Source organism: Gastrolobium bilobum, unplaced genomic scaffold, assembly GCF_033153095.1.
Source record: "Gastrolobium bilobum isolate Gb01-03AN ecotype WA unplaced genomic scaffold, APGP_CSIRO_Gbil_v1 utg24801, whole genome shotgun sequence".
Classification (NCBI taxonomy): Eukaryota; Viridiplantae; Streptophyta; class Magnoliopsida; order Fabales; family Fabaceae; genus Gastrolobium; species Gastrolobium bilobum.
Window position 1 is genome coordinate 35,956 of NW_026895115.1, and position 72,089 is coordinate 108,044.

At 36.0% G+C, this 72,089-nt stretch overlaps 3 protein-coding genes across 3 annotated transcripts; 2 read left to right on the forward strand and 1 right to left on the reverse strand.

The window, feature by feature from the left end:
• Window positions 1–2,320: 2,320 nt before the first annotated feature.
• LOC133313296 (uncharacterized) lies at window positions 2,321–5,401 on the forward strand. The gene has a single exon (XM_061514685.1). It carries the CDS (start codon window positions 2,321–2,323, stop codon window positions 5,399–5,401), a length of 3,081 nt encoding a protein of 1,026 aa, XP_061370669.1.
• A 22,954-nt stretch (window positions 5,402–28,355) lies between these two features.
• On the forward strand, window positions 28,356–34,031 carry LOC133313383 (dynamin-related protein 5A). Its single transcript, XM_061514776.1, has 8 exons — window positions 28,356–28,715; window positions 30,016–30,207; window positions 30,301–30,507; window positions 30,827–31,255; window positions 31,617–31,844; window positions 31,927–32,122; window positions 32,631–33,309; window positions 33,845–34,031. Exons 1-8 carry the CDS (start codon window positions 28,356–28,358, stop codon window positions 34,029–34,031), a joined length of 2,478 nt encoding a protein of 825 aa, XP_061370760.1.
• Window positions 34,032–41,171: 7,140 nt separating this feature from the next.
• Window positions 41,172–42,620, reverse strand: LOC133313464 (uncharacterized). Its single transcript, XM_061514877.1, has 3 exons — window positions 42,332–42,620; window positions 42,126–42,241; window positions 41,172–41,300 (listed from the first exon to the last, which is right to left on the reverse strand). The coding sequence occupies exons 1-3, from the start codon at window positions 42,618–42,620 to the stop codon at window positions 41,172–41,174; spliced, it is 534 nt and encodes a 177-aa protein (XP_061370861.1).
• Between the last annotated feature and the right edge of the window lie 29,469 nt (window positions 42,621–72,089).

Here is a 72,089-nt window from a genome sequence, read left to right on the forward strand (position 1 = left end):
GGGAATAGTGATTTCCCAAAAAAAAAAAAAAAATCTCCCAAATGCCGTAAGGGTTATGGATTCTATATTCTCCAACATGACTGTTTCACCTGCAACTTTTCACACAGGCATAGGCTGCTAGCCTTCTACTATTGCCTAGTCAATGCTACAATCTAATTATTTATTTCTATTTAATTTATATCAATTTCATTATTTATCTGGGTAGGTCACGTATAATTATCATATTAAGCTCTTAGCGAGACTTATAATTTAGTTTAAATTGTGGCAACTTCTCATTCCTTTTAGAAAAGAAAAATGCTTAGCCGTTTCTCTCGCATCACAAAACATTAAAAGTTCATATGTTTACAAATTCATATCCACATATCATGAAGTTCTTTTTCAATGATTAGTAATTTTTTAATTAACATAAGGATGAAATTAGTGAACTAATTTTGTGTTTTTTTTTTTTTTTTTTTTTTTTTGGGATAGATAGGAAAGATGATCTAATTTTGTGTTAGTTTAGGGCCATGGGATCCGTGATGTTGTAATTAACTTGTTTTATTCTGAACCATGCGTCACGGATGCATTATACAAACAAGAAAAGACTCATTAATTTTGCACAAAATGGGTTATTAATACTTCAAACTCAAATTACTAAAATTACTTGTCGTCATAAATATATGATAGCGACAGAAAATTACAAAATATTTTTTTTTAAAGGATCGCTATTAAGGTCGATTTAAATTAGAAAAAACATTTAAGAAACTTTTTTGTAATTAATTCATCCTTTTTTTTTTGTAATTTTCTATTTTTTATATTTAATCTCCTGTAATTTTTATCTCTTCTTTTTAATTAATTTATTTAAATGTTAGTTTTTGTCCTTAACAAAATTTGGTGTACATACTGTTTTATCGTTTTAGTTCAAATCTGATTAGTGTTTGACACGGAAGGAGTGGGAACCATACGCATAACGATGCCTATTGACCTTGGAGTCGCATGATTCATCCATCAACCACAAAGATAGCACCTGGCCCAATACCACGAGATTTCTTATTCACTAACCTCATCTCTGCATTGAATAATTTGAATTGGTCAATGAATCTTTCTTCGAATAATTAACTAATATTATCTGTTATTATTTTCATATGCTTTTAATTGGACATACTGTACAGGTGTTCCGTTACTCCAAAAAAAAAAAGTATACCCTTTTTTTTAAATTATTGATTCTCATGGTATGATACTCTAAAAAAAAGTATACACTTATTTTCATGCCTAGTTTTTTTTTTTTTTTGGTAGAAACACGCTTACTATTATAACTAAAGTTTATTAACCTTACCTACCAAAAAAAAAAAAAGTTTATTAACCTTAAATATTTGGTTTGGCCATACCAATTAACAAATCTATGATCTCTCCTCAAATCCATTTCGTACATGTGTTTTCGTGATGAAAGATCAATTACCTATGTCTCATAGTTAGGAAACTTAGAACTAGAAATTACAACGTTGTTTTGTGATCAAAGCAAACAAGGAGATTGACCATTTCAACGGTCAACTATCCACCCGATAAAATTGAACACAAGCGTAACCAATTAAGCTTCTCTTCTTTTCATTTAACTCTAAATAGTAAATATAAAAGCAGATATGAAGTCTAATTTAAGCTACATGATGAATCAAATAATCTTATATAGGATATCTTGTGATGTGTTGACATCAAATACCAGATGTAACACCAGTTCAGGTTAGGGTGCACTCTGGGGTTTTTTGCTTCTTGAGTTAAACCTTGTTTTCCGAACCACATTTTCGTACATTTATTCTTGATGCGGACCTCAACCATGCAGTAACAGAGATGGAGTAGGAGACACATGGGGAAGGAGACAAGGAGACACGAAGGGGAGAGAGGAGGCGTGACCGACCAAGGTGGATGAAGGACTATGTCTAGAAAGAGTAACGTGGCAATCAGATGTTCTATGGTCTGATTGGGTTAGTGGGGTCTATAGACTGAATTGGGTTAGTAGGAGTCTTGGGCCACCTGTCTGGCGAGCCCAGTTAACAAGTGAGAGTCTTAGTAAGGTTTCTGGGCCTATAATAGGAAGTAGCCCATTTGCATTGTAATTGTGTCTTTTAATAATCAGAGAAAGGGAACCGTGGGAGGCATGTATGTTGATAGGCATAACTGCTTTCATCTCTTCTTCACCTCAATTTCTGGAGTTGCCGGCACCTCGAATTGCCGTAGAACTTGTAACTGTCTCGTTTCTTTTCAATTGACAGTAATAAAATACAGATTTGGATAGTGTCTATCATTTTGGTGCTTTCATTGAGAGGCAACTTTCGCTCTAACAACCATGGCGGAGGGAACTCGTAACATGACAAAATTGGATGAATGCATGACTCGATTATCACGACATGAAGAGCAGTTTAATTCACTGGGGGACCTGCTTAAGGAAATGAATCTGAAATTAACCGTGATGGAGGGAAAGCTTGACGCAAAACAGAAGGGGAAAGGAGAAGGATCTGCACATCAGGGAACTGAGAATTTTTTGGGAATCAACCCATTTAAATCAGTAAAACTAACTGTACCTCGATTTGCAGGAGGGAACCCTGAACCTTGGATTCACAAGGTGCAGCAATTCTATGGGTTTCACCAGCTCAGCGACCCAGACAAATTCACGTTGACCTCATTCCACATGGACAATGCTGCAGAAGAGTGGTATCACTGGATGGACAGAAATGGGAGGCTACGGACATGGGAAGGGTTTCTGGTTGCTCTTCGCGCTAGATTCAGACCTTCAAAGTATCGAGATCTGAGGGGAGAGTTGTCTCGATTGACCCAAACGTCCACGGTGGATGAATACCAGACTCAATTTGAGCACCTAGCCAATCAGGTTATTGGCATTGAAGATGTTACATTACAGAGCAATTTTGAGTCCGGGTTGAAACCTGAGATCCGGAAGGAAGTGAGGATGCACCTCCCTGAAACATTGGAACAAGCAATAGACCTGGCCAAATTGGTAGAAGGCAAGGTGAGTGATAAATCGTTTACAAAAAATTATTATACAAAATCCAACACAGTTACTAGCAATACCAATTCTACTGGATTGCTGCCCACACCTGCGAAGGTATTTGGGGTTAATTCTGGGGCGGCCAAGACAACTTCATCAGTTCAAAAAATTACACCTGCTGAAATGCTGGCAAGAAGGGAGAAGGGTCTATGTTATTATTGTGATGAAAAGTTTCATAGAAATCATGTTTGTAAGGGAAAAATGTTCCTTATGATGGTGCAAGAGGAAAATGATGATGAAATGGCCGAAGATATACCCCAATTGGAACCAGAAAACAGCAGTCAGAAATTAGAGGACGAGGGGACCTCGGTTCCAGGCATCAGCTACCATGCTCTTGCGGGGCAGCCTTCCAATAACACCCTTCGATTGAAAGGGAAGATAAACCATACTGCAGTCCAAATATTAGTAGACGGTGGTTCTACACATAACTTCATACAGGATCGGCTTGTGAAGTTCTTGGGATTGGCCATCCAACCTGCACCCAAATTTCAGGTGTTGGTAGGGAATGGGGCTACCCTAGATTGCATGGGAGTGTGTCAGAAGGTCACCATCGAAGTGCAAGGATATCCGTTCTGCCCTAACCTGTATGTTTTGCCAATCCAAGGTGCGGAGGTGGTACTCGATGTGCAGTGGTTGTCGGAATGGGGTGATGTCACCATTAGTTATAAGGAGTTGATTATGAAGTTCAAAATGGGGGAACAGTCAGTGGTGCTACAAGGGGAACCCAACATCACAGTCGAAGCCATACAGCTGAATCAACTGAGGAGACTCACTACCTTTGATTCCATTGCTTATTGCTACCAAATGCATGCGGTAGAACAGGAAATTATAGCTTCTTCAGTCTGGGGTGATGATCTGGACCCTCGAGTCCAAGATCTTTTACATGAGTTCCAAACAGTGTTTTCCATTCCCCAGGGGTTACCCCCACCCCGGAAAGAGGACCACCAAATACACCTGGACTCAGGAAGTAAAGCAGTGAGTGTTAGACCTTATAGGTATCCTCATTTTCAAAAAAATGAAATTGAGAAGATGGTTAAGGAGATGCTAACCAGTGGCTACATTCGTCTCAGTCTGAGTCCTTTTTCTTCACCAACTTTACTAGTTAAAAAAAAAGATGGCACGTGGCGGTTCTGCGTTGACTATCGAGCCTTGAACCAGGTTACTATTCCCAATAGGTTTCCCATTCCTACGGTGGATGAAATGTTGGACGAATTATCAGGGGCTGCTGTATACTCGAAGATGGATTTGAGATCTGGGTATCATCAAATTCGTATGGCTGCTCAGGACGTCTATAAGACTGATTTTCGCACCCACGAGGGTCACTATGAATTCGTGGTTATGCCCTTTGGCCTCACAAACGCCCCTGCCACTTTCCAAGGGATAATGAATTCGGTGCTCAAAGAATTCCTTAGACGATTTGTGATAGTGTTTTTTGACGATATATTGGTTTATAGTCGAACCATGGAGGAGCATTTGGGACATTTGAGGTTGGTTTTGGTGTGTTTAAGGGAAAATCAGTTGTATGCTAAGATGACCAAATGTGCCTTTGCTCAAGGGGAGGTAGAATATTTGAGTCATGTGGTGAGTGCAAGTGGGGTACGTCCTGATGGGGGAAAAATTCAGGCAATTCTCGAGTGGAAGACACCTAAAACTATCAAACAGCTAAGAGGATTTTTGGGGTTGGCGGGCTACTACCGCAAGTTTGTTAAGGGTTTTTCTCAGATTGCTTCACCTCTCACCAGTCTACTACAAAAGGATGCCTTTATTTGGACTGAAGGGGCTACTCGAGCTATGGTTCAACTACAGGAAGCCTTGTCACATGCTCCTGTTTTGGCTCTCCCAAACTTTGCAGAACCCTTTGTTCTGACCACGGACGCTTCAGGTACTGGAGTTGGTGCAGTCCTCAGCCAAAGAGATCAGCCAATTGCATTTTTCAGTCGGAAAATGTCCCCCAAGATACAACAGTCCTCCACATATGTCCGAGAGCTGTTCGCCATCACTGAGAGTGTAGCCAAGTTCCGGCAGTATCTTCTGGGAAACCGCTTCACCATCAGGACTGATCAGCGAAGCATCCGGGAATTGATGGCACAAGTAATTCAGACACCAGAACAGCAGCGCTTCTTGGTAAAACTATTGGGGTTTGACTACACTATAGAATATTACCCAGGAGCTGTTAACAAAGTGGCTGATGCTCTTTCCCGCGTTCATGAAGGTGACAAGGAAGGTCCTCAGGAGGCAGCTACGGTTATGACCTTGACGAGCCTTGTAAATCCCTTGCTTGACCGAATCAGAGAGGAGGTAAAAAGTAAATCAGAATTAGTGAAATTGGCAACACAAATTCAGGAAAAAAAAAGAAGGAACTGAATATTACTTGATACGTGAGGGGTTAATATACTTCAAGGGACGGCTGGTATTGCCCTGTGATTCTGACATATGAACCACTGTCCTCCATGATTTTCATTCTACGGTCATCGGTGGTCATGGAGGGGTACGAAAAACTTTGCACAGAGTTTCCACTCACTTCCATTGGACAAACATGAAGTTGGACGTTCAAGAATTTGTCCGCACTTGCCCGGTGTGCCAAGTGACCAAATACCAACCGTTGTCTCCGGCGGGGTTGTTACAGCCTTTGCCCACCCCACGAGCAATCTGGGAGGAGCTCTCCATGGACTTTATCGTTGGTCTTCCTCACTCCGACGGCAAGACAGCCATCATGGTAGTCGTTGACCGCCTCTCCAAGTATGCCCATTTTTCAGCTCTGGCTGGAGGTTTCACTGCTGCTAAGGTTGCGTCTGTTTTTATTTCTGATATCTGCAGGCTCCATGGCCTTCCCAAGGCTATAGTCTCTGATCGTGATCGTATTTTCCTTAGCAAGTTCTGGATAGAGCTTTCACGGCTCAGTGGTACACGTCTCCACTTTAGTACAGCACACCATCCCGAGAGCGACAGGCAAACAGAGGTTACTAACAGGGGCTTGGAGCAATATCTTCGCTGCTACACCATGGAAAACCCCAAAATTTGGGGCCAATTTCTACCCTGGGCTGAGTTTTCTTATAACTCATCCTTCCATTCTTCTATCGGATCCACACCGTTCCAAATTGTGTACGGGCGTATTCCCCCAACAATTCCTCCGTATGAACACGCCACTTCACCCATCGAGGCTGTCGATGCCTTGCTATCACAGCGGAACTCTGTAGTTCGCCAGCTGCGGGAACAACTCCATCGGGTGAAACAGAGGATGAAGAAACAGGCGGATAAAAAACGTCGTGATGTGCAATATCAGGTGGGCGATCGTGTGCTGGTCAAACTTCAGCCGTACCGCCAACTGTCTGTTCGTAACCATAGTTACTCCAAGCTCCGTCGTCGTTATTATGGACCTTTTCTGGTGGTTGCCCGCATCGGACCAGTGGCTTACTGCTTGGAACTGCCCTCTCACTCGCGGATCCATTCGGTTTTTCACGTCTCTCTGCTGAAGCCTTTCCATCAGAGTTCTTTCTTTCACCCTCAACCGTTGCCGTCGGAGGAGCTCGACAACCACCCCGTGGTTTAAACCGTCGCGATAGTTCGCACCAGATCCATTTCCAAAGGGAAAGCTTCGGACTTGCAAGTTCTCGTTCAATGGTCCGACACACCTGTGGAGGATGCTTCATGGATCTCTGTTTCAGACTTTGCTCAAGCCTTTCCCCACTTCGATCTTGAGGGCAAGATCGATTTTTTAAGGAGGGAGGAATCTGATGCGGACCTCAACCATGCAGTAACAGAGATGGAGCAGGAGACACATGGGGAAGGAGACAAGGAGACACGAAGGGGAGAGAGGAGGCGTGACCGACCAAGGTGGATGAAGGACTATGTCTAGAAAGAGTAACGTGGCAATCAGATGTTCTATGGTCTGATTGGGTTAGTGGGGTCTATAGACTGAATTGGGTTAGTAGGAGTCTTGGGCCACCTGTCTGGCGAGCCCAGTTAACAAGTGAGAGTCTTAGTAAGGTTTCTGGGCCTATAATAGGAAGTAGCCCATTTGCATTGTAATTGTGTCTTTTAATAGTCAGAGAGAGGGAACCGTGGGAGGCATGTATGTTGATAGGCATAACTGCTTTCATCTCTTCTTCACTTCAATTTCTGGAGTTGCCGGCACCTCGAATTGCCGTAGAACTTGTAACTGTCTCGTTTCTTTTCAATTGACAGTAATAAAATACAGATTTGGATAGTGTCTATCAGTGTCAAAAACAACTTTGTCCTATACAACATGATAAACTTGTATTACAATTTATAAGACTTCAAGCACGGAAAAAAGAGTTGAGTGCAAGCCACAAAATGGAGGGTAAAGAAATTTTGGTATGTTTGATTGTGTTCTGGTTTTTTTTTTCTTAAAACTGTTTTGTAAAATAGTTATGGAAATAGTTGTTTTCTATATTTTTTAATTTTCAAAAGTTAAAAACCAAAACAGAAAACAAAAATAACTCAGACGTGTTTTTTAAATTTGATTCTAAAAACAAAAAAACAGTTATAGTTTTCAAAACATTTTTTACAAAACAGACCTTACCAAACGAGTTTTTTAGTTTTTTAGTTTCGAAAACTAAAAAACTGTTTTTAAAAACTACAATCAGAGCCAAATAACAAAATCCACAGTACATGAAAAAATTCTACAACACTACGGTCCTATGTACATCCCACCAATGAAAGCAGTACAAAATCAGCTCACATGTTTCTTGAAGGGAAAAAAAACTTTAATATTATAATTATGTATTCTCCAAATACATAATTTGTAATTTTATTTTGAACTAGTGTTGTACCGAGTGCTCAATAAAACACTACTACCGAAGATGTTCTCCATTACATTTTACAAGGAACATCATTGTAACTGCTATTACTGTAAGGAGCAGGATTCATTGCAAAGAAAGGGAAACATGTTATAAGGAACGCCTTCTTTTTGTATTAGGAACTCCACTTAAATACCATCGTAATAGACATTGAAAATTAAAAGCAGAAAACCTCTTCAGCAGGGCTCAGATGTAGAACACAATCACTTTAAAAGTGCCATATGATGTGATCTAACGGTAGCAAAAACGTCTTCCCATTTATCTTTTTCCCTTATGCCTTTCAACTTCAATTTTAAGAGTATCACAATTCGGTTCGATTCGGTTTTCTTTATTGAATTAATTGGTTTATTTTTTTTCAAATCAATTAAAACTAGTTCATAATCAGTTCAAAATAGGTTTTGAAACCAAATAAAAAGTACAAAAAGACTAATGAGAAGAAGGATAATTTTTTTTTTTGAAAAAACAAAAAAAAATTAATGATACTAGAACTTAAAAAAATTAAAAATAAAAATAAAATAAAATAAACATAAATCATAAGACAAAATAGACAAGAAAAAGAAAGTAAAAAATGAAAATTAAATATATTAAAAAATAAAAAATAAAGAATAAATAAATAAAAAATAAAAGAAGGAAAATAAAGAGAAAAGAAAAGAAAAGAAAAGAAAAGATGAAAAGAAATTTTTATTTTTTTTTCAGTTCATCAACTAGTTTTTAATTTTTTTAAAAAATCAGTTCTTTTAAATTCAATGCAATTCAACTCATATTACGGTTCAATTCTTTTTTCCACATCCTATTCAATTTATCTTAATGAGCATGACGTCCCAAATTCAAAGTTTTCAGCGTTTATTCCAGTTATACAGTCAACATGTATAAGCAATGAATTTAAACCTGTGGATAAAGCAAAGGAAGACCATTCTCGTCATCCTGATTTTGTGCTTGTAAACAATATATCTACATTATGAGTGTATGGCACTCTTGCACTTTTTCCTCCAACATCTCATTCAACTGAAATTCATGCATCAGTCAATTGATGATGGCATTCACAAAATTTCATGTATATTGGTTTACTTTTTCTACGATCAATGCAAATAATTTATCTATAGTGAGTTTAAAACGATGTCGTTTTGAGGCGAAAATTAAGATATTTTTGTAATTATAATTTATTTCAGGGTTATAATAGTATTTTTTCATTTTGATTTTTTAATTTTTAACCCAAAACGGCATTATTTTAAGAGTTAATTTAGATAACTTATCTATATTAACTTTAAAAAGTTAAAGTCTTATAAATAATATTAATTTGGATGGGAAGCAGATTCAGTACAAATAACTCTTTAAATTATAGGCAAATAATGGTGGGCCTCACTTTAATAAGTTGCAATTGTTCTGGGTACTTTCGAGGTTCCGAGACCCAGGAGACCGGCAACTTGACAACAATAGATGATCAATGATTAACAAACAGTCAAGAGATTAGTCTATAATATATAACTTTAAGTATTATTTTTCAGTCTTAAAATTTATCTTTAATTTTTAAAAAAATTATAAATTTTAAAAAGGATAGAATATTCTACCTACCATTTTTTCATGTCTACCTTACTTATCTCCAATACCATTAGATTAGAATCTCAACTAACTCTCACTCTTTCTCTGTCCTCTTGAGATTTTAATCCAATAGTGTCACAGATGAGTAGGTAGGGTAGACATAAAAAAAGGGTAGGAATAATATTGCGAAAACGACTAATATACCGATTGTACAAGTAATAAAGAGAAGAGTAGGATATCGTTCCCACAAGGATTGACCTAGGCAAAATGACTGTACTAAGAAGAATTGATAGCATATTTTCCTAGTAGAAGCTGGGTTGAGAAGATTTGCTGGACTAAGGCAGTCAATCACGTAGGTTTGACTAACGGGATTAGTCCCGTCTGAGAGGATGATAGGACTAGCCTCCACGTCAGATGCCACCTCAGTCCTATATGAGAGATTAACGCATTTAGTCTTATCTGAGATGGTGACACGATTAGTCCTATCTGAGAGGCAATAAGACTAGTCCCATCTGAGAGGGTGACGACAATCGTTGTTCCATGCCACCAACATTGGAAAACGACACTGAAAACATGTTATTTGCGTGCAGGTAGTCCCGTAACTGATATAGATGTGAGTAATCATGTAACTAGCTCATACAGGGGTAGTTATGTAACCTTTAGAACCTCAACTAGTCTTGCTTTGCATACATGCTTCAATACCCTAACCCCAAACTCTTTATATATTATGAAAAGAAATACGTTGCTCAGTGTCATATTCTCGCATTTGTTATTATTTACTTTGTGTTTCCACTCATCTAATTTTGTGTTTTATTTCCATAATAAAATTATTTACTGCAACGGATCAATTTCGTTTATTCGCATATTACAATGGTTCTAAAATAATAGGTGTAGGCGATTTGAGCTTCGAAGGGGAAAAAGGAGCAATGTATATTGTCTGAGGCATGTCTATTGAAGATTTAAATGAGAAGACTCGTAGGAAGTTGAAGCTGCAACAAAATCGGGTAATATCTTCAGTGACAAGCATAGTCATGTGTGGAAACAGCAAATGTGCGAGTTTTGAGATATCTGATGATGATGACATGGCTGTTTTCTTTAGAACATTTGTCGATAACTCAACGTCTCAATTTGATGAGTTATACGTGGATATTGAGACATCAAAGGATCTATCAATATCGATTTGTGGACTGTACCTTAATAGTTAGTCACATTATGTATCTTCTTCAGTGCCTCAACTCACACAATCCATTGTTGCACATGGAGAAGAAAACGACTATATGGTAGATGTTGAACCTAACAATTAGGAGCAAGAGGAAGATGAGGACACTCTGTCTGCTAATGACCATGATTAAATGACAACGATGAAGGTGATGAACATCGTGGTATTCTCATATGACACGAGACTGGTATCCCTATGTCCTATCTCGCAGTTGTTCCACATTCATCAGGTTAGTTAGTGAGTTGTTTTATTATATCTATATGGTAGGAAATTAGTTACCAAATTTTCGCATGTACCCTATTATGTTTCGGAACCATGAGCAAGGTTGCATTTGGCGACTAAGAGCAATTAAACTGAAGAATAACAACACTTAGGTGGTTAGTAAATGGGTTACAAATCATAGTTGTGTGAGCAAATTCCTTTCCTAAGATCATAGATAGTGTGATTCTGAATTTATTTCTGAGGCTGTAATATGTAAGCTATCTTTTTCTATTTCTTTGTTTTGTTAATTATATGTGATTATTTGTTAACGTAAATAACATTCCTAATGGGAACATGTTCGGAATGCAAACATGATCAAGGCTTCACCTTTGGTACCTGTGATCCTGATACAAGAAATGGTTACTGGTCTCTTTGGATTTTATGTTTCTTATAGGAAGGCGTAGAAAGGAAAACAAAAAGTAATTGCTAATATTTACGGTGATTGGGACGAGTTATGTGTGTTTTAGCTAAGATGCTTGGAGTACATGTTGCATTTTATCTCGGGATCTATTTATAATATTCAAGATGAACAGTATATCTTCAATCGACACGTTTTTAATGGGTTTTGGGTTTTTCAACGTGTTTTATGGATTTTTAGTCAATGTTGTGAGGCAATTTCACTTGAAGATTCTTGTCTTTCTTCCTCTTCCCGAAAGGAACCTTGCTAGTATTTCCTTTTGTATCAGCTTCCCTCACATTAGATGGTTTCTTGTACGAACCATAAACTTCTTCCACAGACTTGCACTGCTTAATTAGAGTAGGAAAATCTCTGGATGCATAACCTGAAATCCATTTTTCTAACTTATCAACAAACCCCACTGAAAATTCACTGCTTGTTCAGCAGGAGTAGGCAATGCCTTCCTATAATGAGCAAATTTCACCAGTTCATTAAACTTTGCTAGATACTGGTCAACAGTCATTGTTCCTTGCTTCAGCTCAAGATACTCATTTTCTTTACTTTCCCTAGCCTCCCTTGAAAAATACCTGCCTAAGAAAAGACCTTCAAATAAAGTCCAAGTCTCCTAACCTTGTTGCTCCAAGGGTTGTGAAATATTCATACACCAATCATTAGCATCGTCTTGTAGCATATAAGTAGCAAACATTAACTTATGTGGATCTCTACACCTCATGACCCTGAAAATCTTATCCATTGCTTGTAACCATTTAGCAACCTCAGTCGAACCACAGCCTCCCTTAAAAGGTGGAGGTTTATGCTTCCTAAAAGCATTCAATCTTCTTTTCAGAGCTTCATTGTCTTCGATTTCTTGATCTACCTGTGGCTGTACAGTACCAGCATGCTGACTAGACTCTTCATGATGATCAGCATTCCTATGATGACATGCCTCTCCGTTACCACCCACTACTGGAAGAGTATGATGAGATGGTGGTGGAGTAGCCATATGTAACACCCCGTCTGTAGCTGATTAGTTAAAAGCATATAGTACAATAACGCGTCATAAAAATATGATTGAAACGGAAGACATAACATAAGTATTACCTTTAATAATGTAAAAAGGAAGATAAACTTTTTCTTTTTATCCTAATACTACTTTCTTACGTTATCTTAATATCTTAACATATTTACCATCATTCCCCGTATCGCCACGCAAAAATTCTTAATTCCAATTATTGTAATCTATATAGTCTCATACCTGTACAAACTTCTTGAATTGTCTACCTATATCTATTCTATCTATATATGTACTTGACATATATATTCCATCCAAATATGATCACATGGACCATTCTGAACAGAAACCTACGGACAGCATAACAACTGTAATTTGGACAAATCCAAATTCCTGTAATACAGTAAAATCCAGAAAAAAACATAAATCTACATTATCAGACCTAGAATTCATCAATGAATTCACATAGAATCTGGCTCATTGCCAGTCCTGAACACAAATAAACCTGTTAACTTTAAACTTACAGCAGATCAATACAGATATCTGAAATACCTCATTTACTGAACTATGGCTCAGAGCCAATACACACATACATTATGTAATTCATAAACAAGATGTACGAATATACAAAACAAAGGCCACACATGCCTTACAAAATAAATAATAGCTATTAACATGCATGATCACTACTCATGCCTTAAAATAACATACACAACATCCATATATAAATAAACATCCACTCCAACTCCATCACTAGCCATTCTGCACAAGCCTCTTGCCCTGAGATAATTGATCATCAATTGCTAGAGTACCTGAAATATATCCCCATAACGTGAGGTGGAAATAATATAGCATAATATAGCATACATCATACAAGCATCACTAAATCTCAGACCACCGGTTTGAACATATATGTCTTAGGACCTTTGTCTTTCTAGAGCAACCAGAGTCAACTGTTAATAGGAGTACTCATGGCTATATCTGATCTGTTCATTGGCCAAGAACCTATATATATATTCATCTCAAATCACATCATATCATATTATCACTTATATGAATGCAACTACATTATATATCCTACTATATTATATATCCTACTATCACAAAACACAAACGTACAGATATACCACCAAGATAATGAGATCATTGTAGAACAAACAAAGAGGAAGAATCCTCCTAAACCAAGAGCCTACCTCTTATAGCTTACTTGTATTATAAGTAACTAGATCAAATCCTAGAAATTCTAATCAGGAATCATTGTATTCCCCTGACTCACACCTATTATCCAAACATATATCAGATTTAACCTTTCACACATCCAAATGAATCACAAGACTTATATCTTGTTACTTCCAAATTTTCACTCTTAACAATTCATGCCCATACCACAAGTCAGACCTAAACCATAATATTTGACATTAGATTAAACCTATATTCAAACACCATCAATTAGAGACTTAACCATTTAAACTCACTTGAACACACTTCATTTAAGTTTCTATGGTTTAGTTATCAATTAACTTCAATTCCAACCATATCAAACCCTATATGGCTCAAACCCTAACACCCACATTCACACACATTTTCATGTTTTTCATTCATTATTCTTTAATCCATTTAACATTTCACCATGCATCACAACATACACTTTAACTTATACTTCAAAATCATTGTCCAATTATCCTTCCAAGTGTCAATTTACATTCATAACTTCAAACGCTTACTTTAATCATTCCATTACACTTCATTGTACACAACATGCACTTAACATCATTCAACACAAATTAAATATCATTAATATCCTATTAACTCAAAATGGCCGAAGCATATAGGTTAGGTTCTATATGAACTTCACCCATTAAAACTTCAATCCAATGATCTCGAACACTTAGTTAATCATTGAATCAGTGTTTTATATACTCATTTAATCAAACAAATTTTAAACATTAAATTAACATGTCATGACTAAATGGTATGCACACATAAAGACTTATGAAATTCGTTATATTTTCATCACTTGATTCGTCAATAAATCATTACCAAATCCTAATTTCACTTAAACAAGTACATTAATACATAAGCATACTCACATAGTCATGCATAGCGTAACACTCCGTGTGCACCCGGTGTATTAAACATACAATGGTAATAAGCGTAGCTTAATTAAATTGCGGAAGCTAATTAAGTAAATTACTAACAATCCTTAAGTCAAAATGTGACTTAACTTTTTCCTATTAATCCTTATTAAACTTATGTATTACAATAACGACATAATCGCATATATGAAAATGCATACATGTCCTGTCTCAAACAAATACAATTAACTAGTCATGAGTCTACATTAAGTAGGCATGACAAAATCCATAATGCTTGGTGCTTACAAATACAAGTTCTCCACAATAAACAGATTATTCTAAAGTGGCATAAACAACCCCTATGCTCACTTCAAATAACAACATGATAAGTACTATTAATATAAGCATGCCTCAGCTACAAAATATCTTATAATCATAATGCATGCATATCATGCTATCAACTCTACTTCGGCTTCTTTCCTTGAAATGCACCAACATCATGAATATCTGCACCTGAAAAATGTTTCCCACACGGGGTGAGATTTTGACAAATCTCAGTAAGCTGGGGTTCTTAAGGGATTACTCTGCCCCAAGTTCACTTCAGGTATAATAGTATAAAAACAATATGCCAACGGTATGATGCCAAGTCATATATATATATATATATATATATATATATATATATATATATATATATCACGCATGTGTGTATACAATCATACTGGCCAGAGAACAATATAGGCATTACGCATGTCTGCAACCTACACAAAACACCACACTTAGGCCTTCCCACAATATGCGGCCACCTACCACACCCAGTGACTACCATCTTGTGTGAAACACTCTCACTCAAGAATTCCCGCCGTGTGTGGACACCTACCACACTCAAGGACTTCTATCTTGTGCATGGCACACACCAACGCATACATATATAAGAGTGCATCATAAACATATCCATGTAATAACATACCACATCAAAGAACCATTCCCTAGAGGAGTCTGGTGGAACGAACAAGGGATTAACCCTGAGAACACGAAGCTTACCTGTATACGCTAAGTGTCCTAACCAAACCTTGGAGTACAATCAAGGCACCAACTTAGTAACCAATAGTGTCACAATCTGTTTCCACAATGTAAATATCATTAACAATTATATTCCAACTCCTCAAGTCTAACAGGACACTACTTCTTCTTCTTTTAGTGTACTGCAGGCTCCTTCCAAAGCCCTACAAAATCTTATAGTCTAGGTTATGTTCGGTCAAAACAGTGAAAAACATGAAAACTGTAGAATATCCAGATATTTATCGGGGACATATCCGGATATCAATATCAAAATATTCAAATGGCCATATCCATATCCGAATATTGTATCTGCATATTTCGCGACAGAATGCATGAATGCATTACATCGCGAAGATATCCTTCAAGATTCAATTTTTGGGTATAACAGAGGTTCAATACCTTGATTTTAGGCTTGTTCATACTAGTTCACACTTGAGTTACTTAGTTTACTCTTTCCACATGCGAAAACTTAATCTTTTCAAAGAAAACTTCAAAGGAAAAGGTAGGAACATATACCCAAAGCTCAAAAATAGTAAAAAGGTGTCTTCCAGGTTACCAACTCACACAATGCTTCTGCCCAGCTCTGTACACGAACTTGACTTGGCAAAGGAGGGTTCTTTCTTCTCAAATGTGATTTCTTGTTGCTCCCAAAGTGCGTAGAAATGACCTTCACTCACTCACAAGGACGAACAATGCATTAAACTCCCTATGAGCAACTATGGCACTCCAAGAACAATCTTTTCCCTAGGAAGATGCTAGATTTCAAGTGTTTGGGGTGATTCAATGGAAGAATAGTGATGAAAAATAAGACCTTTGGTGATTTTCCATGGAGGAAAGGTGGTATTGCATGGAGAGAAAGATGAGAGAAATGGCTGAGTGTATAGAGTGTTGAACGTAAAAATAGAAAACCTAGGAGTGAGTGCATACATTTGGGTAATATAAGTGTGCTCACTTAATCTATCAGTATTAGTTCTAAAACCTCCGACATTTATTTTCTATTAAACTTCAAAATATTAACTTAGTATATTTTCTAGGAATATTCTTTTTTTTTTTCGAATTATTTCGCCGGTACGCATTTATATCGTGAAATACCCGGTATTCTCACCTTTCTTTCGAAAACTGACTTAATATTAATTATTATAATTTCTCTATAATTATCCTAATTTAATTATGGAATATTTGCTGATTTCACACTTTGATTATTAAAAATTTTAATTTAGCGGTACGGGTTCTTACACATAGCCGAATTGACCCTATAAAGAAACAACATTTAGCATGCATTTTCTTAACTTGTATTCACTTGATTCAACCTAAAATCAATAGCCAAGAAACATACAATACCAAACAACACATAAACCTTAATTAACTTAGTGATGGTCGAACCATACACTTAGGGTTAGATCATTTATCTTTTAATTTTTCATGCATCCTTGATATTATCTTTACTTTAAATGATTAATCAATCAATTTCCAACAACAAACCACTTCAAACAACATCCATAGAAATTCATGGTAAACACAAGAACACTTAACTTCAAAAATTATTTTCCAACCAACAAATTTGACATCAAATCCTTTGAATAACTTCCTTTAGATGATCGAAGTCTTTTCCAACATAAAAATCAAGAAAATACACATCCAAACACCAAGAGGATAGCAGCTTGTTCGAAGCCTGTGAAGAGGATATCTCGATCAAAACAAAGCTTCCAAGTGTATATAGATTGAGGAATTTTGCTCGCAAGCTCACAAGGAATCTTTTTCATGTTGAAAGTTTCTTGAAATATTGGCTAGATATCAAGTTCTCTCAAGTTCTTTCTCCTCTCATGTCTCTCGACCTTGTGCAGAAAATGGAGAAGAAGAATGCTTGAAAATGATACACTAATGAAAGGAATTAACTTAGATGAAAAAGAATAACTTAGTCATTTAGTTTCTTCACTTTTTAAATATTTACACTTAAGATATTTATCAAATTTTAAGTTAGCTTCCAAAAGAAGACACACACACTTATGTGCAGCTAAAGTGGCGTGAAATGCACCACAAAAGAAGGGAGATCCAACTTGCACATAGGAGACAAGCTTAACACACAAATTTTGATTTTTCAAAACATAAAGTAACTTAATTCCTATTGGTTTTCATTTTACACTTCACACTCTTGAAATTTTTATCATCCTACATGTAAATAGATGTCTCATGCATATGACATGGCAAAGAAAACAAGACAACTTACTTTGACCAATAATTAAGCTTACTTGTAAAGTTTAAACTTACTTTTAACCTAATTTTGACTTTTAATTTCTTTAATCTTTGACCTAATTCTTTAAATTATTCTATACATTATCTTATCAAATTAAAGACATTTATATATCTTAAAATTTGCAAGAGAATTTAACTAGACTATTAGAACTCAGCTCAGACTTAGTCCGTAAAATCACCAAAATTCCAACGTTATCACAAATTTGATATTTTTGTCCCTTAACATAACTTATGTTCCTAATCCCTCTATTCTTTATCATGACAATTGCATTATTTAACTGTTAGAATCCTCTTAACAGTCACGCAATTCACACACTGTCTCACTTAAATCTCTATTTATCACATATTGAGAATTATGGTTGCTATACCATAGGTGGTGGTTGATTAGCATTCCTGCCCGTCCTAAACTCTTCTAACATAACCCTAAACATAATCTGATTATCCAGTCTGTTCTCATCCAATATAGCTTGATATGTTTGCCTATTAACTTTTGCCTCAGTCTGCCTATTAGCTTCCATTACTTATTGTATGTCAGCCAAAGCTGCGACTATTGGATCTGGCGGCGGATCAGATGTTCCCCGAGTTCTTCTAGTAGGTACCATTGTTCTGCACATATTACACAAAGAAATGAGTTGATCATACCCACACTTAGTGATTACACATGCATAGTCATATCAACTACCTAAAAGTAACTTATAACATCAATATTTGGCAATACATAAGGAATTTCCCTAGTCTTACTGCTCTTATAGCATAAATGTAAGTATTTGAAAGGCCAGGGTGGCATATCTTGGAATGAACTGGGGTTATTATTGTATCAGGGCAGGATTGTTGTGCCCAAGGTGTTAGCATAGGAGGTTATGACTGAGGCCCATTAGGGTCAGTATGTTATTCATCCAGGTGCGACAAAAATGTATCAAGATCTGAAGGTGAAGTTCTAGTGGCCTAGGATGAAAAAGGAAGTTGCTGAGTATATGTATAAGTGTTTAGTTTGCCAGAAAGTTAAAATAGAACATCATAAACCTGCTGGTTTACTTCAGCCACTTGATATACCAGAGTGGAAGTAGGAGAACATCTCTATGGATTTTGTGGTTGGCTTGCCTCGAACTCAGGCTGGTTACAATTCGATTTGGGTTATTATGGACAGAGTTACGAAGTCTACACATTTTCAGCTAGTGTGAGTGGACTTCTCTACTGAGATATTTGCAAAGCTCTATGTGAATGAGATTATACGACTACATGGGATTCCGATTAGTATTGTAAGTGATCGGGATCCGAAATTTACTTCACGTTTCTACGAAGCTTTGTAGCAGGCTTTTGGCACTCAACTCAGGCTGAGCACTGCGTATCATTTGCAAAATGATGGTCAGACTGAGAGGACCAGACATACACTTGAGGACATGCTGAGAGCTTGCACATTAAAGCAAGGTACTGCTTAGGACAAATATTTGTCATTGGTAAAATTCTCGTATAATAACAATTTTCATTCTACTTTAGGCATGACACCGTATGAGGCATTGTATGGACGGAGATGTCGGACTCTTACTTGTTGGACTGAGGTAGGTGATAAAGAGATATTTGGGCCGAATTTTGTGCAGGAAACTACTATACAGATTGAGATGATAAGAGAAAAACTGAAACAAGCACAAAATCGATAGAAAAAATATTATGATAATAAACGTAGACCACTAGAATTTGAAGAAGGGGATCATGTATTTGTGCGGTTATCTCCGATTACAGGCGTTGGTCGTGCATTGGGAGTGAGGAAACTGAGTCCTAGATTTATTGGGCCGTATCAGATTAAAAAAGGAGGGGGATTAGTGGTCTATCAGCTTGCCTTACCTCCCCAGTTGTCCAATCTACTCGTTGTTTTTCATGTGTCACAGCTGCGGCGTTATATTCCGGATGAATCACATGTGGTGATACCAGATAATATTGAAATAAGGGAAAATCCGAAGACTCCCGTCGGTCCTGTTGATATACTTGATCGTAGTGAAAAGAGGCTGAGAAGCAAGATAATTCCAATGCTAAAGATTTAATGGGAAGGGCGCACACCTAAGGAGGCTACTTGGGAGCGGGAGGATGAGATTCTCCGGCTATATCCTGGGTTAGCAGACAAGTACGATTAATTTTGCGAAAAAAATTTCAAAAAGGAGGGGTGAATATAACACCTCCTAGATTTAAAAACTATAATTATGCTTAAAAAGAGGATTAAGGGATAAAATTAGTGAAAATCCTGAGTTCTGGGTCAAAATACGTAAAAAGGGTAAAACAATAATTTGACAAACACGTAACCCTAAACAGTAAAATGTTAGTAGAAGGTCTCAAATGGAAAAAATAACCCTGGAAATGGATTCAGAAATTAAAAAATTGAGTGATTAGGCCAGTTTTTGGAAATTTGATGAATAATATTTTTATCGGATGAAAATACAGCAGTACAGTTGCACCAAAAAATAGGCTGAGTGAAATTTGAGATCTAGGTTTAAGAATAAGTTGGAAAAGGTGCCAACAGTGCACATATCGGGTTAAAACTGTGATTTCACCGAATGACTGAAAAATTCCAGATTCATCTGCTCAAGGGTAATTAAAGGACTTTGGTGAATGTTAAATTTTGGATTTTATAAATAGCTTAGGAATTAATTGAAAATTAGTGGTTTAAGTGAGAGATTTAAAATAATTTGAATTGAGTGATGTGTCAAGTAGGTTCAAGCCGAAGGCTTTCATTCTCCTCTCTGGTTTAGTAATGATGACCATGTATGACCTTACTGCACGTATGATTTTTCTCCCCACGTGTTTCCTTTTAAGTACTGAACTTAGATGACCATGTATATAGTGGATGGCATGTTAGTCTGTAATGGAAATATTACTTTTGGGTTAAAAGTAGTTTACTTTATTATACTTGGTAGAATTTGATTGCTTTTGTGGGCCTTTTTAGTTATTGTCAACTTTTGCTGGCGATTTAAAAGTTAATTTGAAAATGGATGGGGATATATTAAATATAAATTCCTGGTAATTCATTTTAAATGCAATCTCAATGTATTACGGTTTGGATGAGAAGGATATAGTAAAGACGGGTTTGTCTAGAAGTGTTGAAGATGGTAATGTGTCACCCAAATGTACAAATGTATTTCATGCAGGCCTTTGGGAATGAAAGTGCCGACTAGCATGTGAGCTTTAGGTGAATCAAGAAAATAGGCTCAATTTCTTATTGAGCCAAGCTTTAGTTATGTGTATCTCAGCTCAGCTCGACCTACTTGGTGATATAGCTTGAAAGTTGAAATTTAAATTTGAAATTATATCAACCATTATGAAATTTAATATTTGATTAATTTCAGGGTAAACTATATCTGCTGCTTCTTGGGACCACGGCTCTCAGTCTGGTATGAAATGATTTTCATTTGTTTGAATTAACAGTTATTAGGTTCCATAATCGACCCATGTTTTTCTAGCTTTCTTTGGTCTTTGATCTAATGGATGTTCAAGAACCGAATCTATGCAAACTTCATTCTGAATGGAAGTTCTTCCTTTTTCCTTCGTTATGTATTTTTAGCATATTAGGATTTCTTTGATTCTCTATCTTGTGCATTTCTATCTTCTTGCTGAAAGATAAGTTGGTGGACAACAAACCAGTTTCTGTAATATTTTTTTGTTGTCTCATACTTGTATATGACCGTGCATTTCTATCTTCAAGCGCTTGAACGATTTCCTAATCGAAAAGAATAAGGAAACTGGTTCTCTCTCTCTCTCTCACTCTATGTGTTTGTGTATTGAACAGATTGGTTGAGGCTTAATTGCACTTCTGATTGTGTAATAAGTTTAAAATTAATTTATAGTGGAACTGACATGTGAAATCTTTTGGTAGATGGCACACTCCAATTCATGTGGATGCAGCCAATGGTGAATTCATTGTGCCATTTCTTTATCCAGAGCTTGAGTGGGACTTCCTGTTGGGCTTCCTCCTTCAATGCTAAGCCCAAGTCCATTGAGGGGTTTCCCAAAAACCCTAAACCTTAAACCCTAAATTCCGCCTCCTCTATATATTCATTAGTTGAGGGTGGAGGCTAGGTCAGAAGAGAGAGATTTGATATTTGAGAGAAAATTGTTTGAGATTTGAGAGCAAAGCTTTATGCTTTGTATTTAAGAGATCTCTAAAGAGAGTTTGAGTGAAACATCTTTAGAGAGGTTTGATTATCACCATTGTTGGAGAGGTTGAGTTAACCACCACATTGGTGATTCTGATTATTTGTAACCATTATTTTCATAGTGGATTTTTGATCTGGACTAGTCCCGTGGGTTTTTACTTCTTCATTGGAGAAGGATTTTTCACGTTAAAATTGCTTGTGTTCTCTTTCTCTCCTTCTCTCTCTCCCGTTTTCCCGTTTTGATTTTCCGCTGCGCTACCCGACCTGGTAAAGTTCAGGCCGAGGTATTGTCGAGATCCGAGATCGAGGATCTTGTTGATTGACTTCCGTAAAAAGGCCCCTGAGCCGATCTGAGGGAACCGAAATTTCCCAACAGTGGTATCAGAGCCTGAGTTCGATGGGTTCTGAGGGAGACGAGATGGAGACCAGTGGCATAACCAATGATGGAGACATGTTCAAGCTGACCGCAGACAATTTCACATATTGGAGACCGATGATGGAAGATCATCTCTACTGCAAAGATTTACAACAGCCCATTACCCTTGAAAAGAGACCGGAAGGCAAAATCGATAAGGAGTGGGAGATTCAGAGTCATAAGGCAGTAGCTACAATCATAAAATATATTGACAAGAGCCTCTTTGAGCACGTGTCCAAGTTCACGAACGCATATGAGTTGTGGACGAAGTTGGAGTCCATGATTTAGAAGAAGACTCCCAGGAACAAAGCACATCGGGTTCGCCGACTTGTGAAGCTTAAATACAAGGATGGCATGATTATGATTGAACACCTCAACACCTATAAATGTATTGTGAATCAGTTGTCAAAGGCTGAGATGAAAATTGATGACGAGATGCAGGCCTTGCTGCTGTTGAGCTCGCTGCCAGAAAGCTGAGATACTCTAGTGGTGACCTTGAATAATTCAACCCAAGATGGAAAATTGAAGATGGATGTTGTGACAGACAGTCTCCTGGGCGAAGAAGCCAGGAGAAGAGAACGAGGTATTTCGAGCACGTCTGAGGCCAACGTTGCTGAGAACAGAGGGAAATCCGACTCCCCGGGTAAAAGCAAAAGCCGGGGTCGAGATCGTGACAGAAGTGGAAAGTCCAGAGGTCGGTCAAAGCCGAGATATGAGTTGAAGTGCTTTTACTGTGGAAAGACAGGTCATAAGAAGCCATACTGCTGGACTTTGCAGAATGATGAGAAGAACGACTCTGTGAAGCCTGATCAGATTATTCCCAAGAAGATGGAAGACAAGAGCACCACTGCGGTGGCTGTCAACTCGAATGCCGAGATATTCTTCCTTGGCGGGGATAATTATTTGAGTGTTGCATATGATGACTGCACCTGGATTGTTGACTCTGGTGCCTTCTTCCACGTTACTCCACACAAAGGTTTTTTCTCCTCTTACCGAGGTGGTGATTTTGGAGTCGTGAAGATGGGAAATCAAGTGACCAGCAAGATTGTTGGTGTCGGTGAAAGGGAGACTGACAAGAAATTGAAGGTAGTCCGGTCTGACAATGGTGGTGAGTATTACGGCCCTTTTGATGCATATTGCAGAGCGGCCGAGATCCGACTTGAGAAGAAGCCCCCCAAAACTCTACAGTTGAATGGACTTGCTGAGAGGATGAACAGAACTATTGAAGAGAAGGTCTGAAGCATGTTATCCAATGCTGGATTGGCGAAATCATTCTGAGGAGAAGCCGTCAGAACTGCTGTTGATTTAATCAACCTCTCACCATCACGACCACTTGAAGGAGAAATTCCAGAAGAAGTCTGGACAAGTCGGAAAGCGGCCTATAATCAATTGAAGGTGTTTGGATGCCGAGCTTTCGTGCATATCCCTAAAGATGAAAGGTCTAAACTTGATGTGAAGACTAAAGAATGCATCTATCTTGGTTCGCCGAGATGTGAGTTCGGGTTCCGACTTTGGGATCCAATCAATAAGAAGATAGTGAGAAGCCGAGATGTGATCTTTCATGAAGACAAGACCATTCATGACATCTCGAAGCCCAAAGTCCGGGTTACTGTCAGACGTGAAGAACCCATCCCTCCTGTCCGAGCTGAAGCAGGGGAAGAAAATCAAGAAAATGAAGAAAATGATGGCAAGCAACATGCTGATGATGACCAAGACACTGAGGTCTGAGTTGATGATGAGATCCGGGATGAGAATGATGAACCGTGTTCTCAAGCTGAAGAACAGCCGAGATATCCAACTCGAGAAAGAAGACCCTCTACAAGATACCCATCTGATGAATACACTGTTGTAGCTGAAGACGGTGAGCCTCAGAGTTATGATGAGGCTGTGACGAGCTCCGAGAAAGAAGAATGGCAAAAGACAATGCAAGACGAGATGAAGTCTCTGCACGAGAATCAAACTTCTGAGCTGACCGAGCTGCCTGAAGGAAGACGAGCTCTGAAAAACAAATGGGTCTACAAGATTAAGAATGAAGAGAACGGGCAGAAGCCGAGATACAAAGCTCGGATTGTAGTGAAAGGCTACAATCAGCAAAAAGGAGTAGACTTTGAGGAGATTTTTTCTCCTGTGGTGAAAATAACCTCGGTCCGAACTGTGTTAGCCATGGCGGCTTCGTTGGACCTCGAGGTAGAACAAATGGATGTAAAGACGGTATTTCTTCACGGTGATTTAGAAGAGGAAATTTATATCGAGCAACCTGAAGGGTTCCGAGCTCCAGACCAAGAAGACTTGGTATGTCGGTTGAAGAAGAGCCTCTATGGCTTGAAGCAAGCAACTCGGCAGTGGTACAAGAAGTTTGAATCATTCATGACTGATCATAAGTTTGAGAAGACAGAAGCCGACCACTGCATATTTGTGAAGAGGTATGAGGCCGGAGATTTTCTAATATTGTTGTTATATGTTGACGACATGCTTATTGTAGGGAAAGACAAATCGAGGATAGCCTCCCTGAAAAAGGAGTTGAGCTCGTCCTTCGCAATGAAGGACCTCGGCCCTGGAAAGCAGATTCTCGGAATCAAGATTATCCGAGATAGACAAAAGAAGCTATTGTGGCTGAGTCAAGAGAACTATATTGAGAAGATTCTGAAGAGATTCAGCATGGACAAAGCCAAAACAGTGAACACCCCTTAGCCGGACACATAAAGTTGAACTAGATGCAATGTCTGAGATCTGATGAAGACAAAGATGAGATGATGAAGGTCCCGTACCAATTCGCCGTCGAAACCTTGATGTATGCAATGGTTTGCACTAGACCCGGCTTGGCGTATGCTGTTGGAATGGTAAGCCGGTATCTGTCAAACCCCGGCAAAGAACACTGGGAAGCAGTGAAGTGGATCTTCAAGTACTATTTATGTAAAATATGCAAGGTTGAAAATTTCTAATTAATACTATTTATGTCATTTATTATTTTCATTCTTGAAAACTTCCAAATTTCAGTTTCAATTTCAGAATAAATGTCATTTACTATTTTCTTTTAAGGTGAAAACTTTAAAATTCGAATTTCACAATTAATGTAATTTACTATTTTCTTTTAAAGTGAAAATTTTGAAATTCGAATTTCACAATCAATGCATTTACTATTTTCATAAGAAGCACGGGAGACTTCTGCATTATTCACGAATTCAAATCAATATATCTAAATAGAAATTCACATCTATATCAAATCTTGCAAATTGTATATTCAAAGCCTATTAATAACCTTCTCCTAAACAAGTTGGGGATAAATAATTAAATATTCAATAATGAAAACCCTCTGCGTTGTGGCATGTCATCTTTCATGCCACTTAATTTCTCCTATCTTATGCTACATGTGTTAAAACCTACCTGTTTCTCAAAATTATGTTTTAAAATTTGGTCTATTAAATTTCAAGCTTCATGTGCTCATATCGTTATAAACAAGCTGTCAACGTGACAAGTTCATCATCTCATTAGCTTGATTTTCTTATCCATAAGTTTATATATATATATATATATATATATATATATATATATATATATATATATATATATATAAACTAACAAATAAACAGATATATAATCTAATATATTTAAACTAATTAATATATATAAACTAACAAATAAACTAATATATACAAACTAATTAATATATATAAATGTTAGGGTGTTACCCCTAATCTGATAAAGGAAGAACAAAGAAAAGAACCTCATGACAATTTTTATTTCCAAAAGAGTGAAAAACCAATGATTCATTACATGACTTATTTATATGACACGTCAATGGACAGCTGTCAGTTATTCTAATCAACTACTTACTAATACAACAACTATCACATCTTATAGTTCTCTATTACAATATATCATAAGTCTTCTAAGCTACAAAATCCTCCAAGCGACTAGAGCTCCTTCTCTGTCTTCGTGACTTCCTATTGTAACAATAAACTAACGATTAAACTAAGAGAGAGATCTTTTGACTCCAGAATAAGACTTTTAAGTCTTACTCCAAATCCCAACCCATTAAACTAAATATATATAAACTAACGAATATATAAAGTGTTATATAAACTAACTAATATCACTGTGCAAATGGTGATGAATTTTGAGTAGTTTGCATATACAGTTCGAGGACTATTCAACTTTGTGATTGGCTGGACGTTCATGCCCCTTTGCTATTCACATATTATATATATATATATATATATATATATATATATATATATATATATATATATATATAAACTTGTTATTGTGTTTATTTTTTCTTAAATTTATTTTAAAACATGATCTTAGGGATTGATAATAATGTGATTTTATTAATTAGGCACTTTCCCCACCATGTATAGTTCTAAATTGGAAGATGATGTTCCTCGTGAAGAAGATGGTCAGAGATAGAGAAAAGGACTAAGAAGGGTTCAAGTCAAGGAGAACCTTGACCTGGGAGGAATATTTCAAGTTCACCCACTTAAAATCATTATCCATGTGTATGAAGAAGAGACTTCTGATCCTAAATCTACAAAACTTATCACTCTTAGGTTTGAGTATAATATATATTTATTGTACATCGCTCGCTAATTGTATAAGTCTTTTGTCTGTGAAACACGGACACGTGAATTTTGAGAAAAAATGCGTGTCCAACACGTGTCGAACACGGACACGCGTCAGACACGTGGTCAACTTTTTGGGACACGTTGACTACTAGGACACGCGAATTTGACCGAATCCGACACGCGGTCAACGTATGTGTACACGTTTTGATATTTGTTTTTAAAAAAGAAATAAAATTAAAATAAAAAAAATAAAAAATATTTAATAAAAACCAAAATGTCTGGAACGGTGGCTCGCGTTGGAACGGTCCTCGTCTTCCTCGTTGTCGGTCGCCGTCTACATCTCCATAAAGAGGGGAATCAGTGTTCTTGAAACCACCAGCCATTCTCTTATAATCAATGGGATTAAGGGAAACAGCAGCAACCTTGATGAGTACTTGATCTGGCTTCAACTCAGGTAAAGGCACATTCTGATTAAACTTGAGAACATCAGCGGAGGGACCATATTCGGAGTATGTCCAATCTTTCACATGAGTAGGTATTGCAGCCATGCTTGTGTTGTGTCGGTGGTGGAAATGATTCAGCAAGAAAGACTGAAAGGAAATGAAAGATGATGATTGAGATAAAGCAACAGCTGCTTTGGAATAAAAAATTCACACTTTATTATTAAAAAAAATAATCATTTAATTAATCCGATTTGAATCTCCTAGGCCGTAGGGTTATCCGTAAACACTTCACATCGAATAATCGAACTTTTAGGCCCAGTTTGAATATTATTTTTAAAAATAATTTTTTGATTTTTAGAAAAAAATTTCATTTAATAGGGTTTGTTTCGTAAAATAAAAATAAAAATTATAACTTTTTATTTTTAAAATTAAATTTAAAGAATATGTTTGAGTTATTTTTATTTTGTTTTGACTTTAACTTTTAAAAAAAAATTCTTTATTAAATATTTATGTTATGAAATTTAAATATTTGATTGGTTATATGACTTATTATGGACTCTTATATGTATTAAATATAAAGTATATTATATATATTAAAAAATTTATTTAATATCAAAAAGTGTCCCAACGTGTCCAAATATGACATTTTATAGAATTAACGTGTTGGCGTGTCGTGTCATGTCGTGTCCCGTGTCCCGTGTCCGTGTCCGTGTCCGTGTCCGTGTCCGTGTCCGTGTCCGTCATAGTCTTTTGTAATACTTAGCCTAATATATGATATGGACTTTTATGCATTTAATGTATTAATTAAGGAGATTTGATTTTAATATGTTGTTTACTTTGATTAAATTTTTTATACTAGGTGCAATACAGAAAAATGGTAGTAATTTTGTTGAAGAGAAATGTTAATATATCCTTCCCAAAAAAATACACTGTACAAAAATAACTCCTATATATGAAAGGGAAGAGATAAAAAAAAAACAAACGAAGGCCAATTTAAAAAGAATCCGTTAAAACCCAATCCAAATTTCAAATTCAAACTCAAACTCAAACGTTGGTCTCTCCCTCCCTTCCGTTTTCCTTCCCTTCCACTCACTCACTCTGCCACCATCATCGCCATGTCGTCCACCACCACCACCGTCGCCGGCGCCGACACTTCAAACTCTAATTTGACCACTCCCACGAAAACCCCGTCGGATAAGTCATCCTCAATGGGAAGCAGGAGGAACCATCTCGATTCCAAGTCTCGTTTCGAGGCCTACAACCGCCTCCAGGCCGCCGCCGTGGCATTCGGAGAGACGCTCCCGATCCCCGAGATTGTCGCGGTCGGCGGCCAGTCCGACGGCAAGAGCTCCCTTTTGGAAGCCCTCCTCGGCTTCCGATTCAACGTCCGCGAGGTCGAAATGGGCACTCGCAGACCCCTCATCCTTCAAATGGTTCATGATCCCTCCGCTCTCGAACCTCGCTGCCGCTTCCAGGTTCTTAAATTTTCCTCGAAAATTCGGTTTATTTATATCAATTTTGCAGAGTGGTTAAGCTTTCGCTACGTTGTAGGGTCCAAAGAAGGGTTAGACCCATTGTACTTGTAAGAGATTGATTACATGAATCGAAACTGTGACTTCCGAATCATGTTATCATAACACCAACTGTTATGCTAAGATTTGGTTTAAAATATGTTGACTTATTGAAGATAAATTTTTCAGCCAGTTCAAGAGTGTTTTGAGCAAATTTGTTGTAGGGGTGTAACTGGTTCATTGTGGTACGAGTTAACTCAGTTAGAAAAAAAATATCACTAATGTAAAACAATTATCTCACCTAAGAGTTTAATTGGTAAGTGAAGGTCTAATAAATGGTTTTTTATATTATATTTATTTTATATTTCTCTAACACAATGTTCATATAAGAGTCGTTTGAACTTGAACCGCGAATATTGTATAGGTCCATTTTTTTTTATTTTACCTTGTGCTAATTTAATTTTACTAAAAAAAATGGGTAGTGCGGATCGAATTGGTGGATTCATGACCATCACATAGTTTTTTATACTATGTAAAACCTTGGGATACAACACCCTAAAAGCTAGCTCAAAGGGTGAGAGTGCCCAAGGCCTTATAAACCTCACATTAGTTGCACATACAACCAATGTGGGACTATATTTCTCAACACGCTCCCTCACACGAGAGCCCATTGGGCTTGAAGAGTGGACAATGCAACAGGCCCAGCCTACCTGTGCTAAGAAACGCCACAAGAGAAAGTGGGGGGCGGCGAGGCTCTGATACCATGTAAATAACCTTGGGATACAACACCCTAAAAGCTAGCTCAAAGGGTGAGAGTGCCCAAGGCCTTATAAACCTCACATTAGTTGCACATACAACCAATGTGAGACTATATTTCTCAACACAATGATCTCACTTAAAAACTTAAGCGAAGCTCAATTAATGGTTTTTTATATTGTATTGATTTTATATTTATCTAACAACTATTCATAAAACTCGATTAGTAAGTATAGGGATGAGGCCATTTCTTATTTGCCGTTTTACTTATTGTTTCCTGGATTTAAACCTTTACCTTTTAGTCATTTGGTATGACTAAATTCATTTATGAGTTTGAATTAAAACCGGCCATCTTTTTGATTCACGGTTAGACAGGTTAGGTTGTCTGGTCCGGCTTTGGCAGCATTGTTTTCGAATTTATAATTTTTGTTACTTTTTTGTCTGATTGTGTGTGCCAAATGTGTTTGATCATATACAAGATGCTGAAGATTGTGTATTGGAAACACAGGAGGAGGATTCGGAAGAGTATGGAAGTCCTGTGGTTTTGGCATCTATGATTGCAGATATTATAAAGTCTAGAACCGAGGCACTTTTGAAGAAAGCCAAGACAGCAGTTTCTCCTAAGCCGATTGTAATGAGAGCTGAGTATGCACATTGTCCTAATCTTACTATTATTGATACCCCAGGCTTTGTTCTTAAGGTAGGTGTTTGGTGTTTATAAGAAGTGAGAACTATGAAGGTTTGGGATTTTCTGTTTGGTAGATTGTGTTCATGGGTGAAACTTGTTTTTCAGGCGAAGAAGGGTGAGCCAGAGAACACACCTGAAGAAATTCTTTCAATGGTGAAGTCATTGGCTAGTCCTCCCCACCGGATACTCTTGTTCCTTCAGCAAAGTAGTGTAGAGTGGTGCTCGTCGTTGTGGTTGGATGCCATTCGCGAAATTGACCCAACATTTAGACGGACAGTTATTGTTGTATCCAAGTTTGATAACCGTCTCAAGGTATTAATGGTGAAGGTTTATTACAATAGTTAAACTTGATTGTCTACTTCTCTGGTTGAATCACTCTGCTCATCAAGTTATGACAGAAAAATAAAAATAAATAAAAGTAATAGTTTATGATTGCCATCAAAATCAATATCTTGAAGAGATTGTGATCAACAGTTTGATTTATTTATGAATGACTGTGATCATATCACATAATCTGGTTGTTAAATGAGACACGAGAGGATGAATTCCTTGTTCTTAATGTGGCCATTAGGTACAGAAAATAATGTTTTTCAGGGGTTGGTTTTAATGATCAGCTATTTAATGCATGCAGGAGTTTAGTGACCGGTGGGAAGTGGATCGCTATTTGAGTGCAAGTGGTTACCTTGGAGAGAGCACTCGCCCCTTTTTTGTAGCCTTGCCCAAGGATAGGGGCAACATATCAAATGATGAGTTCCGCAGGCAGATTTCACAGGTGGACTTGGAGGTTGTTCATCATCTCCGTGAGGTTGTCAAGGGAGGCTTTGATGAAGAAAAGTTTAAGTCCTATATTGGTTTTGGCCGTCTGAGAGATTATTTGGAGTCTGAGCTACAGAAGAAATACAAAGAAGCTGCCCCAGCAACTCTTGCGTTGCTCGAGCAACGCTGCAGTGAAGTGACTTCTGAACTAGCAGGAATGGATTCAAAAATTCAGGCCACTTCAGACATTTCTCATCTTAGGAAATTCGCAATGCTGTATTCAGCTTCTATTAGCAACCATGTGGTGGGTAATCATTATCACAAAAATATGTTTTCCTAGTCATGAACTGATGAAGTGCAGTAACAGTTAGTACAAAACCAATTTTATTGTGACGGCACTCATATCTATTGAAACTTTTTCTTCATTGATTGACTGTGTTTATTTAACAAACGTTTCTAAATATTATGCTCTCTTATGATTGATGATGTATCATTTATACTACTCACACCTTTCTCTTGGGTTACACTGTTAGCATGTATCCTAAGCTTCTTTGCAATTCCTGTACACAAGTGGGCTGCAAGTTTAATAATCATTTTAACAACTGGTGTGGAAAATCATGGACATTTAGTTCAAGCTAATAACTATTTCTTTTGCACTTGCCCAGGGTGCATTGATTGATGGGGCAGCGGATCCTTCACCTGAGCAGTGGGGGAAAACAACAGTAGAAGAGCGGTCACAAAGTGGTATTGGGGTTTGGCCTGGTGTCATTGCCGATGTGAATCCCCCAAATGCTACTCTTCGCCTTCATGGAGGAGCCGCATTTGAGAGGGTGATGCATGAATTTCGCTGTGCTGCATACTCCATTGAATGCCCCCCCGTGTCAAGGGAGAAGGTGATTTACTTTTCATAAACTCATTTTAGTAACAATTTGTCTATTCCTTTCAAATTTTAATGCTCATTTATCATTTTATCAGGTTGCAAATATATTACTTGCCCATGCTGGCCGAGGTGGGGGAAGAGGAGTAACAGAGGCTGCTGCAGAGATTGCACGTGCTGCTGCTAAATCATGGCTTGCTCCTCTTCTCGACACTGCTTGTGACCGGCTTGCTTTTGTCTTGGGAAGTTTATTTGATTTGGCTCTAGAAAGAAACCGCAGTCATGATTCAGAATGTAAGTGAAGCTCCTTATTGGCATACCGTTCTGTCTCTTAGTTTTTAGATTCTTTGTCTTCACTACTTGAATGTCAAAAATTTCTAGTATAACTGTTTCTTTTCCTGTTCCAAATTCAAGCATTAATTCATACCCTTGCGGGGGTCTAAGTTCTTCTGCTTAAAGATCTGAAAATGCCATTGGAAACCCTAGTTTTATTTTTTGTTTACTCAATTGAATATTTTATTGTCCTTCACTCCTTCCAGAACTGAAATACGCAACACTAAAATGTTCTATTATTTTAACTTTTTTGCACGTCATGTTTTCGGGGATAATATAAACTCATTTCATTTTATGTGGATTTCCTGAAATTTTCCCCGTTTTCTTTATTTGTCATTAGATTCTTATTATGTGACTTGTCTATTTTGAGAGAAAGAATACACTTGATTATGTGAAATTGTATCTCCTATTTGTTTTTTTTTTCTTGCAACTGAATAGAAAAGCTGATTGTTGCTTATTTTCCGTGAAGATGGAATCAAAACGGGAAACATGGATGGCTATGTAGGTTTTCATGCTGCTTTAAGGTGTGCATACAGTCGCTTCATAACGGATCTTTCCAAGCAGTGCAAGCAGCTTGTTAGGCACCACCTTGATTCAGTTACCAGTCCATATTCTCAGGTCTGCTACTTTAATGACTTTCAACCGTGTTCTGGCCTAACTGCTCCCACTTTTAACAGATTTAGCCAGGCTTCAGCCTCTTCGTTTTTTCTTGAGTTGAGTGATACGAGTGCTTCCCATGATGTTATGAGGGATCAGGAAAATATTCCTCCAGAAAAGAACGCACAGGAAACTACACCAGGTAAAGCAGCAGAAGCTAGAGATGCTTTGCGAGAAAGCCACATGACTATCCCTGAGACCCCATCTCCTGATCAGCCAGGTGATCCAGTACATGGGGGGAATAAAAAAGAGCTTGGAAATTACAATGACATGGGACCAAGAAAGAGAGTGTCCAGAATGGTAGGAAATAGCAAAAATTCTGACAACATTAGACTGCAAAATGGTGGCATTTTATTTGGAAATGGGGAGAGATCAGGTTCAGCTTACTCAGAAATCTGTTTATCAGCTGCCCAGCATTTTGCACGTATACGTGAAGTTCTTGTTGAGAGAGGAGTGACATCAACATTAAACTCTGGATTCCTCACCCCTTGGTAAGCTTCTGTCTTTTCTAAAAACAATTTATGTATGTCTGCAATTTTTCATGCCTAAATGTGGCACTTAAACAAAGTTTAAGCTACAGGCAATGCCATTATAGGTAGTGTTCTCATTTCAGAAGTACTCCAACAAATACCTTTCTCTGCCCAAATTCAAGATGTCTTTTATGTCACATTTTTGGTTCAAGAGCATTGTACAATTCCCCACTCATCACCTTTGCAATTGCAAATTAACTGGAAGCCTTGAATTATTTTTATTTTATTTGTTAGCTTGATACTACAGTTGCTAGTATTGATAATGTTTCTTCATTTGAATTATAGAGATTTACTCACTCCATTTCAGACCATGACCTGATTTTGGCTAGAATATTGACATTTCTATATATTTACATTCACGTACTCTTCTGCAAGCTGTTAGATAACATTATAAATCTAATGTATATATGGTCTATCTGGTCCACGCACCTCAGTATATGCACCTATCATTTTTCTTTTAATGTAATATCTTCTTTGTTCTGCTTACTTTGTGCAGTCGAGATCGGCTTGTCGTGGCTCTAGGGTTAGATTTATTTGCTGTGAACGATGAGAAATTCATGGACATGTTTGTTGCTCCTGGTGCCATAGATGTGCTGCAAAATGAACGGATGTCTCTTATGAAGCGTCAGAAGATACTACATTCTTGCTTGAATGAGTTTAAAAACGTTGCTCGGGCTCTTTGATAAGAGTTAACTAGCTTTTGCATGAAGCCAAGATTTCTGCTATCCTTTCAGTAATTCATTATTATGCTTGTCAATGGGATGATGCAGTTCTTGTTAACCAATTGGATAATGACATGATACCAATGTATTCTGAGAAAGCCTCTTTATACACCTGTATTTTATGGTACCCCAATTGCTGTGGAAACCTTCCGTAATTTGGTATATTACCTACCCCCATCTGATGAAAGCAACTTGGTGGGCAAAGCCTATTTGTAACTTCTTGGGGAAGCATTTATGTAAATGTGAAAGATTGACTTATTACTGAAATTAAGGCTGACCAAGATTGGTTATAGTCACTTTCACTTAGCCTACTGAGTGCTGATCAATATATCTAGCTCTTGCATCTTTTGGCTTGAATTGCAGATTATTTGAATGAGACAATAATATCAACTAAAAAAACAATAGAAGCCTACGCTTCTAGAAATGAATGACCATTTGGAATTTTGAATATTTTCTTGTCTTGTGTCATCATGATAACATGGATTCTTAACTTCAAACAGAAAACAAGACACGGCAGCACTAGAATAAAAGGGAAAGATAGCTATACTGTAAGCATGCTCTGAACACTATTCATGAACCACTGAAATGGCAAATACCAAAGTCAGTATCAAGTGGTCCCTACCACTTCTTCCTTGTCCCCATTAATAATACAATCCAATCATAATCATAATTCATAATAATCATAACTGTAGACTGCAATTACTCCAGTGCTTATCCCTTTTGTCATAGGCTTCTTAGCTTATGTTAACCACTAGTGTTTTGTTTTTCTAGATCTGCAAACTAATCTTTTTTTCCCCCATTTTTTGGGATATGCCTGAAAATTTAGAGACCTATAATTATGGGCACTCATTTATGATTCCTTTGACATGTCACAAAGGTGCATGCCCAATGGAGCTAAAGTTGACAATCAATTGGAAGACATTTGAAGCAAGTTGTCTGATGTTCTCCTCTGAGTTGTGATCAGAAAATGTGATTATGCATAGTTAAGTTTACAATTGCTAACGTAAGTGCCGTATCTACATTATAAAATAAGGCTATTTTTCTAATTTAAATTTTAAGTTTATTCTTAGTTTCTTAGTATTTCTATCCCAGTGCACGTCGATATGAATATGAATTTAATTGTGTTGTTATCTGACAAAATCTTTCTGAACAGGATTTTATGATTGCAAGTTTGCAACTTGGCTTGCATGATCCGAATTCAAATGTAAGTCCGAAAAAAGAAGAGAAACTAACGTCATTTCGTGTGATAGTAACTGGTCCCTACCAAAATGAGCATGTTAAACTGGTATTAGTGTTTGAAAAGGAAAAACACAAGTTGAATTCTGTACTATGCTAAGTACGTCCTTCTTATCCTAAAAGGCTACACTGAACATGCCCATACCCATTATTACCGTTGACTACTTCAACTAGTTAACATTTTTTTGTTGCCGCGGGCCATGGCAACCCATTGGTTCTAATAAACTGATTTTTTTTTTTTTTTTTTTACTTAAAAAAAATTATTGCACATCTTTTTTTATTATATTTAATACTTATTTTTTATTTAAATAATTAAGAAGATGCTAGGAGATTTTATTTAGAAAATTTAAAAATATTCTTACTTAAACTGTCAAATACGAATTCACTGGCACTATAAGTTATCGCAGGAAAAGTTACACGAGACAAGAAAAATTTATTTTTATTATTTTTCATGAAAGATCATTGGGACAGACCCCACCCAATTAATCAACAGCCAATTTTTTAAATGTTTGAGTAATAAGACGGGAAGAATTCATGTGGTATGAATGTTTTAAACTTTTAATAATTCATCTCAGTTGTGGGGTATCATTTATGTCATTGTTGAAAGCAATAGCCTTTGTAGGGTCACTAAGTTTGACAAAAACAACAGTTTTTTTTTACTGTTTGGCCAAATTGGAAGGTGCATTTTCGCTAGCTCATTTATTTGTATTGATTAATTCTACTCGCAATTATGTACACGTTACTTTATTGGAACTTTGGTACATATATCTTAATATAGAAAAATATTTTTACAATTAATGCTGAGAAATTATCTGTATTTACTTTCAAAACGACGTTATTTTGGGATTGAAAAATTTAAAAATTATAATTATAAAGACTATAATAATCTTCAAATAAATTAAAATTATAAAAACACCATGATTTTCGTCTAAAACGACGTCGTATTGGACTTACTGCAGATAATTTATCTGCAGTGAATGCAGAAAAAGCGAACCCATCTTAATAATCAAATATATTTTCTTCAATTTTTTTTTATATCAACCTTAATTGTTTTTTTGAGGCGAGTCAGGTATTCCACAACTTCAACTATTTGAATCAGTTATGAAATTAATATCAAGTTAGAATGTAATCACAATTAAAACTTTTCGCTGCCTCTGAGATATATTTGGTGAAAACTGAAGCCAGGTTCTCTCCCCATCTAATTTTAATTTTGATATTAATATTACTTTTAACGCTAACTAGTTGGATTGAAAATTAATGAGTTCAAATAAAAAGAAAAAAAAATATTTAACAAAAAAAATAAAAATAAATAAAAGAGAATTAATAATTAATTAAATAAATAAATATAGGAAAAATTGTTAAACAAGATTAACTAGAACATAGGAAATAACAAGTATATTCTTTCACAATACTACATGAGGGGGTGTTTTGGTAGGAGGTGAAAAAAAAAATTTCCCACAAAAATGAGGGTGGGGAAAATTATTTGCTTATGATTGATAGAAGGTGAAGTAAAAGTATGGCTGGGAGAAACTTTTCCCATCACTTGTTTTTCCATATAAATGGTTATAGAAGATTACCATTGATGGGGTGGAAATTTTTTTTTTTCATGTGGTGAAAAATTTAACACGCAATATTAGTAAAATTAACCAAACATTCTTGAAAAATTTTTTGCCTACCAAACACCTTTTAGTAACTTACCTGGGAAAAAGATTTTGCCATCACATTCCCGGAAATTATTTTTTTCTGGTAAAAAACAAATTTCTCCTCTACCAAACGCCCCACAGTTTTCTTTCACTGTATTTTAAGATAAACTATATGCCAACCTATTTAACACTTGATTAAGTTTGTTTTACTACTTTTCGTTTAGTAAGTTTCCGACAGCTTCTTTCTCTATTTGTATCATGCTCTTGGTAAAAGACTTTTGTTACCAAGAACATATTCAGTAGATACTTGAATGAGGTGCAACCCTGTCAATTTTGGTTGATTCGAGCTTTGTGTAGCTAGCACTGTAACACCCCGTTACCGGACCGGTGTGTTATCATCAAATATGATATTAAGCGCAGTTACAATCACATTGCTTCAATAAAAAACCCGGATAAATTTTCATTTTCTTTTCAAAACTTACTTGCTTTTCCTCTTTAACAATGCCGAGTTTAAAATAACCAATTGCGTGAACATAACCTTATTACCTTGTGGAATAATCAAAACTAGACTTAACATCATATTATTATTTTGTTCGAGTTCAATACTAAACTCTCTTCACTTTTTATTAAATTGGAATTTCTGTACTTACTTTATAGTTCTCATCTCACACTTTGTTATAGATCCCTCAGTTAGCTATGCGTGGGTTCAAACCGTGCTCAAATCGAAGATCTGTAGCTTGAGTTATGTCAATTTTAGTAAACTATGATGGGCTATTTTCGGGATGCGCGCCCGAGCACTCAAATGGGCGCTCGAGCGCCCACAGTGAAGAAATTTTATCATCGTCATATTTTTCAGCACGCTTGGGTGTGTACCTGCGCGCTTGAGCGCCCAAATCAGCGATTGAGCGCCAAGAAACAGGGGATTTCACTTATTTTCACGCATATAGAGTGCTTGAGCGCCCGAATCAGCGCTTGAGCGCCCGAATCAACGCTTGAGCGCCCTACACCCGGGGCAGACTTGGTCTCCTTTGTTTTTGGTGAGTTTCTTGGGGAAATTTCAATCCCCTTTCAATCTTCAAAGGTCATAACACCTAATTGACAATAAAAGGCCAACCATGGTCACACACCATGTGACACCTACATTCCGTAAACACTTTACCAATTCATCATGTAATTCAAATGATAAACATAACTACATATTCATCAATCCATCAAGTTCTCAATTACATCATTGTTCTTACAAATTTCATATACATGCCAAAGGACTTAGCTACAAAAGGAACATGATCAAAGCAATTAACCATGTACCAAATACCAATTGCTACTATAATGATCATGCACTAAGTCCTCCAAAATGCATCATGCGACATCAAAATATACATATAACAATTCTAAATTACATGCAACGCAAAATGTCCAGCTATCAGGTACAATCTACTCATGCTTCTTGCCTCGCTCAACCTCACCTCTATCAGCACCTGAAATGATGCCCCACCACACGGCGTGAGATATACGAATATATCACAGTAAACCTAGGGTCCTTGGAGATCACTCCACCCTAAGTTTCACTTCCGATGTACATATAATCATAATAGCTTAACACATTCTTATCCATAAACACTACATGGACTTCCAAGAGAGATCCACGAATGGCTGTTTCCCTTAGGCTCGTACCACATGGAGATCCACATAGGGCTGTTTCCAAGGGAAGTCCTTACCTAAATCTAGGAACCTCCAAGAGAGATCCACATATGGCTGTTTCCAAGGGAAGTTCCTACCAATCATCCTCATCATAATACTATCAATCATAACCTCAATCACAGTCCTCAACCATTACCTCATTCATTATTTCTACCTCTATTAACCATTCCTCAATTACTCTTAAACAATCAAACATCAATTAATAATCATTAATCAATCATAACATTTATCAATGCATGAGCATACAATTACTATCATCATTACATATCACATCTCATACACCATTTCTCCTCAACGGAGTATGGTGGAACATTCAAGGGGATCAACCCCAAGGTCCAAAGGTTTACCTTGCTCTTGCACTTTCCTTAAAGCTTTCCTTTCCTCAAAACCACACAATCTCCAATCAACACCAAGACAAACTATAGTCAAGGCAAGAGATGTGTTCATCAACTAAATCCACACATAAATACTAAGTCCAAGACTAGACAAACATCTAAACTATTCTACATTTCTCATAATTTCAACATTAACTCAACTTACTCTTTCAACCCAAAACTAGGTTTTTGCTCCAATGGCTCCTCCAATGAATTTTCCTTTACCCAAGGTCACCTTGCTCATAACTACACATAAAACAACATACCAACACATCAAAATCCATCCCAACATAGATGAATTTCGTGGACACTATTCACCCAAAACCTAGATTCATGAAAGTTCAAGGAAAAGTGTGAAAAAGGGTGAAAACTTACCATGGATGACCTTAGAATGCAAGAGGAAGAAAAGCCTAAGCTCCAACGCACTCAAAACTCCAAACTTTCTCAAATTTTCGAAATGGAGAGGGGGATATATCTCTCAATACAATGACCCCCCATCAAGAACCAAGCTATGGGTTTTGTAGAGGATGAAATTTGACACACTTTAGGCTTTGAAACAGATCAATTTGGTGGAGGAATGAGGGAGCTAGAGTTCATGGAGCTTCAACCATGGAGTCTCTCTCTCTTCCTCTCCCTTTCTCTCTTATTGCGTCGAAGAAGAAGGAAGAATGTGGGGCTTTGTTATTTTTTTTTAACACTTAACATGGTTAAGTTACTATCACCGGGTATAAGCTCATCTATCTATTTAACTCCGTTCTCTTCCAAACTTTACCAAATGGTCTAGAATATTTTTCTAGCAATATTTTTAACTTTACTTTTATATTTTGGGTACTTTTATCTACCACATTTTTATCCTTTAATTCTCACTGACTGCACTTTTTACCTCAAAAGTGCCTTTAATTCATTAATTTTAGCCTCTCACTAAATTTCTACCCACTTATACCTGCTCAATTACTTAATTAAAGGTAATTAATTAAATGCTTAAGTTAGGGTATTATAAGCACATAGACAAAGGCAATGATAATAAATTTTGGTTTTGATGGTTCTTCATGGTATTTATTGCCTTACTAACAGTTACGCAAGTATGACATGCAAGCGTACACGACAACAAAGTAATAATTGGGGTATTTAAGACCCTAATATCATCCCACAGGGATCATGGTGTTTGTACTTTGAACAAAATTTGTAATTGTTCAAATCAAAAATTGAAATAAAAAAAATAAAATTAAACACAAATTGCTAATTTAATCTAACTGTGAGTGACAATGTTTTTGAAAATATATTCTTGTTAGGAAGAAAATTAAATTAATGTAGAGAAAATGAGCTAATAAACTTAACTAAAGTGTTGGTTGTCTTTCAAACTTGATTTCTTTGTTTAATAAGGTCTAAAGCATAGAATGGAAAAAACTATTTAAATAGGTGAAACAAGAACAAATGTTGATAAAAAATATTAAAGAGAACAGGCTGGATTTTAAATTTTCCTCCCTCTAAGTGTTATAGCAATGAATATTCCCAATAGTTGAACAGCTAAATCAAATCAACATACTGTAATCGTCACCTCTTGATGTCTCAAGAGATATTTATCTTTAACTCAAGCCTTACCATATGTTTATGAAAGTCAGCGAAAAAAAAATCCATTAAATACAGGTATATAGTTGCTGGGCAGTTCTATTTATGTCTGAAGAAGAAACTTATGAGTGATGTCTCACTCAAGCCCAGTGTCTAAGGTTACGTCTGAGTAACTTGTTTCTCAACAAATGTCCTTTCTAAGGTTACATGTATATGGCCAAAATACAACAACTCTAGAAATCAATATCATCATCAGACAATATGGAAATTACAAAAATAACTAAAAAACATTCACTGCATTAACATCTTCAGGGTTGGGTACAATAAAAACCCAACCTTAAATAAAGTAGCTTATACCCATAAGGGTTGAACTTCAAAACAATAAAATAAAAGATGTAGAAAATTATAAATAAAATTTAACACACTATAATCTTCACACACACCTAACCACAAGGTGGGTTGTGCTTACAGCCTACTAAACATAGAAGAAAAATGTTTCGAAGAACACAAACAAAATAAATGATACCCTCATAAAAATCAAAGAAGAAGACCCCCAAAATTTATCTCTAAATCCTCTTTTATATCTCTCCTTCCTTTCTTGCAGTAGTATCGCGAGCCATTCGATCAGCTTCCACATGCACCTCATCTCCAAATATTGCTCGATCTTTCCTCGCACCTAGACCACCATACTCAGCACCCGAAATACACTATTTGCACAAACCATGTCCTTAACAATGACAATTAGGATTTATCTTCTTCTTTTAAATTTTTTATTTTATTTTCTGTGTGAGGTTGTGGGTTGGTTAAGAGAGTGGGTTTTGGAAGAGGTAAAAGGAACAATAGGTTTGTGGGTTTGCTAAATTTGGAAATAATATTGCTTGGAAATGGATTGGGATATGGATTGAAATACTCAGAGAGAAAAATGATAGGAAGGAAAGGACTTAGGGTTTCTTTGATGTTTGATTTTGATGACAAAAGGGTAACCTTTGACAGGTTAATATATTTTTTTTTTGCTTTCCCACTTCTACGGGGCGAACTGGAGCAGTGATAAAGTTGTTCTTTCATGACTGAAAGGTCATGGGTTCGAATCCAGGAAACAACCTCTTTGTAATCATGTAAGGGTACGGCTGCGTACAAGGATTACCTCCACTCCCCACTTGCTAGTCGAGTTTAACGGGGAGTGGTTTTTTTACTTTCCCACTTCTGCCCTCACCCTTTTTTGTTTTTCCTATTTTCCCTTCAATGCAGTTGTTGAACTGAGTTTGCTGTCTGCTCTCTTTTCCTTTGTCATATGGGTTACTTTTGGATTTGGAGTCTTGGGCTCTTAATCAACTAAAATAACACAGTGAAAAGCCCATTATCAACTTTTTAACAAAGTGTGCTATCCGATAGATATTAATGTGCTAAAATCTTGCTAATTTAACTAAAAGTATGTTGACCTAATGATATCTAGAGTCTCTTTGCAAAGTCTCAACAGTATTTATAGGCACTTCGCTTGGGTACTTCATGGCTTTTAAAACATTAAACCTCACTTGTTCCCCATTTACATTCATAGACAACTCACCCTCTTTCACATCTATTATAGCTCTTCTAGTGACTAAAAAGGCTCTACCTAAAATTATAGGCACTTCCCTATCCTCTTCATAATCTAAAATGATGAAATTAGCATGTAGAATAAATTTATCAACCTTGACTAAAACATCTTATATTTTTCCTACAGGGTATGCTAAGGATCTACTAGTCAACTGTAGAGTTACAGTTGTAGGGCTAGCTTCTCTTACCCTAAGCTTCTTAAACACACTCCTTGGCATTAAATGAATACTAGCTCCTAAGTCACACAATGCTCTACCTTGATAATGATCACCTATGGTGCAGGGAATTGCAAAACTCCCTGGATCCTCTAATTTAGGAGGTAACTTGCTTAACATGTATTTAATGCTATCTTGAGTAAGAGCAACAGTTTCAAATTCCTCAAGTCTCCTTTTTCTAGAGAGGATTTCTTTCATAAATTTCACAAAAGTAGGCATGTGTTCTAATGCCTCTAGAAAAAGAATATTATTATGGAGCTGTTTTAGGCGGTCCAAAAACTTCATAAACTGAGTATCTACTTCTGTTTTTGAAGCCTTTAGGAAAAAGGTGGAGGAGGTCTGTTAGAGACATTGGGAGTCACAACAGTGGGCTGAGAGGGATGGCTACTTGATGCAGCCTTTTCTCTCGGACTAGTCTCTAAATTCTTGTCTAATTGAACCTGAATTTCAGGTTCAACCAGAATAGGTTAGGTAAAATCAGCTGCTATCTCCTTGTTGTTTGCTAGCTGAGAACTTGTTGATGCAACTCCCTCTTGATCTTATAGCTCCCTTTCCTTTTCTTGTTACAATGCTGCCTCTGCCATCTTTTTCAGCCTTGAAGGTATGATTACAACTTCAAGTTGATTAATTAACCTACCATTCCTCAACTCTATCATTTGACACTGCTCATTGTTATTTCTCTTAGATCTGGTAATTTACGCCTTGGATCCTCAACTATGGCGCCAAAAACTTGTTGCCTTGCTAACAATTATGCAAGTATGGCGTGCAAACGTGCACGACAACAAGTAATAATTGGGGTATTTAAGACCCTAATATCGTCCCACAAGGATCATGGCATTTGTACTTTTAACAGAATTTGTAATTGCTCAAATCAAAAACTAAAATAAAAAAATAAAATTGAACACAAATTGCTAATGTAATCTAACTGGGAGTGACAATGTTTTTGAAAAGTTTTTCTTGTTGGAAAGAGAATTAAATTAATGTAGAGAAAATGAGCTAATGAACTTAATTAAAGTGTTGGTTTTCTTTCAAACTTGATTTCTTTTTTAATAACGCCTAAAGCATAGAATGGAAAATGTTGTTTAAATAGGTGAAACAAGAACAGATGTTGATAAAAAAAATATTAAAGAGAACAAGTTGGATTTTAAATTCTTCTCCCCCAAAGTGCTATAGAAATGAATATTCCCAATAGCTCTATAGCTAAACCAAATCAACATACTATAATTGTAACCTCTTGATGTCTCAAGAGGTATTTATTTTTAACTATAGCCTTACCATATGTCTCTGGAAGTCAGAGAAAAAAGATCCATTGAGTACAGGTATATAGTTACTAGGCAATTCTCTTCATGTCTGAAGAAGAAACTTATGAGTGATGTCTCACTCAAGCTGAGTGTCTAAGGTTAAGTCCGAGTATCTTGTTTCTCAATAAATTTGCTCTCTAAGGTTACATGTATATGGCCAAAATACAACAACTCTAGAAATCAATATTATCCTCAGACAATCTGGAAATTATAGAAATAACTGAAAAACATTCATTGCATTAACATCTTCAGGGTTGGGTACTATCAAAACCCAACTTAAATAAAGTAGCTCATACCCATCAGGGTTGAGCTTCAAAATAGTAAAATAAAAGTTGCAGAAAATTATAAAATAAAATTTAACACACTATGTTGTGCTTACCTTCTAAATAAAGAAGAAAAATGTTTCGAAGAAAACAAACAAAACAAATGATACCCTCCTAAAAATCGAAGAAGAAGACCCCCCAACTTTACCTCTAAATCCACTTTTATATCTCTCCTTCCTTTCATGCAGCAGTACCGTGAGTCATTGGATCAACTTCCATGTGTACCTCCTCTCCAAGAATTGCTCGATCTTTCCTCGCACCTAGACCACCACAATCAGCACCCGAGATACACTCTCCGCACGAACCTTGTCCTTCACAATGACATTTGGGACATTTTTGCTGATTTTTGTGTGGGGTTGTGGGTTGGCTAAGAGAGTGGGTTTTGGTGATTTTTGGAAGAAGGTAAAAGGAACAATATGTTTGTGGGTTTGCAAAATTTGAAAATAATGTTACTTGGATATGGATTGAAGTACTCAGAGAGAGAAAAATGATGGGAAGGAAAGGACTTAGGGGGCGTTTGGGAGAGGAGAAATTTTTTTACCAAGGAAATACAATTACTAGGAATATGGTAGAAAGTAAGTTTGGTAGGAAAGTTAAAAAAAATTGTTTGGTAGGCCGAAATATTACCGGAAAAATTTGGTTAAATTTCCTGAGTCTATGTTTTGTTGAAGGTAAAATATTGATGAAAAATTGAATGAAATAACCAAACTAACCATTGACAAAATACAAAGAAGACTTTCTCTCTCTTCATCTTTCTTTTGGCACGTTTTTTGAGAAAAGATATTTGTGTCCATTGCTTTTTTCTTACTTTTTGGGTTGATGGGGTAACGAGAATACAACCCTATATGTGGTATTCTAAAATGGCAAAATTTTTCAATTTTATACACAAACTGAGATTGTTATGCAAATTCGAATGATAGGCAAATTTTTTAAAACCTCTTACCAAACATGGTCAACTAGAAAACCCATCTTTACTTTCCTAGGCACCCAAAAAAAACTCTCCTACTAAACATCCAGTTTCTTTGATGATTGATTCCGATGACAAAAGGGTAACCTTCAACAGGTTACCTATTTTTATTTTTTTTTTGCTTTCCCGCTTCTGCCCTCACCCTTTTTTGCTCTTCCTATTTTTCCCCTTCAATGCAGTTGTTGAACTAAGTCTACTATCTGCCCTCTTTTCCTTTGTCATACAGGTTGGTTTTGGATTTGGAGTTTTGGGCTCTTAATCAACTAAAATAACATAGTGAAAACCCATCAACAATTTTTAACAAAGTGTATTATCTGATAGATATTAATGTGCTAAAATCTTGCTAATTTAACTAAAAGTATGTTGACCCAATGATATCTAGAGTCTTTTTGCAGAGACTCAACAATATTTATGTAGATTGACACCATTATACATGTTAATAAAGGTGAAGCTATTAACAAATTTCAAAGCGGTGGGACATTCAGTAGGGTGCAATTTTGGCTCATGTATCTTGATAAGATAAGGATTGATTTTGTTTAATATGTATTTATCCTTAGGAAGTGTATTCTTGGAAATTTAAAAAAACTAAATTAAGTATACGAGATAAATTTGTTTGGATTTAGAAAATTTAGGGCGTGCATGACAACCATTCTGTTCTTTGGCGATGACGTTGTGGTGGTGGTGGTGGTGGTGGTGGCAGTGACATCGTTGTGGTAGTGGTTGTGACGACGACATTGGTGGTACAACGGCGACTGCGACGGTGGTCGTGTCGGGATGATGGTGGTGGTGATGATGATGATAGTGGTAGAGAGTGATTGAGAGAAATAAGTGTTTCTCATTTTGTGTCCGGGAACAAAAAAGCAGAATTTTTTTTATTTTTTTTTTGTTTCCCAGCACAAAAATTGAATCGGTTCATCCCAAGAACAAAAAAATAAACCGGTTTTATCAAACGAGTTTTCTTTCCATTTCTGTTCCCGGGAACAGAAATTAAAAAAAAAAAAAAAAAATTCGAGAAGGTTGTCATACACACCCTTAGTAATAAGGAGTCTATAGCAAACTATGGAGGCTTGCTTGGAGACTAAGAAAAATTGTTATAAATATAGAACCAATAATGTTGGTATATATTGAGATAGAGAGAATACGTAGCAAATATTGGATTCTTGAGGTTATGAGAGAGGGTGGGCATAGCACAGTTAAGTTTTTTAACTCAATAATTATTCTTGTACTGATTTTTCTAAGTTACCAAACTATGTTAAATGTTGGGCTAAGCATAAATCTATTATGATAAAAAAAACTTTAGAAAAAGTATTTATCGTTTTAAATGACACAACTTATATCATTTCACTCTCACAAAGAGATGAGACCCACACATTTATATTTTTTTGTCCACTTTCTCTTCATTTTTCTATGTCTTTCTCTCACTTAAAATGACACAACTTTACATCCTTTAAAATGATACACAATTTTTTCCAAAAACTTTACATTACACCTTAACTCAAAATATTAAAGCATTAAGTTTATAGATCTTTCCACACTTAATTAATTTCTAGCTAATGTGAAACTTTACTCCTTCCACTTAAATTTTCAATATTAGATTTTTATGTCCCTGTATTTGTGTTGTCATCATATTAATTATATCCTTCTAATTAGACTTTGGCAGCTCGGACCAGAACAGTTCTCATTATATTTGATTACAATTGGGCCTATTTTATTTTTTGTACAACTATGCTATTATTTTTTGAAAAAAATATTTGTCCTTCTAAACGATATAACTTGTGTCATTTTACTCTCATAAAAAGATGAGACCTACATTTTTATTCTTTTTTGTTCATTCTTTCTACTTCATAATCTATCTCTTTCTCTCACTTAAAATGACATAACTTTACATCTTTTAAAAATAATAAATATTTTCCCCTTATTCTTATAACGATACCAATGTGAGAAAAAGTAGACGTGTAATAAGTAGTTTCCTTTGTGTGTAAATAGCAATCCAACCAAAAATAAAGTTAAATTCTTTCTCCCATTCCTTTTTATTTTCTTTTTAAAGTCGTATATAATTAATGCCCTGTTACAAAAATTCTGTATGTCTCTCTCGTCCATATTTTGAATTAATAACACTAAATTTTCAGTTGTCAATATCAACTTATCTGTGACGAGAGAAACTAAGGTCTTAATTGGTTTCGCTTCAAAGTCGCTATGTTTCAAATCCTACCAATAGACTCAACTACCAGGAAGTTTCCTAGTAGTATATATTTTACTCACTCATTTCTCTCGCTCTCTCTATCTCTGTCTCTCTCTGTCTCTGTCTCTCTCTACCAACCATTTTGCTTTCAAAATCTACCTTAATATACACTCAGCTTCTTTGTCCAAATCCAAGTCAATCATCAATGCGTATCTAACAGGCTAACACACTCGAATAGCTTTGCTTCCGTTACGGTTTAAGTTTAATCTAAATATGGTAGTTAATCTTAAAAATTAAGTGTCTAGTGGTAATTCTCTATATGTTTGATTTCTTCCTACCACTAATTACGTGGATCATAACGATAAGGGGTTATTGTAAAACTATTTGTCTCATATGTAATATTATGTATCAGTTGATTTAATTAATAAAAAGAGCATTATGGTAATTTGGTCATTAAAGAGAAGTTACTTAAGGATAATTGTTGATAGACCAGTTATATAAACGTTCATATGGTCAGTTTTCTGAAAAGGGTATCTGGCAGAAAATAAAGTTCCTTCTGAGTCTGCCTATAAAAGTTGTATCCAATCCCTATTAAGAAGATACAAGAACAGATAAAGGTTAAGGCTTAGAGAAAGACATTCCACCATCAAAGTTCTTCTACAATTATGGACAAAGATATGTTTATGTGAAACTCATAAATTCTGAAGATCCTCTGTCATGTTCTTGAATGATTACTGTTGAACACGAGTCACTGATTAAATACTTACATGTGGTATCAGAGCATGTGTTTAAGAATTTATGTTTTTCCAGAAATAATTATGAATGAATTCTTAATTCATGAAAAGCTAGGTTTTGAAAATTCATGATCATCGTTGAATATAGGAGGCGTTTGGTAGAGGATAAATTTTTTTTTATCTGAGAATCTCGATTTTCAAAAATATGATTTTTACATTCAATTTACGATAATATCTGAAAATTAAAAATTTAAAAAAATTTAATTTCTCGAGAATCCTGAAAAATACTGCGTAGCAGACGACCTTATAAAGTTAATCTGTATCACGGGGAAATATAATAAAAGGCCATTATTAAAGTATATAACGATTCTCATTATGGGTTCGTTCTTATTTAATTGAACGCATATAGTAATAAATGTCTCGTTGAATTAATGGATAAAGTTGGATTCATTTTGAATTAAAGCACTTGCCATTTTCGATTTTTGTGTCCATGGAATAGCTTTTGAATAGAATTGTGAGTTCTGAAGCAAAATTTTGAATTGACTTTATGATTCACAAAAGGACAAAACGAATGCATATTCAATGGCTACTTGTAAATCGAATGGACATTGTAGGAAGCATGTTCAATACGGAATTTTTTAATGTGGTCCAGGACTACCATAGTCCTTTCACTTAAAATTTGACATCTGAATTATTTTTTTTTTCTTTTTTTCTTTTTTTCTCTCTCCTCTCTCCTCAACTTTTTTTCTCTTTCTCTCTCCCCAGTCCCATCAAACCTCTTTTGGTCCGAGTGCATATTAACTTCACTCGTTCAATGCATATTATGGTTTTCCATAAAGGTTCATAGTTTCACCATTTTACTTGGTTATGGCGCGGGATCGCGCCAAATTGGAGCTGATCTGCGCCATTTCACTGGGGATTGTACTGGATCACCGCGCAGAATCGCGAGGGAACGACTCTAATCCGCGCTATTTCTCTGGTTCTTGTACTGAGAAAGTGTGTCATTGTCATATGTTTATTTCATTTTATGTATTATTGGGAAAACATGAAAGGACATTGATATACATGAAAATTGGACAAAGTTTTGGAATTAATTATGGTAGATTTGTTAGTCACCAAAGTGGCCAAATCTTGAAGAGTTGTTTTAATTTCAAATATTATTAATTTTATTTCAATTACCATGACTGTGATGCTATGAATAGTATGATATAATTATTCATGTTGTGGTATATTGAAGTTCATTATTATAGGACAGTTAGGGATCAACCCATAGGATGATTATTTGTTTTATAAAATGAACATGGATGTTGATATTGTTGGCATATTTTCTTGCATTTGGACATCCAAAGATGACAAATATTTATGATAGGGGTATGCACCATTGCCAAATTATGTGAAATTTATATAGCATCATTATAGTTAGTGTTGTATGTTAATGAATCCCTAAAGGTGAACATTGATATGCATTGAAGTTAGAATATTTGAATCTGTGAAGTATGTTAGTATGTGACATGCATGACTCAAAGCATTAATGTTTAAATGTTATTCCTTGCAGTACCGGTTGCTACACATTCCATGTTTTCAACTATTGCAGTTTTTAATGGTCTAAACTTCTCTGAATGGAAAGAGCAAATCAATTTTTACCTTGGGGTAATGGATATGGATTTGGCTCTTAGAGAAGAGGAACCTGGTGCTATTACTCCTGAAAGCACTGAGGATGAAAGGAACCATTTTAAGAACTGGGAAAGATCCAACAGATTAAGTCTGATGTACATGAAAATGAGCATTGCAAGCAAGATTAAGTCAGCTCTTCCACAAACTGAAAGTGCCATCGAAATGATGAAACTTGTGGAAGAACGCTCCCAAACCGTTGATAAGTCTCTTGCTGGGACACTTATGAGTACACTGACCACCATGAAATTTGATGGTTCGCGTACTATGCATGAGCATGTTATTGAAATGACAAGCATTGCGGCAAAATTGAAATTATTGGGAATGGCTGTGGATGAGAACTTCCTGGTGCAGTTCGTATTGAACTCATTACCGTCTGAGTATGGTCCTTTCCAAATGAACTATAATACCATGAAAGATAAATGGAATGTGCATGAATTGCACAGTATGCTAGTTCAGGAGGAAACCATACTTAAGAATCAGGGAGCTCATTCCATCAATTATGTAAAGCATCAAGGAGCTGAAAAGAATAAAGCTAAGAAGCATGAGAAGAAAGGAGGAGGAGGACCCCTTAAGGTTGATGAGGCCTCTTCTTCTAAAATCCACAAAAAGGAAAGTAATGCAAAGATGAGGTGCCATTTCTGTAAAAAGGAAGGGCATTTCAAAAAGGATTGCCTGAAACGTAAGACTTGGTTCGAAAAGAAAGGTAAGTCTAGTGCTTGTGTATGTTATGAATCAAACCTGGCTAAAGTTCCTTATAATACTTGGTGGATTGATTCTGGTTGTACTACTCATGTTTCTAATACAATGCAGGGATTCTTTATGACCCAAACCACAAAGCCAAATGAAAAGTTTGTCCTTATGGGCAATAAAGTGAAAGTTCCGGTGGAAGCTGTTGGGACTTACCGTTTGATTCTCGACAGTGAATTTCATTTGGATTTATGTGAAACTCTTTATGTACCTAGTATATCTAGGAATTTAGTTTCAATTTCCAAACTTGATGTTGCTGGATACTCTTTTAAATTTGATAGTGGTAGTTTCAATTTGTACAAGCACAATCATTTGATTGGTAATGGTACTTTATGTGATGGATTATATAAATTATGTCACTATAATCTTTATGCTGAAACGCTTATGACTCCGCATCATAAGGTTGGTACTAAACGTAACTTAATTGATGAATGTTCCGCTTACTTGTGGCACAAATGTTTGGTGTACATTTCAAAAGAAAGAATGAAAAGATTGGTAAATAATGAAATCCTTTCGGATTTAGACTTTACTAATTTAAATGTTTGTGTGGATTGTATTAAAGGAAAACAAACAAAACACACAAAGAAAGGAGCCACAAGGAGCACTCAGCTTCTTGAAATTATACACATTGATGTATGTGGTCCGTTTGATGTTAATGCCTTCAATAAAGAAAAATATTTTATCACTTTCATTGATGATTATTCATGTTATGGTCATGTCTATTTGTTGCATGATAAGTCTCAAGCTGCAAATGCTTTGGAGATTTATATTAATGAAGTTGAAAGGCAATTAGACAGAAAGGTGAAGATTGGAAGGTCTGATAGGGGTGGTGGATATTATGGAAGGTATGATGAAAATGGACAACATCCGGGCCCGTTTGCTAAATTTCTGGAAAAACGTGGTATTTGTGCTCAATACACAATTCCCGGTACACCGCCACAGAATGGTGTATCAAAAGGCGTAATAGGACCTTACTGGATATGGTTAGGAGTATGTTAAGTAATTCTTCTTTACCTGTTTCATTGTGGACTTATACTCTAAAAACTGCCATGTATGTATTAAATAGGGTTCCTAGTAAGTCAGTTCCAAAGACTCTTTTTGAACTTTGGACTGGAAGGAAACCTAGTATAAGACACCTGCGTGTTTGGGGTTGTCAGGCAGAGATTAGATACTGCAATCCGTAAGAAAAGAAACTGGATGCATGGACAATCAGTGATTATTTCATTGGTTATCCAGAAAAATCGAAAGGGTAGAGATTTTACTGTCCTTATCATACTACAAGGATTATTGAATCTGGAAATGCAAGGTTCATTGAGATGGTGAAGTTAGTGGGAGTGAAACACCACGTAAAGTGGATATTCATGAAGTGAGAGTACAAGTTCCATTACCTTGTAGCTCTAGTAAAGTTATTATTCCTTATGCTATTGAACCAATCAATAATAATGAAGGACGAGTTGATGATCCCACTACTCATGAAGAGATCATTGTTGATGAACCAAATGAACCTAAGTGGAAGAACCACAACAAATAGCATTAAGAAGATCTCAAAGAGAAAGGAGACCTACTATTTCTAATGATTATGTGGTATATCTACAAGAGTCTGATTTTGACGTGGGTGTTCAGGATGATCCAGTAACGTTTTCACAAGCAATGAATAGTGATAATGGTGATAAGTGGTTAGATGCCATGAAAGATGAGTTGAAATCTATGGAACAGAATAAGGTCTGGGATCTTGTTGAGTTACCAGAAGGGTGCAAGAGAGTTGGTTGTAAATGGGTCTTTAAGACCAAACGTGACTCTCATGGTAACTTGGAACGTCACAAGGCCACACTAGTTGCAAAAGAATTCACTCAGAAAGATGGCATTGACTATAAAGAAACTTTTTCACCAGTTTCAAAGAAGGATTCTTTAAGAATCATTATGGCATTGGTGGCTCATTATGATCTAGAGTTACACCAAATGGATGTGAAAACTGCCTTTCTAAATAGAAATTTAGATGAAGATGTGTACATGGACCAACCAATGGGGTTCATATAAAAGGGTAAAGAGCACATGGTGTGCAAACTTAAGAAGTCAATATACGGACTTAAACAAGCTTCACGGCAATGGTATCTTAAGTTTAATGATACTGTTGTCTCTTTTGGATTTAAAGAAAACATTGTTGATCGATGTATATATCTGAAGATCAGTGGGAGCAAGTTTATCTTATTGATTCTGTATGTTGATGATATTTTGCTTGCAACTAACGATCTTGGTCTTTTAAATGAGACTAAGAAGTTTCTCTCTAGTAATTTTGAAATGAAAAATATGGGTGAGGCAGCTTATGTGATAGGAATAGAAATATTCCGTGATAGATAACAAGGACTGTTAGGTTTGTCTCAGAAAGCATACATTAATAGAGTTCTAGAGAGATTCAGAATGGAAAACTGCTCATCATCTCCAGTTCCAATTCAGAAAGGAGATAAGTTTAGTCTTGTGCAATGTCCTAAAAGTGAATTGGAACGAAAAGAAATGGAAGCAATTCCATATACATCATTAGTTGGGAGCTTAATGTATGCTCAGACTTGTACGAGACCAGATATTAGCTTTGCAGTTGGGATGTTGGGTAGATACCAAAGTAATCCCGGTATGGATCATTGGAAAGCTGCAAAGAAAGTTCTGAGATATTTGCAAGGAACTAAAGGTCACATGCTTACTTATAGAAGGTCTAACAACCTTGAAGTGATTGGATACAAAGATTCAGATTTTGCAGGATGCGTAGACACAAGAAAGTCTACATGTGGTTGCCTGTATCTTTTAGCTGAAGGAGCTATATCATGGAAAAGTGCGAAGCAGACTGTAATAGCTGCGTCCACTATGGAAGCTGAATTTGTGGCATACTTTGAAGCCATGATTCAGGCTAAATGGCTACGGAACTTTATTTCAGGGCTTGGATTGGTCGATAACATTGAAAAGCTGCTGAAAATTTATTGTGATAATTCCGCAACAGTCTTTTTTTCTAAAAATGACAAGTATTCCAAAGGTGCTAAACATATGGAATTAAAGTACTATAGAGCATGTTAGCACCGATCTTATGATAGTTGATCCTTTGACGAAGGGATTACCGCCCAAGACATTTACTGGTCATGTATGTAGAATGGGCATTATGTCAGCTAATGAATGATGATAATTATTGTTTTGTATTAAGTATTGACACTCTGAGCTCATTGATGAATATATGTTTCTGATATTGTCTTGTTTTCAATTTATGTATGCATGCAAGTATATGTGGTGATATTGAAAATTTTTATGGTCCGTAATGAAGACATTATTGTTGGACATAATGTGTACTTCCTATTAAAGTATCATGTTAGGAAGAAGAGTCAATATAGTGGTACATGGAAGGGACTATGCCGACTTGATAACATACAACCGCCATGACTCATATTGATTTTATTTCTAATAATGAATTATGATGAGGTCAATGTATAGAACCTTTAGCCTAGTAAATGCGCATTAGAATGAATGTTGATTAAATCAAGAAGGGACACCTCATGACATGAGCTAAGTGGGAGAATGTAAAACTATTTGTCTCATGTGTAATATTATGTGTCAGTTGGTTTAATTAATAAAAAGAGCATTATGGTAATTTGGTCATTAAAGGAAAGTTACCTAAGGATAACTGTTGATAGGCCAGTTATATAAACGTTCATATGGTCAGTTTTTGAAAAGGGTATCTGACAGAAAATAAAGTTCCTTCTGAGTCTGCCTATAAAAGTTGTATCCAATCCCTATTAAGAAGATACAAGAACAGATAAATGTTAAGGCTTAGAGAAAAGCATTCCACCATCAAAGTTCTTCCGCAATTATAGACAAATGTACGTTTATGTGAAACTCATAAATTCTGAAGATCCTCTGTCATGTTCTTGAATGATTACTGTTGAACATGAATCACTGATTAAATACTTACAGTTATTCCAATTTAATAAGTGATCACGAATTTAAGTCCTTAGTATGTAATGATATTAAAAACTTAATAAGATAAACTTTATTGCCCTTGTAGTCTTATCTAGCTCGACCTGATTAGTCGTATGAATCAATGAAGAAATTAAAAAAAAAATAAAACATTCTTCTCATTCACACAAGTTGAAAACATGATTTTTACTTTGAACTCACTAACTTCATATGATGAAACCACATGAGAGAGTTTGCCTATGTAACTCAATTGATCAGGACAAAGGAAAAAAAAAACATTAAATATGTTTTTCAAAACTCCTGTTCAAATTTCCTAACAATACGAACTACCTACCGAGATTTCAAACTTTGCGGCATATATAGCCAAGTTGAGATTGGAAAATGAATCCTTCTTTGTTTCTTTCTGTGAATTTTAAACTATACATGTGCCTAAGAGTAGCTTAGTGTCTAGACTTGTCGTGACGATGAAATAATATAAGCCTAAGGCTGTTGGAACGTGCACAGTGAGCAAACCTTCAAAGAAATCAACGATTCTGAGATTAGGTTGTTGTTGGTTAATTGAACCTGCAGTTTATACAATCTTAAAATAATATAACAATGAGTATAGGCCAGCTCACACGAATTCAAAAAACTTGTTATTGCAAAAATTAAGGGTGTCTAGAGATTCAGATTATAAATTAGGATAAAATATACAAATAAATTGTAATTAACATATGCGTGAGACGTCATATATTTAATAGGAAGTGAATCACCGTCTTAAGAGAAGAACAAAGTTCGAATTTTATAATATGCAAAAAATAAAAAAATAAACGGCAATGCACGACGTGTACCAATCACAATATTACCTAAGGTGCTGGAGGCTGCAACGCCTTCAATGTTATTGGTTCTCCAAGAATCGCTTCTAGTTCTACAAACCATACCGTATCAACCACAGTTTGTGAAAATAAAGGAAAAGATGAAACCGTCTTCACAGATTTTGTCTGACAAGAGAAAATGGCAACTAAAAGATGTACTCAAGGTCTTTGTAAATATACAAATATTACGTATTGTTAACATTGATTATGTTATTAAGCGCAGTTATAATTATAGCAGTTCATTTAAAAATATGTGTAAATTTTTTCCTTTTCATTACGTATGCAATTTAAAATAATCATAATACATAATGATACAAACTGTGATTGCAACTGCAAACTAAACGCGGAATTAATATTATACATGCTTAAATATCATACATTACTTATTTTAAGTTACTAAGAGGTTCCCATAAACCCACTTAGCCTAAATCTCACTTTTTCACTTTCCTAATTCTGAGTACGCTTCTATCTTTTTAATACTGGGCGTGATCTAAACATTATTAATTTTTCATATTTTAGTATGTTAAACTAGATTCAATTACCTTTCCAATAAGGTATCACACACCTCATTTGAAATTTTCTAGCTCCGGTTATAACCGTTTGAAGTTGGATAAGCAAAACTGCCAACCAACTCCAAACAGAGCACCAAACCTCCCTCACCATTTCTTAAATTATGAACGATTTACAAAACCAATTGCTCTCAAATTTTTATACAAAATACTAGACACCTTGAGATTTAATTTAATGTATGATAAGTGATGTGCCTCTGGCAGATGCAGTTTTTCAGGCTAAAAATGATGAGAATTAAGTCATAGAAGAGCAATTTTTTTACATATTTGTTTATTATATTGACTTTTCCATCTCAATGACATTTCTCATCTATTTGTTATGTTTAAATAGGGAGAAGAGGTGGAAACTACGAAAAGCTTGGTGATGCGACTCTACACGGGTGGAAATTCCATGCTACATCGAATTGCTGTGCCAAAATTCCAGAGAAGTGGCGCAACTTAGCGCCACACTGGCGCAAGTTAGCGCTGCGTGCACAGGCCAATTACCAGAGAAATGGCGCGGCTTTGCACCGCATTGCATGCTCCTAAGATGCATCAGATTTTGCCAGGCTAAACACCAGAGATCCGGCGCGGTCTTACGCCACAATGGCGTGGACCCGCGCCAGTTTGCGGGAATTCAGTACCGTGTTTTTTTTAAAAAAAAAGGACAGTTTAGGGAGAAGAAAACGAGATCTATTTAAAGGATGTTTTTGGACAGAACTGAGATTATTCCATTCCTTGAAAGAGATCAGCCGTCGCGCTTGGAGAGTGATTCCGGTGGAGATTTTGTTCATCTTGTTCTTCCAATTCCATATATCAGTTTATGTTGAATATTGATATTTCAGCCATGATCATGGTTGGCTAGGTACTTTTTATTGTAGTTAGGGTCACGAACCCTATGTGAACCCTTGTTACAACGGATTGGTTTATAATTATTCGTTTATATAATTATCTTTATCTTTACCCTGTGCGTAATTTCTGTCTTCGTTGTTAGAACTAATCAATCTAATAGTTGATGATAGTTTGAGGGTTAGAACCCTAGATAGGAATATTGAGGTTTTGATCTTGAAAGGGGGTAGGATAACAATTTATATGCATGCTAGGAATATATGTATATTTGATTGCAGATGCTTAAATTATTGGGTTCATTGCTTAATGCCATGAGGAACATTGCAAGGAATTGGGGTTAAAGGGTTAATCTTGCAAGGAATAGAGGGTTAACAACTAAATATTTTTAGATAATAATTTATATAAGTAATTATATAAATGAGTATTGTAAATCAATCCAAAGTAAGAAGCGAGAATCATTTGGTCAGTGCACTCTAGCTACAATGCTTTCTCATACTTTTACAAATCAATCTTTTTTATTTTTATTATTCATCACAAAAATTCCAAAAATACGTTCTTGCTTTTATTTCTTATTTTTAATCAAATCAACAATATTTCTCACACCTATTTGAAGTTTTCCCATCTTAAAAGGAACAATTATTTGATATTTGATCCCAATCCCTATGGAGACGATACTTTTCTTATCACTGTATTACTTGTGCGATCGGTACACTTGCCAGTGAGCATCAAGTTTTTGGCGTCGTTGTCGGGGATTGGCGTTTCTTATATCGTATAATCTTGATATTTAAGATTGGATTTTGTGAATACTTTTATTTTATTTTATTTATTTTTATTTTTATTTGAAAAGTGCTACTAATCTCCTTTCTGAGTTGTATGCGAGGAAAAACTGCAGAATTCCCATTTGATTCAGAGATTACAAAGACTGAAAAGAGAAACAGAAAACTCGCTCGGAAGAGGCTTGCATTCAACGAGATAGAGACTCTTTCTGAAGAACCGCAAATCATGGTAGGAAATAATGATGCAGACAATCCATTCATGAATACTATCCTTACTCCATCATTTAACAGGCCCAACTCTAGCATTGTTCAGCCTACTATTGCTAACAACACTTGGGTGCTTAAGTCTTCTAACATTCTATTGGTGGAGAGAGCTCAGTTTGGAGGAGAGGAGAATGAAGATCCTCACAGATTCATAGACAGATTCCTGATGATCTGTGACTCAACCAAACATCCTCAAGTGTCCAATGATGCAATCCGGTTGCGATTGTTTCCCTTTGCTGTTAAAAGAAAAGCTCTCAGTTGTTTGGAAAGGCAGCCAGCACTTAGCATTCCTACATGGGATGATTTATCTCAGAAGTTCTTTGCTGAGTTCTTCTCGATGGAGAGATACAATCAAATGGTGAATGATATCACCAATTTCACTCAATCAGAGGGTGAAACTATGTGTCCAGCAGGGAACAGATTCAAGGATTTAATGAGGAAGTGTCCTCATTATAAGTTGACTGCTGGTAATCAGGTGAGAATCTTCTTCAACGGTTGTAAACCTGAGGTTCAGATGGTGTTGAATGGTGTAGCAGGTGGCACTATTAAATCTTTGAGGGCAAATGAGACTCTTGAGCTGATTGAGAGAATGGCTGCCAATGAAAATGAAGGGTTGTCATCTAAGCCTAAGAGAGGTATCCTTCAGCTGGAAGGTAATGATGTGGTGCTAGCTGAATATAAATTATTATCTCAGCAAATGGAAAATCTGACAGAGAGGCTTGATAAGATGCAACTTCCTAGCATTCAGGCTAAAGCTCCTGCTGTTGTGTGTGAATATTGCCAGGACAATCATGAGTCTAATGAATGTCCATCTTTGATGTCTTCTGATTTTCCTCAACAAATGCAGGTGAATGGCATTTGGTATGATCAAAGATCTCCGCAGCAAAATGTTCAAAGAAATCAGAATTTTTCTACTGGAGGTAGTAACTTTCAAAGGAGGATTCAGGGAGCTGGCCTAGATTTCAAGTGTAATAACTATCTGCAGCCTCCACCAATCCAGTCCAAGGAACCTTCTGATTTGGAGAAGCTAGTAGGACAAATGGCTCAACATTCTAGTGCTTTTATAGAGGAGACTAGAGCTAATACCAAGAACACAAATGCATCTATCAGAAATTTGGAGAATCAAATTGGCCAACTAGCTAAACAAATTGCTGATAGAGCTCCAGATACTTTTCCTAGTAACACAATTACTAATCCAAAGGAAGATTGTATGGCCATTATAACTAGAAGTGGTACGGTAGTAGCATCTCCAGAAAAGCTAAATATAGGTGTGGAGGATGGCGAGAAGTTTAATGAGGTTGTGAAGCCTCTTGAGAAGGATGAAGAAAAAGAGCAACCCATTGTGGTTGAAAAGAATAAATTTGAGCTAAGTGATGAATATGTGAGAGCCATGGCACCTTATCCTGAAAGATTCAAGAAAGATGCTCAGAAGCAACAGTATGGCAGATTTCTTGATATCTACAAAAAGTTGCATATCAACATTCCCTTTGCTGAAGCTCTGGCTAGTATGCCTAATTATGCTAAATTCATGAAGGATCTCTTGTTAAAGGAAGCACAAGTTGCAAGAGTGCCAAACTATAGCACTTACTGAGGAGTGCAGTGCTATTATTACAAGGAAATTCCCTCCTAAGCTTCGTGATCCTGGAAGTTTCAATATTCCTATTGAAATTGGTAAAACCAAAATTGACAGAGCATTATGCGATCTTGGGGCTAGCATTAATTTGATGCCTCTTTCTGTTTGTAAATCTCTGGGAATTACTGAATTGAAGCCCACTATGGTCTCTCTTCAACTTGCTGATAGATATTTGAGGAGGCCAAGTGGTATTGTTGAAGATGTTCTTGTTAAAGTGGATAAGTTCATCTTTTCCAGCAGATTTTGTGGTATTGGACATGGAAGAGGGAACTGAAATGCCTCTTTTGCTGGGTAGACCTTTCTTAGCCACTGCTAGGGCCATGATCGATGTTAAAAACGAAAAGCTGGAGTTAAGGATGAATGATGAGACCACAACCATCAATGTCTTTGACTTTATGAAACAATCTTCTGATAAAGGCGATTGTTTTTGACTTGATGTTTTAGAAAAAGTGGTGGAAAAGGAAAAATCCTCTAGTCAAGAGCTTGATGAAGAACTTGGGGCGCGAGAGATTGTCCCATTTAAGGAAGAAAAGAATGTAGCGTTTGAAGTTCTTGAGAAGAAAGATGATGACAAAGAAGATGGTGCCCCTAAAGTGGAGTTGAAGGAACTTTCTGAAACTCTTAAATATACCTTCTTGGGTGATGAGGAGACTTACCCTGTTATCATCAATAAGGGATTGTCTTCTGAGCAAGAAAGAAGATTGATTGAAGTGATGAAGAAACACAAGACTGCCATAGCGAGGTCCATTCCTGATTTGAAAGGTATAGATACTTCTTTCTGTACTCACAAAATTCTCATGGAGGATGATGTCAAACATGTGAGGAAACCTAAAAGGAGGCGTAATCCTACAATGAAGGAGGTGATGAGAAAGGAAGTGGTGAAACTCCTTGATGCTGGTATGATTTACCCGCTTTCAGATACTGGTTGGGTAAGTCCAGTGAAAACTGTTCCGAAGAAGGGGGCGTCACTGTGGTCCACAACGAAAAAAATGAACTAATTCCGACCAAAATTATTACTGGTTGGAAGATGTGTGTGGATTACTGGAGGTTGAATGTCGCCAAAAGGAGAATCTGTGAGAAGAGACACCGAGACTTTGTCTCTCAGAGAAAACAATACTTGAAAGAGTTCTTCACATGGCTTCACAGTTGGAATCAAATCTGGGAATGGTGGTCTCATGCAACGATGCATCCAGTACCATCAGATCCTCCATTTGCTGAGTCATCCCATGCTGCTGAGGGAGATGACATGGAGGATTGATTATATCTCCTTGCTGTCGGGAAGTTATTGTACATTTTTTTTAGTTTATGTTTTTAGTACTTTTGCTGTTTTATTATGACCATAGGTTGATGTTAGGGTCATTTAGCTGAATTGAGTTGGTATATTTCCCAAACACTCTGATGTTTTATTGTGCGCATTCTAGTTTATTCTATGTGCTGCTGTTTGTTCCATGGTGCAGGTTTTTCATCCATCTTTTGGTTTGACTATTGCTGGGGACAACAATTCTTTAAATCTGGGAATGGTAGGCTTTAGGAAAGCACCTTGGAACTGCACTTCTTCTATCAGGGGAGATATTCTAAACTCTTTTAATTTTTTTTTCTCTATTTTTAGTTAGTTATTTTGTGTTAATTATTTCTAAAAAAAAATAAAAAAATTTCTCAGGTTTAAATGTGCTTATCCAGTTAATGTGCTTGATTGAATTTTAAGAAATATGTTGTATAACTTTCTGGCATAACATTGCATAGGTATAATTGGATTACATATTGCTTGTTTGTCTGAACTGATGTTGTGAAATTCTGATAATGTCTGAGGTTAATTTTCTTGAGTCTATATTGATACCATAGCTGTGAGGTTTGAGCTTAAACACTAAATTTTCTTGTTGAGAGACCTCACTATTGTAACACCCTAGAACTTGATCTGTTTCTCTGTAATGCATGCATTGGTTGAGCAGATAAAGGCATTTTGTTCTTACTAGCCTATGGCCAAAATAGCCCACCTGTATGAAATTTTTCCATTGCTAGCCGCTTGAGCCTGAACTTATTTTGTTGATAAATAACCTGTGGCCTGATTGATAACTTAGCTTATATCCAGGTGACTTACCTTGATTTTGATTGAATCACTGATGTGTTGAGAAAATAAAACAAAGAAATGAAGGTAAGCTCCATAAAGGTTAAGTGATTAAGGGATGTAGATTTCATCTTTGCCTATATAAAAAAAATGAAAGAGAAAGAAAAAGGATAAATATGCTTAAAAGGTGGCTAAAAGGAATTAATTCCCGAAATTATGTGAGAATGTTAGTGGAGCAAAATCATTGAATTGAATGTGCTAAATTGAAAAAGTATCAGTTTTTCAATCTCATTGTTGTTTGAGCTACTATCCATATATTCCTATCATTTAACCAGGCCAAGTTATAACCTGTGAAGTCCTTTTGATCAACTGGTGCATGTGTTTAATTCTTCATTTTTAAGAATTTTTTAGAACATGATCAAGCCTATGGCAGTGTTATAGCTGTATGGGATTGAGTGCTCATGATACCCTAAAACACTGAGTGTTGAGTGAATATTATTTATCTTTGTGAGGGATAATCAGAGTAGACTTGTATCTTTAGAAAAATGATGACATTGTTGGAAATTTATGATATTGGGTCAGTCATGCATAGCATATTGTGTCTAAGAGTGTCTATGTATTGTTATGTTGGATTAATTGATTGTTTCTGGATTGAGTCTTGTACATTGCTGAGGACAACAACATTTAAATTTGGCAATGGTTTGATGTGCCTCTAGAAGATGTAGTTTTCCAGGCTAAAAATGATGAGAATTAAGTCATAGAAGAGCACTTTTTATACATATTTGTTTATTATATTGACTTTTCCATCTCAATGACATTTCTCACCTATTTGTTATATTTAAATAGGGAGAAGAGGTGGAAACTACGAAAAGCTTGGTGATGCGACTCTACACGGGTGGAAATTCCATGCTACATCGAATTGCTGGGCCAAAATTCCAGAGAAGTGGCGCAACTTAGAGCCACACTGGCGCAAGTTAGCGCTGCGTGCACATGCCAATTACCAGAGAAATGGCGCGGTTTTGCGCCATAATGGCACGGTTTTGCACCGCATTGCATGCTCTTGAGATGCATCAGATTTTTCCAGGCTAAACACCAGAGATCTGGGGCGGTCTTGCGCCACAATGGCGCGAACCCGCGCCAGTTTGCGGAATTCAGTACCGTGCTTTTTTTTTAAAAAGGACAGTTTAGGGAGAAGAAAACGAGAGCTATTTAAAGGTTGTTTTTGGACAAAACTGAGATTATTCCATTCCTTGAAAGAGATTAGCCGTCGTGCTCGGAGAGTGATTCCAGTGGAGATTTTGTTCATCGTGTTCTTCCAATTCCATTTATCAGTTTATGTTGAATATTGATATTTCAGCCATGATCATGGTTGGCTAGATTTTTTTTATTGTAGTTAGGGTCACGAACCCTATGTGAACCCTTGTTACAATAGATTGGTTTATAATTATTCGTTTATATAATTATCTTTATCTCTACCCTGTGCGTAATTTCTGTCTTCGTTGTTAGAACTGATCAATCTAATAGTTGATGATAGTTTGAGGGTTAGAACTCTAGATAGGAATATTGGGGTTTTGATCTTGAAAGGGGGTAGGATAACAATTTATATGCATGCTAGGAATATATGTATATTTGATTGCAGATGCTTAAATTATTGGGTTCATTGCTTAATGCCATGAGGAACATTGCAAGGAATTGGGGTTCCAATTGGGGTTAAAGGGTTAATCTTGCAAGGAATTGGGGGTTAACTACTGAATATTTTTAGATAAAAATTTACATGAGTAATTATATAAATGAGTATTGTAAATCAATCCAAAGTAAGAAGCGGGAATCATTTGGTGAGTGCACTCTAGCTACAATGCTTTCTCACACTTTTACAAATTAATCCTTATTTTTATTTTTATTATTCATCACAAAAATTCCAAAAATACGTTTTTGCGTTTATTTCTTATTTTTAATCAAATCAACAATATTTGTCACACCTATTTGAACTTTTCCCATCTTAAAAGGAACAATTATTTGATATTTGATCCCAATCCCTGTGGAGATGATACTTTTCTTATCATTGTATTACTTGTGCGATCGGTACACTTGCTGGTGAGCATCAACAAGCCTAATTTGAGTAAGAATTTAGGGATAAACAATTTTTTGGAAACAGGGGACCCGAACAACCCCTGCACTTGACCAGATTGGGCAGTCTGTGTTCTCTTTGTCCTACATGATACTTTACAACTCTAAATGGTACTAAATTTTAGGATAACATAGCTAACATCTCAAACTTTAAAATGGTATATGACAAGTCCCAATTTGACCTGTGTGGAGGGAGATATGCACTCACAAAGACGGCCTAAAAACTGATCATTTCTTATAAAATTCGATGACATCTCCTTTGTTTTATTAACTAATCCCACTTTGCCCAAGTGTGTTCTAAAGCATCAAATGATACCTAATTAACAAGGGTGGCACACAAGGATCAACAAACCTTGGTGCTTTTACAACCCACAACGTATTTACATCATTTACTTGATTAACTCACAATGTAATTCATACTTAGTTATTAAACCTCTTGAATCTCATTTCAATCACATATTTCCATTTCATGCATTTGCATCATTGGACAATATCATCATAACCTATAATAGGCCTATTACCCTTCCATCACATACATACTTCATAAATTACACAAGGTCCATCATACTTTAAATTACAATTCTCCAAATACCAAATATAACTACAACTAAAATGCTCCAAATATAACAATAATTATACAACACTAGACTTAGCCAAAATATAACATGAACAATAAAAGCATGGTACATGTCACACATGCAATATAAAATGTTTGTGCTCTAAGTATAGCTATGCAAAATAATCCAAAATGCAAAATGGCATGCTCTCCAATGTGCTCTTCACATGCTCAACCATGTCCTCAACCTCTGAGCCTCTTGCCCAGGACTCTAGCACCGCTACAACCACCTGAAACATAGCCCCATAATATTCGGTGAGATATACGAATATATCTCAGTAATCCAAAGGTTTTGGAGGATCACTCTGCCTAATGGCTCACTCAGATGTAAAATCACAATAATGAACTACACACACATCATACAAATCATCTGACCCAATGGCCTACGACATATGACATACGGAATCTCATATAAGAATGTGTTCTCGGGACATCATTCAAGGCGTCCCCAACTATAACTCCCGAGACATTCCTAGAGTGCTCCTCAACGGATAACAACTCTATAGCCCCAGGTCAACTGGAACTCCCTAGGGAGGTCTCTCCAATGGAAGTCCCTTAGGGCATACGACAACTATCTATTTGCCAAAGATACGGTACAACTCTATGTACCCAAACAACAACACATGCATGATCATGTTATACTTATACTATTGCATCAAACAACTTCCAATCACTACCCGAATGGGCATGGTGAAGCACACACGGGGATTAACCTCAATACCAAGAGATTACCTTTTTGAAGCTCCCGAGCTAGGTAGCTTCAAACACAAGTTACCCCATAACTTTCTTCAACCAAGAAATGCCTACACAAAAGGTCATTTCCACATCCATTAGTGCCACAATGACATCCCATTTGGTCATCTATACAATCATGCACACAAGTGATTAATCACTTACTAATATCCTTTTGGTCAAGGACCAAAGGCAATCCACAAGTTCCAAGCTTCAATCTTCAAGGATCACGTCTGTGGGAGGCAACCTACAATGATCACAACATAGGATTATCAATCCACTTGTCACACAAGTCACATTTCAAGAATATTCAATTTCCTCTCCCACATATACTATTCGGCCAATAAGACCATTTTGTACAATTCATGTTGTTAATTTCTTTTTAATATTCCTATGGTACCTTTAGCCAATTACAACACCATATCCATCACCCAATTTCATCAAACCATAAATTAGCACAATTTTTCACTCTCATACCCTATATGGCTGAATTGATGCACAAAGGAAACCAAGGGATTTTTCTTGTGTTCTCATGTTTCAAGTTCATTTCAAGGTCTACACTAGTTCATCCAAACACCTACTAACACCATTCATCAAGTCAAATGTCCAATTGCACAATCACACCTTATTATCCCTAACTTGGCCGAATGCATGCTCTTGGAACATCCAATGATCTTGCTTCCAATTCTCAAGCATTACACACTCACACAACCCATTTATACTTGATTCAAATCATCACACATTCAACTACACAATTTTTGCATTATCTTTCCCTAAACTCACATATTTGGTCGTATTATACATAGCCAATTACCAAGGATTCTTAATTCATTTTTTACACATCCAATGCACCACACATCATATAATTAACTACTATAACTAATCAACAACTAAATTTCTCAATCATACAACAATCAAATTTCAATAAATCTCAAGCTCATCATCAAAATTTTCACTAAGTTACAAACTTTTTCTCAATAATTTTTATGAGCTTAATCATTTTAATTCATCATTCTAATAAAAATTTATCTAATGCACAAATTCAATTTGAGGTCCCCAACTACATCAATCAAGATACACATAGCTTTAGGTCTTGAAAATTGATCTCACAAATTAATCAACAATAGCTGGTGAAACTTACCAAGAATCAAGATCCAAGATCCCTTAGAACAATACCCAAGAAATGGCTCAACCTATAAGCTCCAATGGTGGAAAAGACTTCAAATTTTTGTAGGAATGAGTAGTAGATATCTCAAAATCTAGAGGTTTTCAAGAGCAATGGAGGTGTGGGTTGGATTCATTGGACAATTTTCTTGAAATTTCATGTAGAACACAAGGTATTTCAATGGAAGAATGGAAGAGAAAATCTCCACCCCCTTTGACAAGTTGAAGCTCGGTTTTTTGAAGAAGAAGAGGGGAAGATGAAGATGATGAATAATGTAAAATACGTGTTCTTAAGTCACTTAAGTGAGGTGGGTCCCACTTAACACATCAATCAATTCAAATTACTTTAAATCTTCCACTTAACTCACTAATATCCAATTAATTCACAAACTATCCATAAAATTCAAAATTTAATATTCATCAAAGTCCTTTAATTGCCCATGAACGGATGAATCTAGAGTTTTTCGGTCATTTGGTGAAATCACTGTTTTTTAGCCTGATTTGTGCACTGTTGGCATGTTTCCCCCCAAAACCCTAAAATTCATCTATAATCACATTTATTAGTTCTAAGTACCTTTTCCAACTTATATTAAAACCTAGAGCACAAATTTCACTTGTTACGTTTTTTGATACAACTGTACCGCTGTATTTTAATTCGGTAACAACACTATTCATTAAATTTCCAGAAACTTGCCTAACCATTCAATTTTTCGTTCTGAATCCATTTTCAGGGTTATTTTTCTCATTTGAGATCTTATGCTATCACTTTACTATTTAGGGTTACATATTTGTTAAATTACCGTTTTACCTTTTTTACGTATTCTGACTCAGAACTCAGGATTTTCACTAATCCTACCATTTAATCCTCATTTTAACAATAATTATGCGTTTTAAATCTATGAGGTGTTATACCTTGGAGCATCAAGGTGTCTTTTTTGGTGAGGAAAAGACCAAGCTTTCCTTGGAAATTTTCGTGCATACTTGGGCAATGGTTTGAAGTAACTTCAAAGACTTCAAAGTTCCTTCCTTTGTCTATTTTCAAAATCCCTAAGGTAACCTATCATCATTTCCTTTGTAAATTCATGAACAAAGCTTGTTTTGAGTCTTTAAAAAGGGAAACTTTGATGATTCAAGTTGAATGTTGTTAATTTAAGTGTAATATGGTAGATTAAACTTCTGTTTGTGGGTAAAACAAAGGTTGGAACCTTAGAAGGCCGTTGGAACTTGAATTATGCAAAAAAAAATTGCATTTTGGCATTTCTGCACAGGTGGTAATCGATTACCCCCTGTATGGCAATCGATTACCTAGTGCAATTGTGACAGCAAGTTTGGTAAAATCGCGATATCCTGAGATACAGAGCTCAGAATTGAGTGAGGTTTGGACCTATCTGAAGCTAAAATATAGGGATACATAATTGCAAAATTTTAGATCCATTGGATAAGTGGATTGATCACAGTTTGAAATTTAAGTTGTTGCCTTTTTGTGAAAATTCAGTTTGCAGCAGTCACTTTGAGAAAAATATAACCGGAGTTATACAACTACAAATGAGACACATAATATGTCGTTGGAAAGCTTGTAATGTCTAGTTTAACATACTAAATTTTTAGGACTTTTGGTAAAGAGCTGCAATACCAGTTTTAAAAATGGTGAATATAGTTTAGTGCTTAAGGCTTCGGAAAGAGGTTGTAATAAGTGAAACGAAAAAGAAATAATGTTCCTTTTAATCTGAAAAGATAAGATATGTTTATTGATAGTATGAATATTATAAAAATAGATATGTGACCTTACTGGGTACTGTTATTACTTGTGACCCTTTGGACACCGAGTCATTGAGGGAGGGTTTAGCTTGGCAGGTAAGCTTCTAGTCCTCGGATTTATCCACTGTTTGTTCCACCAAACTGCATAGGAGGATTGTTTGATGTGCATGGTATGCTTTTTCTGAAAATGTTCATGCATTGATATTTATCTTATATATGTGGATATGCTTGTTGGTGTAATATATGGATGTGATGTTGATCACTTACACGATCAGGCTGCGACCTTGGTGTGTAAGGCATAAGGCAGCGACCTTTATGTTTTGGTAGGTTGCAGACCTGCGTAATGCCTATCTTATTCTCTGGCTAGTTGAACTGCATATGCATACATCAGATGATATATATTGAGATATATGATTATATGAGGATCAAATTATTTTACCAAGATGAGACTGCATTGTGTACCCATTTCTATTTACTGCATTGTACACTGTTACAAATGGCCTGGTATAGCCATTCTACTTACCTATTTTCAGTTTTGTTTTCTTTACATATTGCCTGCACTATTTTTCGAACTTGTATTATACCTGTAAGTGAGCTTGGGGCGAAGGATTCCTTGAAGACCCCTTGTCTTACAGAGATTTCTAACAGAAATCTCACCCCTTCTGGGGCACATTTTTCAGGAGATGACATTCGTGAGGCAGACACTGATAGAGGCAAGAGGTCGATATATAGATTTTATTATTGTCATGAGCCATGCATATTATGTTTTTTTTTTTTGCCATGATGAGACTTTATTGTGACTAGAGTTGATGGATTATATTATTATTTGTGGTGAGGATAGGGGTTGTCTATGCCACTATTAAATAATCTATTTATTTGTTGACTTGAGTATTTGTATTATAGCACCATGAGTTATGGATGCTTTTGAATTGTTATTTATGAGTACGAGGTATTTCAGATTTTATTTTAGCATTGCAATTACATAAGGATTGTTATTAAAAGGAAAAATTAATCCACCACGAGGATTTACCTTGTTTATTTATATAAAATAGTATATTACTTTCGCGATTAATTATTGCAAGCTGCGCTTTAAATACCCCTTTGTATGTTAATACACCGGCTGCAGACGAGGTATTACAGATAACCCCAACATTGGGGCTAGATGGATCCTCAAAGTGTCCAAACACGGCAGTAGTCCACTACGGGAAACATGATCCCGACATCACGGACATGGAAGACAATACAACTAAAGTGAAATAAGGACAAAATATTTCAATCCAACATCACCTCGACAACCTGATTTAGGGAAGCCGGCCAAGTTATAAATGCTAGAAAGCACAAAGCACAAAGTATAAAAGCAACAAAACTCAAAAAGGTCAGGATAAGGCCCCAGCAAAGAGGTCAAACGGAAAACCCTCCACTTTTAGAAGATACTTTGGTCAGGAAAGTTTAACCATCATGAGAAGTCAGCATTGGAGATTTGAAAGGTGGGTCTAAACCCACTTAGCTAAAACAAGATCTCAGAGCCAGCAATACGAAAGATGAAACAAGACTAATATAGAAGCAGTGCATAGAGACCCAACTATACTTGTGAGATAGAATTAAAGCCTGACATAATATACACCCCAGCAGCCCGAACAACCGGACTACCAGATTGAGGGGCAACTATTATGGACCTGTCAAAGACCCAGATTATAGAAGGTCTAAGAAGGGCTAACATCTAAGAAAATATTTTTTGATTAATGCTACAGTAATGGAACAAAAATCGGGCCCCCACTATTCCTAAGAGGCCATAATTCCACCAATATCAAGTAACACATCTATAAATAAAGGGTTAAGCCAATAAGATACACACTCTCTAAACCCTCTTTCTATTAGTTGTCACTGTGAACATACTCTATGTCTTGGCTATGCCGTTATTATTATAGTGCACAGTGATCCGCTATTCTCTAAGATACTTCCCCCATAGGTACCTGAGAGAGGGCATTCAAATCCATTATTAACATACCATTCATTGACTGGACTTCTTTGTCTCTCGGACATAACAAATGGTTTAAAGTGTTCTCAACCCTTAAATAATGGTGCTCATGTTACGACTCAAAAACATGATGGGAGAGGTTTATTTAACTCCCTTAGAATCTCATTTATTTAAAACATCAATTAAAAAAGCACAATATAGTCCATTAGTCCTTCTACTACAGGACAGACAAAAGAAACGAACTCTATCGTCATACTAAACTCTAAACAGCCATTACCATTTCTAAAAATGGAATTCATGATTTTACCATAAATTATAATAATTTATTATGATAAACTGGACCTCTCAAGCTTTCCAACAAAGTATAACATTAACTATTTGGTTAAATATGGCTGGAGTTAAGCAACTCACAAGACAGTCATCCTATACTGATCTCTACAAGCGAGTTATGTCTCTTCAAGGAGTTCTTGGGAATTCATGTGCACTTTAAATTTTTCATAATTTGAATATGTTAAACTAGACTCTTTAAATTTTCTAGAGATATATTATATGCCTCAATTGGGTTTGTATATCCCAAGTTATGCATGTCGTAAGCCAACTACTTCAATCAGATTTCTGCGAAGTGAGTAGCGACTTCAAAACAAAGGAAGAATTTAAGAAATAAACATCCAATATTTTATTTAAACCTAAAAAAAGGAAGAATTTAAGAAATCCCATAAATTATTATAGATTTTTACTTGTAACGCTTTTTATTGGAGAAATTTTAAAAGAAATTAGTCTATCTAGCTACCCTTTCGCATTTAGCTACCCAAACTCTTTATTACTAGATTAATTTTAATGACTTATTTTAAGCACCTTCTATAATGATCATTCCCTTTTTTTTCCTAAGTAAGTTGATCATCCTCTTTTAACACGATCAAACTTGAAATTGACTTTATCTAAGAATAATGATTTTGAGGTTGGCAATTAATTTTCTATTTTTTTCTATTTTTTGAGTGATGAACAAAAACTAACCGTCCTTACGTGATAGGGGTGTTCGAGGTCTGGATTGGATCGGCTTTGAAAGCAAAAATCATTTGATTCAATCTCTTCGGTTTGACCATGTATTCATCCATTCGGTTTGAATTTTTTTCAAATTCGTTCTGATCCAATCCAATTTTTTTCGGTTTGGATTTGATCGGTTTTCTGAAAATTCTAAAATTTGTTTCATGATTATTGTGCAAATAACATCTTTTGTATATATTGGCTTTGTAATTTTTTTTTTTGAAATACAAAAGCATCGTTAAACGATAACATAGTTTATTTTTGGGCAATGAGATATAAAGCTATACACAGATGAAATTTTGTTGATGATATGTGATTAGGTTTTTTCTTGGGTTTAATTGATGGGTTAATGAAACTTGGGTTTAGAAATTTTTGGGCTATGATTATAGAAAGACCCAAGTAGGTAGAAGAGAATTAATATATTGGATCGGTTTGGATTGGATCAGTTTTCATCAATCAATCCAAAAATCGATCCAATCCAATTAAAATTTGCGATTTTTTTTCGGTTTTCGATTTATTCGGTTATCGATTTTTCGGTTCAGTCGCCGCGGTTTGAATATAACACGTGACCAAATTGATGATGCCATTACCAATAATATCATTGATTGATGATCATTTTGAATTTAGTATCTATGAGTTTCCTAATTACCATCCATCACCTTCTAGAGTTGAGAAAGGTGAAAAATCAGATTGTACGTTTATAACTTCACTAAACTTTGCAGTTTTTTTAATTGATTTTTTTTTTTTTTTGCTGACGGCTGAGAAGATATATTATGTCATACGAAGATGTATGATTTCTCTCTGCAAACCGATAATTCCCATGCTGAGAATTCGATGCATGCATGTATTTAATTTTAATGATAGCTAGCCCGTTAATTTCTTGTTTAGCACTTAAGCCTGTAATGAATTCATAGTTTTGCATAGCTGATGGAGGAGGGGATTTCATAATCCTAATTATAATTATCCTTTATAGACAACATTAAATAAAATTTTAAAAGCAGTGATTTTGTCTTATATAAAATTTAAACTATTTAATAGCCCGTGATATATACAAAATTTACTTTAATGCATATATTTTCATGATTTGGTTTTGATTCTCTATTTACAAGTGACTTAATATGGCACGCTATATTCCACGTCCATTAGAAAATGGTACACAATGTTCTTTTATAATTTGATTTTTAGAATAATATTTCTGCAGTTACTGCATATAAGTTATCTGCATTTATTTTCAAAACGATGTCATTTTGAAATTGAAAAATTAAATAATTATAATTATAAAGACTATAATAAACCTGAAATAAAATAAAATTACAAAAACACCATGATTTTCGCTCCAAAATGACATCGTATTAGACTTAATACATATAACTTATCTGCAGTAACTACAGAAAAAAT

Coding starts and splice junctions, on each gene's coding strand:
- LOC133313296 (XM_061514685.1), top strand. CDS start 2,321: ATGGCGGAGGGAACTCGTAACATGACAAAATTGGATGAATGCATGACT.
- LOC133313383 (XM_061514776.1), top strand. CDS start 28,356: ATGTCGTCCACCACCACCACCGTCGCCGGCGCCGACACTTCAAACTCT. Junction 30,508..30,826: donor AGTTTGATAACCGTCTCAAG/GTATTAATGGTG, acceptor TAATGCATGCAG/GAGTTTAGTGACCGGTGGGA. Junction 33,310..33,844: donor TCTGGATTCCTCACCCCTTG/GTAAGCTTCTGT, acceptor TACTTTGTGCAG/TCGAGATCGGCTTGTCGTGG.
- LOC133313464 (XM_061514877.1), bottom strand. CDS start 42,620: ATGCCTACTTTTGTGAAATTTATGAAAGAAATCCTCTCTAGAAAAAGG. Junction 42,242..42,331: donor TGTAACTCTACAGTTGACTA/GTAGATCCTTAG, acceptor TCATCATTTTAG/ATTATGAAGAGGATAGGGAA. Junction 41,301..42,125: donor TGAATGTAAATGGGGAACAA/GTGAGGTTTAAT, acceptor TTGTGCAAATAG/TGTATTTCGGGTGCTGAGTA.